Source organism: Schistocerca piceifrons, chromosome 9 (genome assembly GCF_021461385.2).
Source record: "Schistocerca piceifrons isolate TAMUIC-IGC-003096 chromosome 9, iqSchPice1.1, whole genome shotgun sequence".
NCBI lineage: Eukaryota > Metazoa > Arthropoda > Insecta > Orthoptera > Acrididae > Schistocerca > Schistocerca piceifrons.
The window spans coordinates 177,182,905-177,247,979 of record NC_060146.1 but is presented as its reverse complement, the minus strand read 5'-3'; the positions used below and the strand labels follow the sequence as shown (position 1 = coordinate 177,247,979).

General features: G+C 44.4%; 1 pseudogene; it reads right to left on the bottom strand.

The window, feature by feature from the left end:
• Positions 1–42,829: 42,829 nt before the first annotated feature.
• LOC124717592 lies at positions 42,830–42,947 on the bottom strand (annotated as a pseudogene).
• Positions 42,948–65,075: the final 22,128 nt, after the last annotated feature.

Sequence of the window (65,075 nt, the reverse complement as noted above, 5' to 3'; positions counted from 1 at the left end):
TATTGTGCACCTGTTTGGACGAACAGTCATCATACCCAGCTGAATACGACAATGCGCATAATATCTGGCCCAATCAGAGCTACTCCAGTTTATTGGCTTCCACTGTTAACCGGTACAATGCCTCCTGGTCTACACAGATGTACTGCCCTTATGAGAGAATTCCACAAGAACTCCAGGAATTCTAACCTACCCGTGCATTGCGACCTGCCACTTTTCAATCGTAAGAGACTGAAATCACGACATCCAACTCTGTGCGATGCTGCTGACATGGTTGCTAAGGATTTCAAACTTCTTGAAGAATGGAAAGGTCGGTGGGAAGCAGTGACAGATGTGCACCTGCATAACATCTTCTCAGGTGCTAAACTTCCAAGTGGATTCGACCTACCACGCAAGACCTGGACTACTCTCAACAGAATCCGTACCGGCCAAGGTCGACGCAGTGATGCTCTAAGTGGAAGAAGCTGCCTGATCCAGCCTGTGACTGCGGGGCTCCATACCAGACTGTTCACCACACTGTCAGTGAATGCAGGATTCGAGTCTATCACGGCGCCAAAGAGGACTTTCTGCTAGCAACTCCAGATGCAGTGCGCTGGATTGAAGGACTGGATATTCAATTGTAAAGACAAACTTAAGTTTCTTGTGTATTAATATGTACATATGTACATGTAATTTAATTTCATGATATGTCTATATTAGCCATACGCTAAATAAATAAATAAAAAACAAATAATCAGTCCTTCAGAGCCCTTGACGGTATCGTAAAGTTGAATGCCGCAAAAGTATCCTGATTCAAAAGTCGCCGCAAAGCAATCAACAGCCAGGACCAAAGCTGTAGCGATTGTTAAAAATATTCTCGCACCACACGCCGTGTCCGAATGCATGAAAAAATTTGCATTAAGTTTCATTTTTCGGAGTAGGCATCGACGCATCGAACGGCAAGCCTGAAAAGTTGTTTTCTTTAATTGTTTAACACTTTACTAAGACTAACGGAATGCAACAGAAGTTATTCAAGTTTGATTCTCTGAATAACGAAACATCGGAGACAATTGCAACATTATGTCTAGAAAATTTAAGACAAATGCAAATTCCATTAGAGAAATTAATCGGTTTTTGTGGAGACAATACTTCATCGAGGCGGCCAGCGTAACGTGTTTCACCAAATCAAAGGAGAACTAGGAAAAATGTAGAGGGAATTGGATGCCTTGCCCATATTCTCCGCAACAATATATCAGGTGCTTCTGAAGTTTTGTAACTGTAGACAAGGAAATAATCGTCATGAAAGTATTTAATTATTTTTCAATACGGTATACACAGTAAGAACATAAAAGCTGAAAGACTTCTGCTTATATGTTGATGTCAATCAATAGGCTCTTCTATCTCATTGAAAAACCAGATGGCTGTCGTTAATGCCCGCAGTTGGGAGAATTCTTAATATTCCGATTCCATTAAAACAACTTTTTAACGCCGAAGACAGGGCCACCTAAATTAATTTCACACTTTTTTTAGTAGTTCGATCAGTGAAATTATTTTATGTTTGTGCAGTCAAATTCAGCTCTGTTCGAAAAAAATATAAAAAGCGTCGAGAAGAATAGCCACGATAACTGAAATAAGAAAAATATTAATCGACACTCAAAGAAGTCTGAATGAAAGGAAGACTGCCAGTTTTATTGGGATGCAAACAAGATCAATGAAAACAAATTAAAGACTGAGAACTCTAACCAAAAATAATTAATTTGATTTCGAAATTTGAGGAGGAAACAATGGCTTTCTGTATCATAACATTTGATTACTTAGAGAAATGTGCTATTTCTTTTAATAAATATCAAGTATTTGAATGGATGACGCCATGTGAAACCCCATATTGGGTGATGATTGAAAGCACTATTATACAACTAAAAATGGTGTCAAGATTTCATGCGCCAATTGTTTTCAGGAATATATACTATGTGATCAAATATACTATGTGAAACCTCGTTGAAAATTACTAACAAGTTCGTGGTGCCCTCCATCGGTAATGCTGGGACTGAATATGGTGTTACCCCACCCTTAGCATTGATGACAACTTCCACTCTCGCAGGCATACGTTCAATCAGGTGCTGGCAGATTTCTTGGAGAATGGCAGCCCATTCTTCACGGATTGCTGCACTGGGGACATGTATCGATGCTGTTCGGTGAGGCCTGGCAAGAAGTCGGCGTTCCAAAACATTCCAAAGGTGTTCTATATGATTCAGGTCAGGACTCCGTGCAGGCCAGTCCATTACAGGGGTGTTATCGTCGTGTAACCAGTCCGCCACAGGCCGTGCATTATGAACAGGTGCTCGATCGTGTTGAAAGATGCAATCGCCATCCCCAAATTGCTCATCAACAGTCGGAAGCTAGAAACTGCTTAAAACATCAATGTAGGCCTGTGCTGTGATAGTGCCACGAAAACAACAAGGGGTGCAAGCCCCCTCCATGAAAAACACGACCACACCATAACACCACCGCCACCGAACCTTACTGTTGGCACTATACACGTTGGCAGAGGACGTTCACCGGGCATTCGCCATACCCACACCCTGCCATCGGATCGTCACATTGTGTACCGTGATTCGTCTCTCCACACAACATTTTTGCACTGTTCAATCGTCCAATGTTTACGCTCCTTACACCAAGCGAGGTGTCATTTGGCATTTACCGGCGTGATGTGTGGCTTATGAGCAGCCGCTCAACCATGAAATCCAAGTTTTCTCACCTCCCGCCTAACTCTCATAGTACTTGCAGTGGATCCTGATGCAGTGATGGTCTGGATAGATGCCTGCCCTCTTCAGCTGTCGGCGGTCTCTGTCAGTCAACAGGCGAGGTCGGCCTGTACGCCTTTGTGCTGTACGTGTCCCTTCACGTTTCCACTTCATTATCACATCGGAAACACTGGACCTAGGGATGTTTAGGAATGTTGAAATCTCTCGTACGGACGTATGACACAAGTGAGACCCAATCACCTGACCACGTTCGAAGTCCATGCGTTCCGCAGGGTGTCCCATTCTGCTCTCACGCGATGTCTAATGACTACTGAGGTCGCTACCTGGTAGTAGGTGGCATCACAATGCACCTAATAAGAAAAACGTATGTTTTTTGGGGTGTCCGGATGCCTCTGATCACATAGTGTATGTATCCAAGAGCTTTTTAGAAAGTAAGCGTGACTCGGAAGAACGGAAGTGTAAACACTCTGCGAAAGAAAGACAGATTTACTTTCTTAAGGAAATCAAACATCCTGAACGCAAAATGCCAACTGCTAAAATTATGTGAATATTTGTTTTCTATTCCCACACACAGCGTCACCGTGGAAAGAGTATTTTGAGCTAACGTCGGCCCAATGGACTGATGAAAGTGCAGACAGGCACTGTGGAATCAATCTTACAGTGCCAGTTTTACTACAAGCTGACTTGCATTGAGTTTTGTAAACATGTAAAAGGGAAAGATGACTCGCTGAAAAAGATGGAATCTTCCAAAAGATATGGAGTACCAACTACTTGTGCTGCAAGAAGTTCCATTTAATTGCGCTCTAAATAAAAAGTGACTATATTAAATAATATTTTTACGTCATTTCTAAACACCCATCCCGGGTTCCCGGGTTCGATTCCCGGTGGGGTCAGGGATTTTGTCTGCCTCGTAATGACTGGGTGTTGTGTGCTGTTGGGTTGGGGTTGTTTTGGGGAAGGAGACCAGACAGCGAGGTCATCGGTCTCATCGGATTAGGGAAGGATGGGGAAGGAAGTCGGCCGTGCCCTTTCAGAGGAACCATCCCGGCATTTGCCGGGAGTGATTCAGGGAAATCACGGAAAACCTAAATCAGGATGGCCCGACGCGGGATTGAACCGTCGTCCTCCCGAATGCGAGTCCAGTGTCTAACCACTGTGCCACCTCGCTCGGTGTATGTGCTGTTCTTAGGTTACTTAGGTTTAAGTAGTTCTAAGTTCTAGGGGACTGATGACCATAGATGCTAAGTCCCATAGTGCTCAGAGCCAGCCAAACACCCATCTCAGACTGTTCCAACCAAGTTTCAGCCAGGTATGGCAACCCTGGGCTCACCAGTAGAAAGGCGCCAAGTCTAGGGAAGAGGACTTAGTCCAAGAAAATTGTCTGGCGATGGTGAAGGCCCAAAATCGTGGCTGCCGCTCGCTGACACACCCTGCTCCGGCGCATGGCGTACTCTTCTCGACGTAGTAGGTGCAGCCGTACTGCGAATAGCCATGCTAGAACTGGCGGGTATTTACAGTGGTTAGAAGCCCATTTGTTGTGTCGGTGCACTGCTTCCAGCCAGGCTGAGACTGCTTCCTGCTCCATAGCTGATTCACACGTGTGGAATACTGTTAAAAAAATGCCGAGAAATAAGTTGCTCCTGATGTTTCTCACAAATTTGCAGAAAAAAATTGGCGTTAAAATTTCCTGAGGGACTGTATTTGATACAGTTGAGGTGCAAATGCACTTTAACTGTATAGCGGAACTGGCAGCATAGCAGATATAGAATCTGGTGCAGTTCATGGATCGCTGGTTCAGGTCTCGTTTTTCGTTCAATTTGAAATACGTTCATTTCGTAATTGTAAAATTCATCATCATTTTTTATGAATAATGCTAGTCTTCTTGTTTTTAATTTCATATTGTGCGCAGAATTCCTGTCTTCATTTTAAATATAAATTCTTAAATATCGATATTTTACGAAAGATTATTACACTACTAGTCATTAAAACTGCTACACCACGAAGATGACAGAGGCGAAATTTAACCGACAGGAAGAAGATGCTGTAATATGCAAATGATTAGCTTTTCAGAGCATTCACACAAGGCTGGCGCCGGTTGCGACACCTACAACGTGCTGCCATGAGGAAAGTTTCCAGCCGACTTCTCATACACGAACAGCAGTTACCGGCATTGCCTGGTGAAACGTTGTTGTGATGCCTCGTGTAAGGAGGAGAAATGCGTACCATCACGTTTCCGACTTTGATACAGGTCGGATTGTAGCCTATCGCGGTTGCGGTTTATCGTATCGCGACATTGCTGCTCGCGTTGGTCGACATCCAATGACTGTTAGCAGAATATGGAATCGGTGGGTTCAGGACCCAACGGCCTCGTATCACTAGCAGTCGAGATGACAGGCATCTTATCCGCACGGTTGTAACGGATCGTGCAGCCACGTCTCAATCCCTGAGTCAACACATGGGGACATTTGCAAGGCGACTACCATCTGCACGAACAGTTCGACGACGTTTGCAGCAGCATGGACTATCAACTCGGAGACCATGGCTGCGGTTACCCTTGACACTGCATCACAGACAGGAGCGCCTGCGATGGTGTACTCGACGACGAACCTGGGTGCACGAATAGCAAAACGTCATTTTTTCGGACGAATCCAGGTTCTGTTTACAGCATCATGACGGTCGCATCCGTGTTTGGCGACATCGCGGTGAGTGCACATTGGAAGCGTGTATTCGTCATCGCCATACTGGCGTATCACCCGGCGTGATGGTATGGGGTACCATTGGTTACACGTCTCGGTCACCTCTTGTTCGCATTGACGGCGCTTTGAACAGTGGACGTTACATTTCAGATGTGTTACGACCCGTGGCTCTACCCTTCATTCGATCCCTGCGAAACCCTACATTTCAGCATGATAATTCACGACCACACGTTGCAGGTCCTGTACGGGTCTTTCTGTATACAGAAAATGTTCGACTGCTGCCCTGGCCAGCACATTCTCCAGATCTCTCACCAATTGAAAACGTTTGGTCAATGGTGGCCGAGCAACTGGCTCGTCACAATACGCCAGTCACTACTCCTGATGAACTGTGGTATCGTGTTGAAGCTGCGTGGGCATCTGTACCTGTACACGCCATACAAGCTCTGTTTGACTCAATGCCCAGGCGTATCAAGGCCGTTATTACGGCCAGAGGTGGTTTTCTGGGTACCTATTTCTCAGGATCTATGCATCCAAACTGCGTGAAAATGTAATCACGTGTCAGTTCTAGTATAAAATACTTGTCCAATGAATACCTGTTTATCATCTGCGTTTCTTCTTGGTTGTTGTTGTGGTTTTCAGTCCTGAGACTGGTTTGATGCAGCTCTCCATGTTACTTTATCCTGTGCAAGCTCCTTCATCTCCCAGTACCTACTGCAGCCTACATCCTTCTGAATCAGCTTAGTGCATTCAGCTCTTGGTCTCCCTCTACAATTTTTACCCTCCACGCTGCCCTCCAATACTGAATTGGTGATCCCTTGATGCCTCAGAACATATCCTACCAACCGATCCCTTCTTCTAGTAAAGTTGTGCCACAAACTCCTCTTGTCCCCAATTATATTCAATACCTCCTCGTTAGTTATGTGATCTACCCATCTAATCTTCAGCATTCTTCTGTAGCACCACATTTCGGAAACTTCTATTCTCTTCTTGTCCAAACTATTTATCGTCCATGTTTCTCTTCCATACGTGGCTACACTCCATACAAATATTTCCTGACACTGAAATCTGTACTCTATGTTAACAAATTTCTCTTCTTCACAAACGCTTTACTTCTTGGTGTAGCAATTTTAATGGCCAGTAGTGTAATAAAGCTTTCTTAAATTAAGAAAATATACCACTTTAATTTTAAGGCAAAAATGAAAAACCAGATTCTCTTTATTCGTACCTTGTCCATTGTTTTATACCACAGATGTACCCTCACACGAAACAGTGTGATATGTTACGGAATGCAATCATTTTCTCTGCGTCGAGCACACCATATAAATGCCGCATCTTTATGTTTTCCACTGTACCACTACAATGTGAACCCAACAAAGTACGGGTTGTCGCGGGAAATAAAAAGACTATTAAGCTGCCAGACGTACTGGAACTAAAGCAGGCAGCTTTTTCTCATGCCACTGCCCAACGGTGGTGGGATATACACTCCTGGAAATGGAAAAAAGAACACATTGACACCGGTGTGTCAGACCCACCATACTTGCTCTGGACACTGCGAGAGGGCTGTACAAGCAATGATCACACGCACGGCACAGCGGACACACCAGGGACCGCGGTGTTGGCCGTCGAATGGCGCTAGCTGCGCAGCATTTGTGCACCGCCGCCGTCAGTGTCAGCCAGTTTGCCGTGGCATACGGAGCTCCATCGCAGTCTTTAACACTGGTAGCATGCCGCGACAGCGTGGACGTGAACCGTATGTGCAGTTGACGGACTTTGAGCGAGGGTGTATAGTGGGCATGCGGGAGGCCGGGTGGACGTACCGCCGAATTGCTCAACACATGGGGCGTGAGGTCTCCAGAGTACATCGATGTTGTCGCCAGTGGTCGGCGGAAGGTGCACGTGCCCTTCGACCTGGGACCGGACCGCAGCGACGCACGGATGCACGCCAAAACCGTAGGATCCTACGCAGTGCCGTAGGGGACCGCACCGCCACTTCCCAGCAAATTAGGGACACGGTTGCTCCTAGGGTATCGGCGAGGACCATTCGCAACCGTCTCCATGAAGCTGGGCTACGGTCCCGCACACCGTTAGGCCGTCTTCCGCTCACGCCCCAACATCGTGCAGCCCGCCTCCAGTGGTGTCGCGACAGGCGTGAATGGAGGGACGAATGGAGACGTGTCGTCTTCAGCGATGAGAGTCGCTTCTGCCTTGGTGCCAATGATGGTCGTATGCGTGTTTGGCGCCGTGTAGGTGAGCGCCACAATCAGGACTGCATACGACCGAGGCACACAGGGCCAACACCCGGCATCATGGTGTGGGGAGCGATCTCCTACACTGGCCGTACACCACTGGTGATCGTCGAGGGGACACTGAATAGTGCACGGTACATCCAAACCGTCATCGAACCCATCGTTCTACCATTCCTAGACCGGCAAGGGAACTTGCTGTTCCAACAGGACAATGCACGTCCGCATGTATCCCGTGCCACCCAACGTGCTCTAGAAGGTGTAAGTCAACTACCCTGGCCAGCAAGATCTCCGGATCTGTCCCGCATTGAACATGTTTAGGAGTGGATGAAGCGTCGTCTCACGCGGTCTGCACGTCCAGCACGAACGCTGGTCCAACTGAGGCGCCAGGTGGAAATGGCATGGCAAGCCGTTCCACAGGACTACATCCAGCATCTCTACGATCGTCTCCATGAGAGAATAGCAGCCTGCATTGCTGCGAAAGGTGGATATACACTGTACTAGTGCCGACATTGTGCATGCCCTGTTGCCTGTGTCTATGTGCCTGTGGTTCTGTCAGTGTGATCATGTGATGTATCTGACCCCAGGAATGTGTCAATAAAGTTTCCCCTTCCTGGGACAATGAATTCACGGTGTTCTTATTTCAATTTCCAGGAGTGTAGAATATGAAGTCATAAAAGGAGAAAATGCGGCGCCTGGTGGCTTCGTGGATTCTGTTGTTGACCGACTCGTTATCAGCGTAGCGGATGGCAGTTCCAGAACTGAAATGTACTTCTGGGAATAGGATAAGGAAGGAGCTAAGAGATTACCAGACGACTGACTGTAATTTATAGCTTCAGTGGCGTCAGTATCAGGAATATGGCGAAACCCCTGCAGTATGTTTTCGCATCATACACAGTTCGCTCATAAAAATTACCCTGTGTTTAAGTCAGGAATTTTCATTTCTCTTGTTTGCAATTGGAATACTGCGTTGCGTGAGAACGAGAGCATTTTATGCTTTACGTCTGTTCACATAACAAGCATGTGATATCGGTGTTTTGCCGAATATTACTCCATTCGCTTTAAAAATTATGTGACATTCGAAGCTATACTGTTCGTATAATTTTCTTGTTTTACGTCTGAACTGCAGCTGCTCACATCATTGCTGATTAGTTGCACCAGCTGGCTGGCCAGTGCGGCGTTAAAGCTGTTGTCCTGCATTACCGCTCAGTCTACAGGGTGAAAAGTATTTAAACCGACAAACTCTGGGAGGTTGTAGGGGACATCAAAACAAATATTTTTCCGTAATGTCATTTTTTCCTATGAGGATTATTTAAACCGGTAGAGGCCGTATTACGATCTTCAGTTGTTAGAGGGCGTATTATTCTCTACAGTTGTAGGCAACTGCTGTCCACCAGTGTAGTAGTGCATTGTCTCTGTTTACTAATGGAGGATACACCTGGAGTGAGTACACTGATATAGTTGGTGCGTACTACGTAGCGCACCACAACGGACGAGCTGCACAGCGGGTTTATCAAGAACAATATCCTAATCATCGTATCCTGCATCATACGACCTTTGCTGTTGTGTACCAACGTCTGCGTGAGACCGGGTCATTTAGCAGATTACCTGGACAGGGATGCCGTCGCACGGTAAGAACGCTGCAATGTGAGGAAGCTGTCTTGCAGCATATTGAGCTGGATCCTTCAAACAGCACTCGTGCAATTGCACGTAACATGGGGACGAATCATACGGATGTAAGAACAGTCCTTCGAGAGCAATTGTTACGTCCATTTCACTTGCAGCGTGTCCACAACCTAGAACCAGTTGATTATCCACTCAGAGCACAGTTTTCGCAGTGGTACCCGGAACAGTGTGAAATGCATCCTACATTTCCATCCTCTGTGTTGTTCACCGATGAAGCAACGTTTGGGCGTGATGGAGTCTTCAACATGCACAGTTCGCATGTTTGGAGTGAGGATAACCCACATGCCACAGTTACTAGCGCTCATCAAGTGCGGTTCTTCGTTAATTTGTGGGTCGGTGTTGTTGGGGACTGCTTAATTGGGCCGTATCTGCTACCTAGGCCATTAAATGGCAGGCACTATTACATTTTTCTCGCCAGAGCATTACCAGAATTGCTGGAAGACATCCCACTCCCTAAAAGTCAACGCATGTGGTTCCAACATGATGGGGTGCCGGCCCATTTCAGTCGTCGTGTGCGTCGATTCCTGGACCGACGGTTGCGAGAAACGTGGATTGGCAGAGGTGGTCCTGTACCATGGCCTGCTCGATCCCCAGGTATGTCCCCTCTGGACTTTCTTGTGTGGGGAGAGATGCGCAACCTTGCTTAGGCAACTCCTGTTGCATCAGAAGAGGATCTGGTTGTCTGGATAGTAGTAGCAGCAGCAGAAACAATTCAGGCTACTCCTGGGGTTTTTGCCCGTGTCAGACAGAACATGATCCGACGGCGCAACCTTTGTTTACGTGTCAATGGAGGAATTTTTGAAAATATACTGTAATTGAAATTGGGTTGCGTTAATGTGTTGTCTGTTGGTCATACAAAAATTGAAAAGTGTTTGTTGGTTTAATTAATTTGCCGACAGAGAAATCTTCCTCTACCGGTTTAAATACTCCTCATAGGAAAAATTGACACTAGGGAAAAATATTTGTTTTGATGTCCCCTACAACCTCCCAGAGTTTGTCGGTTTAAATACTTTTCACCCTGCATGTGCGTGTAACACAGCAGAAGACGCATTCTTAAGATCGCACTTGACTGTACCGCACACAGCTTGGCTTCCGGTCCACGTGGAACGAAATCCAATGAAATTCAAGCAAACGCCGAAGAACGCACGGTCTAATGTTATTCTTAGGATGAATGATGATTAATTGAAACCCTCAGTTGCTGACAGGTGTTCTTGATGTACCTCGATGGGGACAGCTGAAGGTGTGTGCCCCGACAGGGACTCGAACCCGAGATCTCCAGCTTACATGGCAGACGCTCTACCCTTCTGAGCCACCGAGGACACAGGTGAATAGCGCGACTGCAGGGACTTTTCCCTTGCACGTTTCCCGTGAGACTCACATGCCCAACTGTCCACAATCTACATATGTAATGTACGTAGGTATATCAACATCTGTCGGCAGCTGAGGCTTTCAATTAATTATCATTTATTCTCGAGAAGCTGCACAGTCATCAATGGTATCTGTTCTTTCGAGAACAGTTACTATCTTCATATATAGTTAAAGGCTACCGGGCCACTGACCTTCGTCTGTGCGAATGCGCACAGGTTGCCCGAACTCTTACGGGAATCGTCACCTTAGTTGGCGCGAGTAATCAGTGGATGGGCAAATATCTATTAGGTACATTAGTTCCCCACAGTCGTTTAATGAACAAAGTAAGAGCATATGGACTATCAGACCAATTGTGTGATTGGATTGAAGAGCTCCTAGATAACAGAATGCAGCATGTCATTCTCAATGGAGAGAAGTCTTCAGAAGTAAGAGTGATTTCAGGTGTGCCGCAGGGGAGTCTCGTAGGGCCGTTGCTATTCACAATATACATAAATGACCTGGTGGATGACATCGGAAGTTCACTGAGGCTTTTTGCGGATGATGCTGTGGTATATCGAGAGGTTGTAACGATGGGAAATTGTACTGAAATGCAGGAGGATCTGCAGCGAATTGACGCATGGTGCAGGGAATGGCAATTGAATCTCAACGTAGGCAAGTGTAATGTGCTACGAATACATAGAAAGATAGATACCTTATCATTTAGCTACAGAATAGCAGGTCAGCAGCTGGAAGCAGTTAATTCCATAAATTATCTGGGAGTACGCATTAGGAGTGATTTAAAATGGAGTGATCATATAAAGATGATCGTCGGTAAAGCAGATGCCAGACTGAGGTTCATTGGAAGAATCCTAAGGAAATGCAATCCGAAAACATAGGAAGTAGGTTACAGTACGCTTGTTCGCCCACTGCTTGAATACTGCTCAGCAGTGTGGGATCTGTACCAGATAGGGTTGATAGAAGAGATAGAGAAGATCCAACGGAGAGCAGCGCGCTTCGTTACAGGATCATTTAGTAATCGCGAAAGCGTTACGGAGATGATAAACTCTAGTGGAAGACTCTGCGGGAGAGACGCTCAGTAGCTCGTTAGGGGCATTTGTTGAAGTTTCGAGAACATACCTTCACCGAGGAGTCAAGCAGTATATTGCTCCTTCCTACGTATATCTCGCGAAGAGACCATGAGGATAAAATCAGAGAGATTAGAGCCCATACAGAAGCATACCGACAATCCTTCTTTCCACGAACAATACGAGACTGGAATAGAGGGGAGAACCGATAGAGGTACTCAAAGTACCCTCCGCCATACACCGTCAGGTGGCTTGCGGAGTATGGATGTAAATATAGATGTAGATACATTACATATGTAGATTGTGGACAGTTGGGAATGTAGGTCTCACGGGGAACGTGCAAGCGATAAGTCCCTGCAGTCGCGCTATTCATTTGTGTCCTCTGTGGCTCAGATGGGTAGAGCGTCTGCCATGTAAGCAGGAGGTCCCGGGTTCGAGTCCCGGTCGGCGCACACATTTTCAGCTGTCCCCATCGAGGTATATCAACAACATCTGTCGGCAGCTGAGGGTTTCAATTAATAACCATTTATTCTAGAGAAGCTGCACGGTCATCAATGGTATCTGTTCTTTCGAGGACAATCTTCATATATCTCAGGATGAACACACTGTAGTAATACGTAAACGACCCTGTTGCTGCAACAGGTGTGTCGATGCTTTGCTTATGGCTTCTTCAATAATTGCTACGGCTGACTGCTATTTTTCGCACTACCGAACAGCAGAAAAATAGTGACGGCGCTGCACTGTAAACGGCGGGTGGGCAACCAGCTGCCCGAGGCTCGGGACCGCCTCTCGATTGGTTTCAGTCAGGCCTGCAGAAGAAATTCATGGGAAGCGATAGCGATACGCCAGCGTTGTACTCCGCCCGGGACACATTTTCGTTTATTTCGGCGGCGCTCGGCTCGCACAGGGCAGCCCACGGTCCAGATAATAAATATAATTGATACATATAATAGAGACTTTAGTTATAAAAAATACACTGAAGCGCAAAGAAAATGGTATAGGCATGCCACAACACGACCCTGCGGTCGGCAACACCTATATAAAACAAGTCTCTGGTGCAGTTGTTACGTCGGTTACTTCCGCTACAATGGCAGGTCATTAAGATTCAAGTGGATTTGAATGTGATGTTATACTCGGGGCACGAGCGATGGGGCACAGCATCTCCGAGGCAGCGATGAAGTGGGGATTTTCCTGTACGATCGTTTCACGAGCGTACCGTGAATATTATGAACCAGGTAAAACAAATTTCCGACATCGCTGCGGTCGGAAAAACATCCTGCAAGAACGGGACCAACGACGACTGAAGATAATCGTTCAACGTGACAGAAGTGCATCCACTCCGCAAATTGCTACAGATTTCAGTACTGGACCATCAACAAGTGTCAGCGTGCGAACCATTCAACGTTACATCATCGATATGGGATTTCGGAGCCGTGTACCCTTCATGACTGCACTACTCAAAGCTTCATGCCTCGCCAGCGCCCGTTAACATCGACATTGGACTGTTGATGACTGGAAACATGTTGTCCAGTCTGACGAGTCTCGTTTCAAATTGTATCGAGCGGATGGATGTGTATCGGTATGGAGACAACCTCATGAATCCATGGACCCTGCAGGTCAGCAGGGGACTGTCCAAGCTGTTGGAGACTACGTAATGGTGTGTGGCGTGTGCAGTTAGAGTGACATGGGAACGCTGATACGTCTAGATACGACTCTGACAGGTGACGCGTAAGTATCTTGTCTGATCACCTGCATCCATTCATGTCCATTGTACAATCCGACGGACTTGGGCAATTCCAGCAAGACAATGCGACAACCCACACGTCCAGAATTTGCTACAGAGTGGTTCCAGGGACACTCTTCTGAGTTTAAACACTTCCACTGGCCACCAATCACCTCATACATGAACATTATTGAGCATATCTGGGATGCCTTGCTGTTCAGAAGAGATCTTAACTCCCTCGTACTCATACGGATTTATGGACAGCCTTCGAGGATTCATGGTGTCAGTTCCCTCCAGCACTACTTCAGACATTAGTCGAATCCATGTCACGTCGTGCTGCGGCACTTTTGCGTGCTCGCGGGGACACTACACGATATTAGGCAGGTGTACCAGTTGTTTTGGCTCTTCAGCGTATTTATTTATATCTAACCAAGAGTGAAATACCAATTTTCATAGTTTTAGCATTAAAAATACTTTCATAATAAAACAATTTCTTAAAAATTTGATGCTCTATTTCACCAGCTTAGCGGCAGAATTTACAAAAATTGTAAAACATGTATTTTTTATTTTCGACCAAGAAGTCAAATACCATATTTCGGAGATGAAACTTTAAAAATCCTTTAGTTGTTCTTTAATAGTAATCTATTTTCAAGAAAACATTTACGGTGTATTTCACCCCATAGGGGTTTAATTTCCAAAAATACTGAAGCATGTGTTTCTTTGTTTCTGACCGAGGAATCAAATACTGATTTTCGTAGGTCTAGCTCCAAAATTGCCTTAATACCGACATATTTTCGATAAACCTTTCACCCGCTCTTTCACCCACTTGAGGATGGAATTTCGAAAAAATCCCACCTTTAACGACGCCTACAGTATAAAATTAACACCCCTCCAAAATTTCACGTTTCTATCTTTAGCGGTTTAGGCTGGCCAAAGAGGGTCAGTCAGTCAGGACATTGTTTTATATATATACATATATATATGTAGCATTTATAGACGTTTATTGCTCCATGGTGACATTTCAAGAAGCCTGGCATCGCACCTTTACATGTTACATTTATACACCAGTCGTAAACAATGCTTCTTTACTAACGATCTTGCAGGATTTTGCAAGCGAAGTTTTAACATAGTTATTTTAATACGTCGTAAGTACAGAAACAATATTCACCATGTGTAAATAAATATATACACCTCAAGATGTGGTGAACATGAAATTTATGTACTTTTAAAAAAGGGTGTTTTGAAGCATAATTTCTGAGCGTGGGCGGTCGTGAAAGGGCTGCGAATCATATCAGTGCGTTATCCGATGAATATTAACGTCTCGGGTGCTATAGTTTTCACTTTATGAACTAGGAGCGAAGTTTTCGCGTCTCCTGATGAGGTGGCCCACGAATATAAGTACATACATGAATCAGGTCCCCAAACGTTGCCCATGTATGCTCTAAACAAACAAAAATTCAACTGTGTAACTATTTTTTTCGAGGTGGTAATTACGAGAGGCGTTGAATATGTAATGCAAGACTTTTTTTCTGAAAGCACGTTCGTTTTATTCAAGATTTCAATGCAACAAGTTACTCTCCACTCTTTTGGCTACAAAAGCCTATTTTACAACATAAATTCTGTGCAAAGCGAGGGCCTTACACCAGCTTACTGGACGGTTCTGTACGCCCGCATGTTACCACTCTGCTGGTCAACTTTGAAGCCAACTTATTGCTTCATCAGTAATCTTCCCATCATCCAAATATTGCCTCCTGTAGAGTGCGTCCTTCATAGGTGCGAAAAGATGGAAGTGAGAAGGTGAATGAGGAAGGACAGCCCACTGAAGTTTTGTAAAATCCGGGCTGTTGGGTAGATGAGGAAGAACAATCGAATGAAGTTTTGTGAGCTCCTCTCGGGTGCATAGTCTTTTGTGTGTGTGAATTCCTAAGGGACCAAACTGCTTAGGTCATCGGTCGCTAGACTTACACACTACTTAAACTAACTTATGCTAAAGGCACGTAACGTGTATCCACAGGACATGTGGCCTGTAATTGAAGAAGTGTCATGATTATCTCTCCATTGGCAAAAGATTCCGGAATAGTCCCCCATTCGGATCTCCGGGAGGGGACTGCCAAGGGGGAGGTTACCATGAGAAAAAGATTGAATAACCAACGAAAGGATAACGTTCTAGGAGTCGGGGCGTGGAATGTCAGAAGCTTGAACGTGGTAGGGAAACTAGAAAATCTGAAAAGGGAAATGCAAAGGCTCAATCTAGATATAGTAGGGCCAGTGAAGTGAAGGGGAAGGAAGACAAGGATTTCTGGTCAGACGAGTATCGGGTAATATCAACAGCAGCAGAAAATGGTATAACAGGTGTAGGATTCGTTATGAATAGGAAGGTAGGGCAGAGGGTGTCTTACTGTGAACAGTTCAGTGACCGGGTTGTTCTAATCAGAATCGACAGCTGACCAACACCGACAACGATAGTTCAGGTATACATGCCGACGTCGCAAGCTGAAGATGAACAGATAAAGTGTATGAGGATATTGAAAAGGTAATGCAGTACGTAAAGGGGGACGAAAATCTAATAGTCATGAGCGACTGGAATGTAGTTGTAGGGGAAGGAGTAGAAGAAAAGGTTACAGGAGAATATGGGCTTGGGATAAGGAATGAAAGAGGAGAAAGACTAATTGAGTTCTGTAACAAGTTTCAGCTAGTAATAGCGAATACCCTCTTCAAGAATCACAAGAGGAGGAGGTACACTTGGAAAAGGCCGGGAGATACGGGAAGATTTCAATTAGATTTCATCATGGTCAGACAGAGATTCCGAAATCAGATACTGGATTGTAAGGCGTACCCAGGAGCAGATATAGACTCAGATCACAATATAGTAGTGATGAAGAGTAGGCTGAAGTTCAAGACATTAGTCAGGAAGAATCAATACGCAAAGAAGTGGGATACGGAAGTACTAAGGAATGACGAGATACGTTTGAAGTTCTCTAACGCTATAGATACAGCAATAAGCAGTAGTACAGTAGGCAGTACAGCTGAAGAGGAATGGACATCTCTAAAAAGGGTCATCACAGAAGTTGGGAAGGAAAACACAGGTACAAAGAAGGTAGCTGCGAAGAAACCATGGGTAACAGAAGAAATACTTCAGTTGATTGATGAAAGGAGGAAGTACAAACACGTTCCGGGAAAATCAGGAATACAGAAGTACAAGTCGCTGAGGAATGAAATAAATAGGAAGTGCAGGGAAGCTAAGAAGAAATGTCTGCAGGAAAAATGTTAAGACATCGAAAAAGATATGATTGTCGGAAGGACAGACTCAGCATACAGGAAAGTCAGAACAACCTTTGGTAACATTAAAAGCAACGGTGGTAACATTAAGAGTGCAACGGGAATTCCACTGTTAATTGCAGAGGAGAGAGCAGATAGGTGGAAAGAATACATTGCAACCTCTATGAGGGTGAAGATTTGTCTGATGTGATAGAAGAAGAAACAGGAGTCGATTTAGAAGAGATAGGGGATCCAGTATTAGAATCGGAATTTAAAAGAGCTTTGGAGGACTTACGGTCAAATAAGGCAGAAGGGATAGATAACATTCCATCAGAATTTCTAAAATCATTGGGGGAAATGGCAACAAAACGACTATTCACGTTGGTGTGTAGAATATATGAGTCTGGCGATATACCATCTGACTTTCGGAAAAGCATCATCCACACAATTCCGAAGACGGCAAGAGCTAAAAAGTGCGAGAATTATCGCACAATCAGCTTAACAGCTCATGCATCGAAGCTGCTTACAAGAATAATATACAGAAGAATGGAAAAGAAAATTGAGAATGCGCTAGGTGACGATCAGTTTGGCTTTAGGAAAAGTAAAGGGACGAGAGAGGCAATTCTGACGGTACGGCTAATAATGGAAACAAGTCTAAAGAAAAATCAACACACTTTCATAGGATTTGTCGACCTGGAAAAAGCATTCGACAATATAAAATGGTGCAAGCTGTTCGAGATTCTGAAAAAAGTAGGGGTAAGCTATAGGGAGAGACGGGTCATATACAATATGTACAACAAGCAAGAGGGAATAATAAGAGTGGACGATCAGGAACGAAGTGCTCGTATTAAGAAGGGTGTAAGACAAGGCTGTAGCCTTTCGCCCCTACTCTTCAATCTGTACATCGAGGAAGCAATGATGGAAATAAAAGAAAGGTTCAGGAGTGGAATTAAAATACAAGGTGAAAGGATATCAATGATACGATTCGCTGATGACATTGCTATCCTGAGTGAAAGTGAAGAAGAATTAAATGATCTGCTGAACAGAATGAACAGTCTAATGAGTACACAGTATGGTTTGAGAGTAAATCGGAGAAAGACGAAGGTAATGAGAAGTAGTAGAAATGAGAACAGCGAGAAACTTAACATCAGGATTGATGGTCACGAAGTCAATGAAGTTAAGGAATTCTGCTACCTAGGCAGTAAAATAACCAATGACGGACGGAGCAAGGAGCACATCAAAAGCAGACTCGCTATGACAAAAAAGGCATTTTTGGGCAAGAGAAGTCTACTAATATCAAATACCGGCCTTAATTTGAGGAAGAAATTTCTGAGGATGTACGTCTGGAGTACAGCATTGTATGGTAGTGAAACATGGACTGTGGGAAAACCGGAACAGAAGAGAATCGAAGCATTTGAGATGTGGTGCTATAGACGAATGTTGAAAATTAGGTGGACTAAGGTAAGGAATGAGGAGGTTCTACGTAGAATCGGAGAGGAAAGGAATATGTGGAAAACACTGATAAGGAGAAGGGACAGGATGATAGGACATCTGCTAAGACATGAGGGAATGACTTCCATGGTACTAGAGGGAGCTGTAGAGGGCAAAAACTGTAGAGGAAGACAGAGATTGGAAAACGTCAAGCAAATAATTGAGGACGTAGGTTGCAAGTGCTATTCTGAGATGAAGAGGTTAGCACAGGAAAGGAATTCGTGGCGGGCCGCATCAAACCAGTCAGTAGACTGATGACCAAAAAAAAAAAAAAAAAAAATGCTAAGAACAGCACACACACACATGTCCGAAGAAAGACTCGAACCTCCGGCAGGACAGGGCACAGTCTTTTGTGAGGCCCTGAGTTGTCATGGAGAAAGAGAAGGACGTTTGCATTTTTGTGACGACGAACACGCTGAAGTCATTTCTTCAGACTCCCAGAAGACCATAACCTTGAGTTTACTAGCTAACGGTGCGGCTTTATACTTTTTCGGGGGGGGGGGGGGGGGGGAAGAGGTTTTTTTTTTTTTTTTTTAGGGCGCACAGAGACAGTGGTCATTAGCGCCCAGACTAAGTTACGAATTCACTGCGAGGCACAAGGTTAAAACAGCAGCTAATAAGGACAACACTATAAAAGGTACATTAACAGGCAAGGGATTAAAAGGAAACAGCATAATCAAATGTCATTAGACACGTTTGTCAAGTGGATAAAACGAAGAACGCGAGCAGCTGCTCCTGGGCCATCCGCTAAAATTTCGTCCAGAGTACATGGCAGGCCAATATCAATGCGCAGTGTATTAAAATTCGGACAGGACGTTAAAATGTGGCGAACCGTCAGCAATTGCCCACATGGGCAGAACGGCGCCAGCGCAGCCGTCAGCAGATGGCGATGGCTGAACCGGCAGTGTCCAATCCGTAACTGGGCCAAAACGACCTCCTCCCGCCGAGAAGGGCGTGAAGAGGTCGTCCAAGCCGTGGGGAGAGGTTTCAGCGCCCGAAGCTTGTTTCCAGTAAGTGTAGACCAATCGGTATGCCACAGTGATAAAATGCACTGACAAATGACCCTGCTAAATCAGATGAAGGCACACAACAAGAAGCTGTCCGAGGCTGGAGGACCGCAGCCTTGGCCGCCGCATCTGCAGCTTCGTTCCCAGGGATACCGACATGGCCAGGAACCCAAATAAAGGTAACCAGAGAACCGTCGTCCGTCAGCTGCTGAAGAGAGCGTTGGATCCGGTGCACGAATGGGTGCACCGGATATGGATCACTGAGGCTCTGGATGGCGCTCAGGGAATCAGAGCAGATGACATAAGCAGAATGTCGGTGGCGGCGGATGTAAAGAACAGCCTGATAGAGGGCAAATAGCTCAGCTGTGAAGATCTAACAATGGCCATGGAGCCGGGATTTTTTGGCGCCGCTCCATGGATTGCTGTTTTGTTCCGATTCGAAGTGATTAACCTATGTTTCATCACCTGTGGCCATGCTCGACAAAAAATTGTCACTATCAGTCACGTAACGAGCAAGTTATTGCGCTCAGATGGTCCATCTTTGCTTTTTACGATCTTCTGTTAGGCAGCGCCAAACCCAGCAGGCACATACCTTTGAGTACCCCAACTGGTGGTCGAGTGTGTCAGCAGTATCAGAGACGCCTAATCGAGCAGCGAGGTGTTTGTAATCCATCGATCACCACGAATGAGAGTGTCCGCACGTTCCGACATTTCAGGAGTCACAGGTGTGTGCGGGAGATTGGGCAGGTTTGCACGACTTTGTTGCGAGGATGACAGACGCCTCTCCCAGCGATTCACCATGATTTTGTTCATTTCCAGGTCTCCATAGACACTGTGGAAGTGATAATGAATATCTGCAGTTGTCTGGTTTTCCAGCAGAAGAAACTCAGTGACAGCTCTCTGCTTGGAACGTATCTGTTACAGATCCCATTTTGAAGACTACGTATAGTGTCGCCATCTATCGGAACTTCATGAATCTATAGGGGCTAAAGTAGGGCTATTCCACGCTGCCCCACGCTGCATTCTCTCAATGGAAACTGGGCGAGAAAAAATGTGTTGCTTTACTTACTGAACACCCCTCGTAAAACTGTGAGGCTACAGCTCGCATTTGTGGTGAGCAGGTTAACTCGGAGCGACTGAATGGTTTCACGGCAAGTTAGTGAGACAAGAGGAGATTTATTGAGCAGCTGATCAGGTATTGGAGTGTCCAGCAGGCTCCAGCCAGCACCGCGGCCGCCGGACTGCGCCGGAAGGCTGCCACTGGAGGGGACGGCTCGTGCTGTAGTCTGTCATCATCGGGAGGCTTGCCCGTGACGAAATAGATCCATTCGGCGTAGCCACCGGCGAACCAGAAGGTGCTGTACTTGACGGGGGCACCGCAGTGGGTCTCGTTGGGGTTCTCGAGCTCGCGGTCCCTGATGAAGCCGTACACCGTCCTGTTGAGGACGAGAGGCCCACCGCGGTCGCCTTTGCACACAGACTTCATAGGTTCGAGGCGCGAACACAGCACTGGTTTCTGTCAAAAAAGAAACACACATCAAAACACGTGTTAGTAGTGGAAGACAGCAGTTAAGTGGCCAGGGTAGGAAAAGCAGCAACTGCAGATTTTTTGCCCTGAACAGTGCTGCTACCTGCCGAGAGAAGGCCAATCTACACTGATCAGCTGGAACATTGTCACCACCTATCTAACAGCCGGTATGTCCACCTTTGGGCCGGCCGGTGTGGCTGTGCGGTTCTAGGCGCTTCAGTCTGGAACCGCGTGACCGCTACGGTCGCAGGTTCGAATCCTGCCTCGGGCATGGATGTGTGTGATGTCTTAGGCTAGTTAGGTTTAAGTAGTTCAAGGAAGAGTACGCGTGGGGAAATTGGAGTCAGAAGAAATTGTAATAAAGAACGGACTTAAGCAGGGAGGTGCCCTGTCTCCGCTACTTTTTAATTTAGTCCTAGAATATATTGTACGAATGGCAGCAGATGATTCAGAGGGTGTGCAGTTAAACGGAAATATTAAGATATTAGGGTATGCAGATGATCTAAACATCATTAGCGATAGGAAAGAATCTGTAACAGCAAATGCGAATGCGTTAATCAAGGCTAGTGAAGATGCAGGTCTAAGGATAAGTGAAGACAAAACTAAATACCTGGTTAATACTAGAATGCCAACAGCAGTAGATCAGGAAATGTTAAGAGTTGGAGACATGCAGTTTGAAAAAGTGAATACATTTAAGTATCTAAACGTGGACGCCACTTCGAGAAATGAGATTGTATCCGAACTGAAGAAGAGATTACGGGCGGGAAATGCGTGCTACTTCTCACTGAATAGATTACTTTCATTACGGATATTGTCTAGGAATTTAAAGATTAGAATATACAAAACTATTATTCTACCAGTTATGCTATATGGGTGTGAGACTTGGTCTCTCACTGTGCAAAATGAAAAGCCGTTTCGAGTATTTGAAAACAAAATTTTGAGGAAAATTTTCGGAGCAAAAAGGGATGATATTAGCGGAGAGTGGCGAAAACTGCGTAACGAAGAGGTTCACGAACTCTATTCAAGCCCTGACATAATCAGTATTATTAAATCACGTAGGCTGCGATGGGTGGGTCACGTAGCTCGAATGGATGCAGCGCGCAGATTACTGGTAGGGCACCTAGAGGGAAAACGCCCTGTGGGGAGACCGAGGCGTAGATGGGAGGACAATGTGAAGCCTGATTTAAGGAGCATAGGTATTGAAGGTGAATGGAAGGAAATAGCCCAAGACAGGGACAGATGGCGAAAATACATTGCTGCGCTAATGGACTCTCGAGTCCGGTATGACCAGTGAGTGAGTAAGTAAGTAAGTTAGTTATAGGGGAGTGATGATAACAGATGTTCAGTCCCATAGTGCTCAGAGCCATTTTATCCACCTTTGGTCCAGTTAACAGCGGTAAAACGCATCGTGACATGGATGCACTGAGGTCCTGGTAGGTCGCTGGATGGAATTGGTACCACGTCTGAACACACAAGTCACCCAATTCCTGTGGCGATTACCTCTGATCCCACCTTTAATCACTTCCCAAATGTGTTCGATCAGGTTCAGGTTTGGCGAGTTGGAGGCCCAGAACATCAACTGGATCTCGCCAATGCATTCCTCGAACCACTCCATTGCACTCCTGGACTTGTGACATTGCGCATTATCTTGTTGAAAAACACCACTTCTGACAGGAAACCTGACCATCACGAAGGGGTGTACATGATCCGCAACCAGTGTACGATACTCATTAGCCATCATGGTGCGTTGCACGAGCTCCACTGATCCCATGGATGCCCACGTGAATGTTCCCCAGAGCATAACAGAGCCGCCGCCAGCTTGTCTGTCTCGCAGTACAGGTGTCAGGGAGTTGTTCACCTGAAAGACGACGGATTCGCGCCTTCCCTGTGGAATGATGAAGAAAGTGTCAGGAGTCATCAAATCATTCAAGGCCCTGACACTGCGCAAACGTCCAGTTCCGATGGTCATGTGACCGTTTCAGTCCTAGCTGCCGATGTCGTGGTGTTAATGCATGGGTCGTTGCCTGTGGATGCCCATCGTTGGGAGTAATCGTGCACTGTGTGTCACACATGTAGTCTGTCCAGCATTAACGTCTGATGTTAATTCCGACACAGTTGGCTGCCTGTCGTGTTTTACCTAGACTACGACGTCCAACACCTATAAGGCCGCCCAACCCCACAACTTGGTTTCACCACGTGTTGAAGACATTCACCAAAGCACTCCTTGAACACCCGACAAGTCGTGCAGTTTCCAATATGCTCGCGCCGAGCGTCCGTATTATCACAGTCTGCCCTCGGTCAAACTCAGATTTCGCGCCTTCTCCATTCTACACACGCACAGCACGCTCACTGATGCATCATACCGTACGTGTGACTGACGAGCAGTCACTCATTGAGGCGACGCTGCTATCGCTTGGACGAGTTTATATTGAGAGTAGGTCGGTGATTATAACGTTCCGGCTGATCACTGTATTTCTAATGTACAACATCAATATCATTGTTGTTAGTCGATTTAATAGACAAAGCCTGTCCCGCTGTTTTCCAATACTGACTTTTCTGATTTTCAGTTGTCTACATGTACATCTGCATGACTCTCCTGCAACTCAAATTTAAGCGCCTGGCAGAAGGTTCATCGAACTACCAGGCACGTTTAGAAAGTATGTGTACTGTGACCATAATGGGCTGTGGTTTTTTTTTTTTTTAGGATTGGCAACAATGAATGGTAAAGAGGATCCTCTGATTACAGCGAGCATTGCAGGAGGACGGTAGTACGAAAACTCACGTTTTAGTGTCCAGTTGCACGAAAGATGTCGGTAAGCAATCTCGACAGGTGAGAGCCATGTGATGTGATCCGCTTCCACCTAGCGGCAGGAATATGTAACGATTTTTTTTTTTTCGCAAATCAAAACGGTTTGCGGCGAAGGTGTTCTGAACAGAACAGGTGTGCATAAGTGGTTCGTGGAGTTTAGTCGAGGCAAAACAAATGTTCATGACAAAAAGAGAAGTGAAACAACTTCCATACTGACTGACGAGTCGATACAGAAAGTCGAGATAACTGTTCGAAAAGACTGCCAATTGACAGCGGATGAAATTTCTGCGATGTTTACACATTTCTCCTGAACTCGCTTATACGAGATACTCAGAGAAACACTGGGATACCGGAAATCGTGCGCAAGATGGGTCCAAAAACAGCTGACAGAGCAGCCCAATAAAAATCGGGTCAGTAGAGTCCACGAGTTTCTTGAGCAGTTTGAACTGGAAGGTGAGGATTTTCTGAGCTGGAGATGAAACGTGGCTGGCTCATTTCGCACCTGAGACAAAAAGACAGTCGCCGCAGTGGCGTCACACCAATTCTCCATCTGTCACAAAATTCAAGACCACAATTTCGTCCAAAAAAAAATCATGGCCTCGGTGTTTTGGTACCGAAAAGGCACCATTTTCGTCGAATTTCTGCCTCATGGGGAGACCATCAATTTACAACGATACTGTGAGTCCCTTAAAAAAACTCGAAAGGAGCATTCAAAGCAAAAGTTGGGTAATGATAACGAGAGAAGTGTGCATGTTGCACAACGCCCGCCCTCACACAGACTTAGCCAGCGAGGCGCTCTTAGACTCATTTGGTTGATATGTTCTGAACCACCCCCCGTACTCCTCTAACTTGGCGCTTCAGATTATCATCTTTTTTTACTTCCTTTGAAACTTCTTTATTTAAATGAGTGTCTCTACTTAAATTGCTGAATGACTGAGAAGATGAAACTTCTCCGTTATTTGATTTTGAAACAGCTGAGTAAAACTTAACGTACTGAGCCTACTTTCTCTTCACTTTTTCTTATCATGTCAACACTGACCCACAATATTCTAGCGCAACGCAATCTGACTGCTCAAAAAAGCTACAACCTGGTTTCAAATAATTAATCTGAAAGAATGGTCCTGACCAAAAAGAAATCTTAACAATAACCTATACATTTTATTAAGCACTTGCCTCACAAAAATCTTCATTATGCGAACTACTGCAAAACAGCGGGCGTCAATACTGCCAGCTAAATAAAAGATTCCAACTACTAAATCCACTAACTACTAATAGGCATGTGGTTAGCAAAGGAAAGATTTTGTTACAAATCAAATAACGTATTTTTTATCTTAATAATGTGACATCCAGTTCAGAAGCGAATATAAATCGTCATTGACATCTAGTACAAAGGTGTATAGTCATGAATAACATTCAGTCTCGAAGTCGAACATGTACAGATCGTTAACCTACGCTAACACTTCAGACCTCTACCCTCCATCAATGCTAACTTCTCACATCGAACATCGAACACTGTTGGCTGATCACCTCCAACTGCCCAACAGTACATCCATCACTGCTGGCTACTAACTTCCAACTGCCCAACACTACTGGCGATTAACTTTCAACAACGAGTCCAACCAGCCACAGAGTCTCTTACAAAGAAAGTGCAGTCAGAGATCGAATGCAAAGCGCTACACAGCGCTGCCAGCACAGAAGCAGCCCACTTACACCTTGAAGGCTCACATGAGTAGAATGAAATTTCCAACAGGCGAGTAGATTCAGAAGTAGGGGAGGAGTTAGCGGGAGAGTTCTTCGTGGCGGGCATAAAGAAGCTTGAGCCATCGCCCACCCCATGGACTGAATGGGTGGCGATTATGAGACAAAGTAGTCAACAGCTGTATCAACAATATCCTGTAAGTTTTTCAAATGCATTACTTCTAAAAACTACAAAAATCTATACTTTCTGAGGCAACGGCCTTGCAGCAGTGGATACACTGGTTCCAGTGATATCACCGAAGTTAAGCGCTGTCGGGCGTGGCCGGCACTTGGATGGGTGACCATCCAAGCCAACATGCGCTGTTGCCATTTTTCGGGGTGCACTCAGCCCCGTGATGCCAATTGAGGAGCTACTCGACTCAATAGTAGCGGCTTCGGATGAAGGAAACCATCATAACGACCAGTGGTTCTAGGCGCGCAGTCCGGAACCGTGCGACCGCTACGGTCGCAGGTTCCAATCCTGCCTCGGGCATGGAGGTGTGTGATGTCCTTAGGTTAGTTAGGTTTAAGTAGTTCTGAGTTCTAGGGGACTTATGACCACAGCAGTTGAGTCCCATAGTGCTCAGAGCCATTTGAACCATTTTTGACCGAGACAGTGGTGTGCTGACCACATACCCCTCCTATCTGCATCCTCCCCTGAGGAAGACACGGCGGTCGGATGGTCCCGATGGGCCACTTGTGGCCTGAAGATGGAGTGCTTTATAGTTTGTGAGCATGCCTCGTACTTTCAGAGGACCTGTCTATCGTTCTATTTCCGAACAGCGCACGGGAAATCGAACACTTAAATTTTCCCGAGTGGCTCTTATTTCGCTTCATTTATTACAATGAACATTTCTTCCTATGTAGGTGGGCGCATTTGTAGGAGAAAGTTGGTGACTGAAACTTTTTATGTGAAGATCCAGCCGCAACGAAAAACGTCGACGACTGTTGAAGTTTTCCCGTCGTGCTGAATATTCGACGAGCTTTCGGGATTGCAGACGGATCATGTTATCTTGATACTATTTGATCAAGTTCCATACTTGTTATCTCGTTGAAGCTCTCTTACATGCCTCTTTCAAATGCCTCGAAAAAACTACATAGCTCCATTACAAATGAACAAAGTAGGTGTCACAATTCAGCGACTAAACGATAAAAATTATTAGGTTGGTGCATAAGTTTGTAGCGTTTCTCAATAAGATTAATAAACGCAACACATACAAATAACAGACGTCAATGACATATTCGCCTTCACTATTTACAACACTCTGCCAACACTGGGGTTACTTTTCGATTCCGCGACTGTACCTATCACATGGTTTTGAATTTTGAGGAACAGAACTCATCGAGCTATATTCGGAGCACATTTTCCTCTGGAAAGAAAGTTCCTTGAACGTAGTTCGATAGAGACCGGGAAAGGAGAAAACCTGAGCGGGGTGCGGAAAGACTTCCCAACCCAACTCCTGTGTATTGTCTCTTCTCAGTCTAGCAGAATGCAGGAGGACGTTAAGGTGGCGAAGCATCACTTTACGCAGTCTTCCTTATAGTTGTCCTTGGACTGCGTCTGCAAGACAGTTGTTGACAATAAATGTCAGTGGTGATGGTTACCCCTCGGGGAAACAATTCGGAGCCCACCACACCGTCGCTGTTTTACTACACTACTGGCCACTAAAATTGCTACACCAAGAAAAATGAAGATGATAACGGGTATTCATTGGACAAATATATTATACTAGAACTGACATGTGGTTACATTATCACGCAATTTGAGTGCATAGATCCTGAGAAATCAGTTCCCAGAACAACCACCTCTGACCGTAATAACGGCCTTGATACACCTGGGCATTGAGTCAAACAGAGCTTGGATGGCGTGTACAGGTATAGCTGCCCATGCAGCTTCAACACGATACCGCAGTTCATCAAGAGTAGTGACTCGCGTATTGTGACGAGACAGTTGCTCGGCCACCATTGACGAGACGTTTTCAATTGGCGACAGATCTGGAGAAAGTGCTGGTCAGGGCAGCAGTCGAACATTTTCTGTATCCAGAAAGGCCCGTACAGGACCTGCAACATGCTGTCATGCATTATCCTGCTAAAATGTAGGGTTTCGCAGGGATCGAGTGAATGGTAGAGCCACAGGTCTTAACAGATCTGAAATGTAACGTCCACTGTTCAAAGCGCTGTCAATGCGAACAAGAGGTGACCGAGACGTGTAACCAATGGCACCCCATACCATCACTCCAGGTGATACGCCAGTATGGCGATGACGAATACACGCTTCCAATGTGCGTTCACCGCGATGTCGCCACACACGGATGCGACGATCATGATGCTGTCAACAGAACCTGGATTCATCCGAAAAAATGACGTTTTGCCATTTGTGCACCCAGGTTCGTCATTGAGTACACCATCGTAGGCGCTCCTGTCTGTGATGCAGCGTCAAGGGTAACCGCAGCCATGGCACCAGTAACGACACAGGACAGGTATGATCGGTGTTGTTCACGAACCAACTGATGAAAAGGAAACAGAGATGTACATAAGGCCATCCATCGATTTTTGTGATTTTGGCTTAGAACATGCGGTACCCATACACCTGATTTTTGAACCTTCCCCGTTGCATACAAAGGTCGCACGGTGGTAGAATGATCACAGTTCACACATTTGCCCGTTCTAGAGTGTACTGACGTGGATCGTTGTGGATAAACGATCTTCATCAAGCACCGAAGGTCTTCTTGAACGTGGAAAGTCACTAACGTCAAAACAGTCTTCCTTAAAACGAGAAAGCCGGCCGTGGTGGCCGAGCGGTTCTAGGCGCTTCAGTCCGGAACCGCGCTGCTGCTACGGTCGCAGGTTCGAATCCTGCCTCGGGTCGGGCACGGATGTTTGTGATGTCCTTAGGTTAGTTAGGTTTAAGTAGTTCTAAGTGTAGGGGATGATGACCTCAGATGTTAAGTGCCATAGTGCTTAGAGCCATTTGAACCATTTTAAAACGAAAGAACTATTTTCCTGCGCTGTCGAGTGGCGCAATGTTTCTAGCTGCCTCCGCAACTGTCTCCCCTCTACTAAACTCAAATAGAAGAATATATCGGAAATAATCCGATTTCTCCGCTGGGAATTCCATTTTGTAGCATCCATAGCTCCATTCACTATCTCCAAATGACAACGTGTAAATTCTATAGCAACAGTGATCTACAAATAAAAATGACGATCGACAAATAAACCCATACCAACGGGAATACCGTTATGAGAAACATAAGCGCAACGAACTTATGCACCAACCTAATACAGAGGGTTCAAAAAAAATGTATCCACTGTTTAAAAGTCCATAACTGGCAAACTAATTGACGGAGTTGTCTGATCTTTGGTAATGTAATAGTTTGTAGTTCCGGCAATCGCCACACAACCGTTGTATTGCGTTGTTCTGTTTTGTCAGATGACAGTCGCCATATAGTCAGAGTTTTTAGTTCTTAGTTGCGCCTAGTTACTCGAGTAAACATGGCTCGCGAAAGGGTTAATTTCGATGAAAGGAAGTCAGTTTTGAAGTGGTATTTTAAGTACGAAAACATTAATGAGGTTCAACGGCAATGGCGAATTGAGTATCAAACAGAGCCACCGACACGTTTCACGATTCGTCGCATTCGAGACAAGTTTGAAGCCGAAGGCAGTGTTAAAGATGAACACTAACAACGATCTGAACTACTCGTAACAGTAAAAAGTCCTGCTAACTGCTGTCGTGTGTTACAACAATTCATTTCCTCACCACAGAAGTCTGTGAGACAGTGTGCCCGTGAAACTGGAGTGAGTCGCTCAAGTGTTCGGCGAATTTTGAAGACAGGTAAGTGGAAGTGCTACATCCCACGATTGCTACACGTATCCACCACGTTCCCCTGACCTAACTGCTCTGGACTTAATGCCTGTGGGGAACACTAAAGGACGTCGTTTATCGACAAAAGCCACGCACATTGGATGGACTGCGAGAATCCATCGTACATTCTACACCTACATCTACATGATTACTCTGCAATTCACGTTTAAGTGCTTGGCAGAGGGTTCATCGAACCACAATCCTACTATCTCTCTACCATTCCACTCCCGAAAGGCGCGCGGGGAAAACGAATACCTAAACCTTTCTGTTCGAGCTCTGATTTCTCTTATTTTATTTTGACGATCATTCCTACCTATGTAGGTTGGGCTCAACAAAATATTTTCGCATTCGGAAGAGAAAGTTCGTGACTGATATTTCGTAAATAGATCTTGCCGCGACGAAAAACTTCTTTGCTTTAATGACTTCCATCCCAACTCGCGTATCATATCTGCCACACTCTCTCCCCTATTACGTAATAATACAAAACGAGCTGCCCTTTTTTGCACCCTTTCGATGTCCTCCGTCAATCCCACCTGGGAAGGGTCCCACATCGCGCAGCAATATTCTAACAGAGGACGAACGAGTGTAGTGTAAGCTGTCTCTTTAGTGGACTTGTTGCCTCTTCTAAGTGTCCTGCCAATGAAACGCAACCTTTGGCTCGCCTTCCCCGCAATATTATCTATGTGGTCTTTCCAACTGAAGTTGTTCGTAATTTTAACACCCAGGTACTTCGTTGAATTAACAGCCTTGAGGATTGTGCTATTTATCGAGTAATCGAATTCCAGCGGATTTCTTTTGGAACTCATGTGGATCACCTCACACTTTTCGTTATTTAGCGTCAACTGCCACCTGCCACACCATACAGCAATCGTTTCTAAATCGCTTTGCAACTGATACTGGTCTTCGGATGACCTTACTAGACGGTAAATACAGCATCATCTGCTAACAACCTAAGAGAACTGCTCAGATTGTCACCCAGGTCATTGATATAGATCAGAAACAGCAGAGGTCCCAGGACGCTTCCCTGGGGAACACCTGATATAACATCAGTTTTACTCGATGATTTGCCGCCTATTACTACGAACTGCGACCTTCCTGACAGTAAATCACGAATCCAGTCGCACAACTGAGACGATACCCCATAGGCCCGCAGCTTGATTAGAAGTCGCTTCATGTGCATTCATGTGCAAATATCCAACTGGACACGTTACAGTCAGTAGTTCGAGCTGCAGTTCGGCGGCATCGTTTGTGTGTGGATGTTTATGCTGACCATTTCGAACACCTACAGTGATATCTTTAAGTTGGACTTTAAGCTACACTTTCACCAAAAATGAGACAATTCCGTCAATTGGTTTGCAAGTTATGGACTTTTAAACAGTGGATACATTTTTTTTTGGACCCCTCTGTATGTCTATAGGACAAGTGGAGGCTGTTTTTTTTAAATGCCCAGTAAACAGGGTGGTTCGCAATTCCTACTACAGGCTACAAGGACTCCGTGAATGTAGAAGAGGGTATCAGTGATCATAAGTCAGTGGTTGCATCAATGACTACAAGTGTAATAAGAAATGCCAAGAAAGGAAGGAAAATATATTTGCTTAACAAGAGTGATAGGGCACAAATCGCAGAATATCTGAGTGACCACCATCAAACGTTCATTTCTGAGGAAGAGGATGTGGAACAAAAATGGAAAAAATTCAGAAACATCGTCCAGTACGCCTTAGATAAGTTCGTACCGACTAAGGTCCAAAGCGAGGGGAAAGATCCACCGTGGTATAACAATCATGTACGAAAGGTACTACGGAAACAAAGAAAGCTTCATCATAGGTTTAAGAGTAGTCGAATCATAGCTGATAAGGAAAAGCTGAACGAAGCGAAAAAGAGCGTAAAGAGAGCAATGAGAGAAGCATTCAACGAATTCGAACATAAAACATTGGCAAACAATCTAAACAATAACCCTAAAAAGTTTTGGTCATATGTAAAATCGGTAAGCGGATCTAAATCCCCTATTCAGTCACTCGTTGACCACGATGGCACCGAAACAGAGGACGACCGAAGAAAGGCAGAAATACTGAATTCAGTGTTCCGAAACTGTTTCACTGCGGAAAATCGTAACACGGTCCCTGACTTCAGCCGTCGCACGGACGCCAAAATGGAAAATATTGAAATAAACGATATCGGAATTGAAAAACAACTGCTATCACTTAGTAGCGGAAAAGCATCCGGACCAGACGAGATACCCTTAAGATTCTACAGTGATTATGCTAAAGAACTTGCCCCCTTTCTATCAGCAATTTATCGTAGATCTCTGGAAGAACGTAAAGTACCTAGCGACTGGAAGAAAGCGCAGGTCGTTCCCATTTTCAAGAAGGGTCATAAATCAGATGCGAATAATTATAGGCCTATTTCGCTTACGTCAATCTGTTGTAGAATAATGGAACATGTTTTGTGTTCTCGTATTATGACGTTCTTAGATAATACAAATCTCCTTCATCATAACCAACATGGATTCCGCAAACAGAGATCATGTGAAACTCAGCTCGCCCTATTTGCCCAAGAAATTCACAGTGCCGTAGACACTGGCGAGCAGATTGATGCCGTATTCCTGGACTTCAGGAAGGCATTTGATACGGTTCCGCACTTACGTTTAGTGAAAAAAATACGAGCTTACGGAATATCGGACCAGGTTTGTGACTGGATTCAGGATTTCCTAGAAGAAAGAACACAACATGTCATTCTTAACGGTTCAAAATCTGCAGATGTAGAGGTAATTTCGGGAGTACCGCAGGGAAGCGTGATAGGACCTTTATTGTTTACAATATACATAAATGACTTAGTTGACAACATCGGTAGCTCCGTGAGGCTATTTGCAGATGACACGGTTGTCTACAAGAAAGTAGCAACATCAGAAGACTCGTACGTACTCCAGGAGGACCTGCAGAGGATTAATGCATGGTGCGACAGCTGGCAGCTTTCCCTAAACGTAGATAAATGTAATATAATGCGCATACATAGGGGCAGAAATCCATTCCAGTACGATTATGCCATAGGTGGTAAATCATTGGAAGCGGTAACGACCGTAAAATACTTAGGAGTTACTATCCGGAGCGATCTGAAGTGGAATGATCACATAAAACAAATAGTGGGAAAAGCAGGCGCCAGGTTGAGATTCATAGGAAGAATTCTAAGAAAATGTGACTCATCGACGAAAGAAGTAGCTTACAAAACGCTTGTTCGTCCGATTCTTGAGTATTGCTCATCAGTATGGGACCCTTACCAGGTTGGATTAATAGAAGAGATAGACATGATCCAGCGAAAAGCAGCGCGATTCGTCATGGGGACATTTAGTCAGCGCGAGAGCGTTACGGAGATGCTGAACAAGCTCCAGTGGCGGACACTTCAAGAAAGGCGTTACGCAATACGGAGAGGTTTATTATCGAAATTACGAGAGAGCACATTCCGGGAAGAGATGGGCAACATATTACTACCGCCCACATATATCTCGCGTAATGATCACAACGAAAAGATCCGAGAAATTAGAGCAAATACGGAGACTTACAAGCAGTCGTTCTTCCCACGCACAATTCGTGAATGGAACAGGGAAGGGGGGATCAGATAGTGGTACAATAAGTACCCTCCGCCACACACCGTAAGGTGGCTCGCGGAGTATAGATGTAGATGTAGATGTAGATGTAAAGGGGGCTTAGCACAGGAAGTCTTTGACACTGGAAAGTGTGTCCTTCACAGAGAAGAGAACAATACGTTCTAGAACATTGCTCATACCATCAGCTCGTGTAGCGCCCACAGACCGGATCTCATTGTCCACGCCCTATGCATAGCGTGAAGAAGGGGATTTGAAAGTGATCCATTTCAAACTAATTTTATATCCAAACGGTACATTTCCGGATGTGGGGTCCTTGCCAAAATTGCACATATTAAGGGTAGTTTCTGGTCGAGAGGCACGAAAAATGGATGAAACTTGGAATTTTTTCATACAAGGGATGTCTTCATTAAAAATAATGGTTTTACACTTTGATATACTTACCTTCTTTGTGAAAAACATTTTTTTATATCATAAAAAATTACCAATGGCGGCGTCAGCATGGTCTGTGCGAAGTTTTGTACAGACTCGTGGCTATTTCTGAGGCCCGTAAATAAATGTAGGGCAGCCATCACGACGGTGTTTTGAAAAATACTTCGAAAAAACAAAATGACACCTATTTAAAAAACATATCAATTTCTTGACATGTTTTGCTAAGTTCAAATGCTTAAAAAAACACATTCAAAATTCCGAAAAAAGAAAACAATCTCTCTAAGCCTCGCTATATTTAATTATCTTTCATTAAAAAAAACTCAAATGAATCAGTTATTCTGACGAGGCTTTAGAGTGCTTCGTGTACTGGAAAATTTTGTTTCGAGAAAAACGCGTTGAAGTGTGGAGTCAATAAAAAGTTGTTTCAAAACTTGCGGTTAATTTTCTATCCCAGGACTGTAGAAACATCCTTCCTCTTCCTCAATCATGCCCTGTTTCTGAATTGCGTGCTGTATTTTGTCAATCAGGGCTCTTTTAACAAATTATGGCATATACAAATAAAACAATTTTCTGCGCCAGTCACTTGTTTATTTTGCCACTACAGCTTTCGATGGTTCACGCCATCATTGTCAGTTGGATAATTGTTTATTTACATAGCAGGTTTTGGTGAGGAGTACAGAAGCGTTTTCATTGCCGCAGACCAAGGCCAGTGTAGGTTATGTTGCGTCTTTTGCTAATGATAAAAAAATTGTTTGTTTAGAAAAGGCACTTCTGAGATTCAGACAGTTAACTGCACTTACAGGAGCAGCAGACTCGTAAATAACATTGCGCTGCTTGTTGTATATCGTCCCCACTGTACATTATGTTTACATCGTTACTTCAAATATGTTTTACACGTTACAGATATTCTTGCTAACATTGGGTACAAAGATAAAAGATTTAATGTTTTCTACATAAATGCGTTTCTCAGACAGTTAACTGCACTTACAGGAGCAGCAGACTCGTAAAAAGCATTGCGCTGCTTGTTGTATATCGTCCCCACTGTACATTATGTTTACATCGTTACTTCAAATATGTTTTACACGTTACAGATATTCTTGCTAACATTGGGTACAAAGATAAAAGATTTAATGTTTTCTACATAAATGCGTTTCTATTTTTTTTTAATATGTATGGACTGCAACAGAATACGAACATGAACACAGTTCAAATATTATATTAATTTCTTATCTATAAAAAGATGACACTATATCATAAATACATACTGTAGGTAGAAATCATTGAGAAATAAATGGGAGTGGTTATATTAACTTCTATGCACATTGGAACTGTAAATTACGAGAAATAAGCACTGTCAAAGCTTTTGAAAAAGTTTGTTGAGCTGTCACTACGGTCGTTGAGAATATATTCCCTAAGTTCCTTCTATGGATATAGATTTCCAGTTCTTCAAACAGGGACATTCTGCGTCCTATGTTCCATTTATCTACTATTTTAAGTTTGCTTTCTACACTGTCGAATAGATATCCGGTATCTTTTATATGGGAAGTTATTGCAATCTGTGTAGGAGTTGTATCGGAAGGCGTTTGTGTCTTTTTTGAATCTGCCGTGGAAATTACGGTCTGTTTGACCTATTTCCTGAGGTGGACATTCTCATAATTTACAGTTTTAATGCACAGCAATTAATGTAAGCTCTCCCATTCATCCCTCAATAAGTTCAGCCTACAGTATGTATGTATGATCTAGTGTAATCTTTTCATGCATAAGAAATAAATATAACTAAATTGTGCGTATGTCCATATTCCAGTGTAACCCATTCATATTTCGTAAAACTAAAGGAAAGCAAAAAAATGCTTCAAATGGCTCTGAGCACTATGGGACTTAACATCTGAGGTCATCAGTCCCCTAGACTTAGAACTACTTAAACCTAACTAACCTAAGGACATCACACACATCCATGCCCGAGGCAGGAGTCGAACCTGCGACCATAGCAGCAGCGCGGCTCCAGACAAGCTCCTAGAACCGCTTGGCCATAAAAGGAAAACATTTATGTATATAATCGTTAATCTTTTGAGGCCAATTCACACAGGCCTTCATGTCACGTCACCTCTCGTCAAAACATTCTGCAATGCATTTCAAATGGCGGCATCCACAGTGACCGTCTTGTCCCGTCACATTACGTCACGGCACCGTCAAGGTTTCTCGGGAAGAAAGTTTTGAAAGCTGACGTCATCCACCCTTGCTCATCACGTGATGGTCATGCTCATTTCTCCACGATACACTGCCATTCGGACATCTCCGTTATTCGTTTCGTTGTGACTTTCGTGGTTAATATCAGATGTTTGTTGTTCGTTATTTATTATAAATTGTTTGGTTTTGCTATTTCTTTTGTTAATGTTTATAATAAATGACGAAATATTAATTGAAGCATTGGTGCAGTAGTCTGAATTGGACGACATGAGCGTACTAAATCACTTTGCCCATTACTACATCTATAAATTGGTTTTTCTGCATAGCGGTACAGTATTTAATATTTTACAATGAAAGCGATTTTAGTGCGGCTGCAAACTGAAGTGAAAAAAGAACTGCGGGTAGAATCAAATTGACTATAATCCGTTCATCATAAGAATAAACCTGATGTAAACATTGCACTATGCATTCTTCCGCGTTTGTGGGAACCTCATTGGATTTCCGTTTCACGTGGGACTGCAGCCAAGCTCTCTCAAGTATTTTTTTTTCCTTTAATGAGTTTCGATTCCCCCTAAAGGGGGCGGGCTGGCAGTAGCTTATTACGCCGCTCTTCAGCCTACAGAATTTGTGTTAAAAAGATGAAGATAATAAAAAAATAATAACAGATGGTGATAAAATCGGTGACAAAGGTAAAATGGCAGAAAATTCAGGAGCTTAGAACATAAAACACAGGGTGGATGATGCTAATAAAATACACAGGAAGGAGAAAAATAATAGACAGACAATTAAAAAACATGGCGACAGTCTGGGTTCTGTTCGCGAGAGATATAAAAAGCACTCCCAGCGACAGCATGATTTCTGTTCGCAACACTGTGGAAAGACGCACAACACTGAACATTCACTTAAACACTGCACTAAAAAGTTGGCACAAATATGACATACCCCACCCAAGAGCAGGTGGGCGGAAACTGGTCAGATGACAGGGGAAAGGGGGGGGGGGGGTGAAAGAGAGGAAAATTGAAGGGGGAGGGGGGAAAGGAGCCAATGGAAGATGAGGATCCACAAGAGGGGTGGGGGGTGCTGAGCAGACGTGCCAGGGAGTGGGGAAGGCAGAGGAGGGGAGTACAAAAGGACTCGGGGGGGGGGGGGGAGAAAGGAGATAGGGAGAGGATAGGCGGGGAGAAAACACAGGATGGAAGGGGGGGAGGAAGAGGGAGCCCAGGGAAAGGACGGAGGAAAGGAGGGGGGTGCGGATCAGAGTTGATAGGAGGGACAAATGGAGGGAGAGAGGGCATCATCCGGGAGGGGGACTCTCTCGAGTACTGTCAAGTACGATAATAAGGGTTCGTTTTGTGCTGTGCGTTAGGCGCACATCGAATTAGCGATTGCTCAAACTCTTACAGGAATCGGTAGATTGACTGCCGCGAGTAACGAGTATAGTGAGCAGGGGCATTACAAGTGAAGTGTGTCGACAGTAAATTGGAAATGTGCATCTCACGGGGAGCGTGGCAGAGGTAAGTCCCTGCAATTGCACTATCCTCTGTGAGCTCGATGGTTCGGGCGGATAGAGCGTCTGCCATGTAAGCAGGAGATCCAGGGTTCGAGTCCCGGTCGGGGCAAACATTTTCAACTGTCCCCGTTGATATTTATCAGCGCCTGTAAGCTAATGGTCTGGATTTCATTGTAATTTCATCCTTCAAACAATAGTTGCAGGGTGTTTGCTTTCAGACGTGTAACACCATGGTTGCCAATGGTCAACTGTCCGATGAAGCAGTAAACAAGATTCAACTGAAAAGACCGCCTGTTCCACTCAGTGGACGTCCACATGCGATACTGGCGAGCAGTTTACAGCAGTCGTCGCCCTCCAGTAGCAGTCAGTATGGGTGCATCGACCAAGTGAGAGTTGGCAATACTCTCTTAGGATGTAAAGGTTGGCTACAGCGCGCATACACAAGCTCTGGAATCTAAGATGTTGTTGTCGCGCCTCGCAGTGCACGGATTAACTGGTAGTAGAGATGGGCAAACTGAAACACGTAACTGTTTCGAAACAAATGAAACAGTACAATGTAATGTTTCGATACGCTGTTTCGAAACAGTGAAACAGTTTTTTGTTTTGTAATCTAATAAACCTACACATTTTATCATCTTGAATGTGTACTGTATAAGTATGTCCATATAAACACAAATGAGGTTCGAGAGCGCTAATCATATCGCAGAAAGTATGAAACTATCACTTAGGTGTCTTGGCAGTTTCGTATTTCCTGCAGCTAATGCGCTGCTTTCGTGTCGTGTGACTCATACTTTTCAATTGGCTGAGGACAGCCATAGCTGAAGACAGAAGAACCACCACGAACGGAACTGGAGGTGGGAGCAAACATCAGAAACCACGGATATGCTACTGGGATTCCCACATTCTGTTAGTATGGGTAATATACCCATCCTGCTAATTTCCATGCACACAAAGGGAATCATTGTGGATAATAGGCACAGTGACTATAGACTCTCAAATAACGCCAAATAATTCGAATAAATAACAAAATATAACAGAAAAAAATTTTGTCTTTCAAGGTGTTCGAACCGTTACTATAAATTCACCATGCTTCCCAGCCCTTCCCGTTCACCATTACACTGTCAGTGATATGTCAAACATATTGCTTGCAGTTATACCTACATCAAATTAATGTATATGTGTAATAACTGTCACTCTACGCCTTTTTTTATTCAAAATGTTGTAGGGTTGCTTGCGTTTCTTAATATGATTACTGTACATGAACAGAGAAGCGTATGTTATAAAAAGTGTAATTTAATTGAATGATTTTCACATTTATTATTTTGAATGTGAATAGTATGCGTTGTTTTATTGTTTGGTTAGTGTTTATAAAGCAAATGTTACGCCATTTTGCCGGCCGAAGTGGCCGTGCGGTTAAAGGCGCTGCAGTCTGGAACCGCAAGACCGCTACGGTCGCAGGTTCGAATCCTGCCTCGGGCATGGATGTTTGTGATGTCCTTAGGTTAGTTAGGTTTAACTAGTTCTAAGTTCTAGGGGACTAATGACCTCAGCAGTTGAGTCCCATAGTGCTCAGAGCCATTTGAACCATTTTTTGTTACGCCATTTCGGAATAGGACAGTCAGCTAGAAACGAAGCTTTATTTTCGGATATCTTAAGCTTCATGTTCTTGCTTGTCAAAAAGATTTCGACACTCTTGAAAGTGTTTCATGAAGTGGTATGTTGTGTTTCAGTACCTGTGCCGAGCCCGAATCTCGTCCGACACAGAGCGGAATGAAACATCACTGTTTCGATACAATTAGTCCGTTCCAAGCACAGGTGGACTGAAACAGCCTTATTTTGAAACAACGATACAGTTTCTGTGTCTGGCTCGAGATCGAATCTGGTCCGGTTGTCCGAGACAGGGTCGGATTGAAACACCACTGTTTCGAAACAGTGAACCACAGCCGTTCCGAAACACTTAAACAGTTCCACGTACCGATACACTGTATCGAAACATAGAAACAGTGGCCAAGTCTTAACTAGTAGCAATTTGGAGGCCAGTGTAGGAGCCCGCCTGCTGTGGAGCGCACGTGTGTTGGGCGAGGTGTCGTCGCCGAGCTGCCGTACTGCCGTGTCCGCCAGCAGCGACACAGGATTTGGTATTGAGTTGATATTTTTTATAATTTGCAGCGCGCTCATTAATTTAAAGAAAAGGGTTTGTGTATGTGCGTAGCAGCAGACGGTAATTTTGATAATGATAGGAGTTGAATTCTTAAGGGGAAACCATTGTTAGATTAAGTATTGATTTTTGTCACTGATTTCGGTTGTAATTGTCAGGGAATTGTTTCACTATGTATTCAATTGAGAAGTATTTCAGTCTGTCTCAAGAGTTTGATTAATCTGTAATATTGCTTTAATGCCACTGGAGGCAGATTTACAAACGATGCGATTGTTCAAATAGCTTCTAGCGTTTTGTTAATTGAATGAGAAAGAATCACTTTCAGAATATAGTTTTTTGTTTGGCTTATCATTTATCGAGTTTAGATTTGAGCAAACCCTTTCTCTTGAATTATATGTAGTTGTAGTAAGCAGCAGTAGCCGCAGCAACAGCAGAAGCCGCCATACAGAACATGCATTGCACTCAGCATGAATAATAGGTTTTTTTATGTCTTTGTTAAATAATGTAATGCAGCAGATCAAACAGTGGCAGCAGAAAGACCAAGTAAGTTATTTGTTGCGCACAGGACAAAAAAAAAAAAATAAAGTTTTGGCGATCTCTGTAATAGTAAAGTTAACAAGAGTACAAGCACGAGATTTTCAGTAGAAAACACGAGATAAGAACATACAAGGTGCATTCAAGTTCTAAGGCCTCCGATTTTTTTTTCTCCGGACTGGAAAGAGATAGAAACATGCGCATTGTTTTAAAATGAGGCCGCGTTCATTGTCAATACGTCCCAGAGATCGCAGCACCGTACGGCAGATGGAATTTTACCGCCAGCGGCGAGAATGAGAACTGTTTTAAATACTTAAAATGGCGACGTTTTCCTTACTTGAACAGCGTGCAATCATTCGTTTTCTGAATTTGCGTGGTGTGAAACCAATTGAAATTCATCGACAGTTGAAGGAGACATGTGGTGATGGTGTTATGGATGTGTTGAAAATGCGTTCGTGGGTGCGACAGTTTAATGAAGACAGAAGGTCGTGTGATAACAAACCGAAACAACCTCGGGCTCGCCCAAGCCGGTCTGACGACATGATCGAGAAAGTGGAGAGAATTGTTTTGGGGGATCGCCAAATGACTGTTGAACAGATCGCCTCCAGAGTTGGCATTTCTGTGGGTTCTGTGTACACAATCCTGCATGACGACCGGAAAATGCGAAAAGTGTCATCCAGGTGTGTGCCACGAATGCTGATGGACGACCACATGGCTGCTCGTGTGGCATGTTGCCAAGCAATGTTGACACGCAACGACAGCACGAATGGGACTTTCTTTTCGTCGGTTGTGACAATGGATGAGACGTGGATGCCATTTTTCAATCCAGAAACAAAGCGCCAGTCAGCTCAATGGAAGCACACAGATTCACTGCTACCAAAAAAATTTCGGGTAACCGCCAGTGCTGAAAAAATGATGGTGTCCATGTTCTGGGACAGCGAGGGCGTAATCCTTACCCATTGCGTTCCAAAGGGCACTACGGTAACAGGTGCATCCTACGAAAATGTTTTGAAGAACAAATTCCTTCCTGCACTGCAACAAAATCGTCCGGGAAGGGCTGCGTGTGTGCTGTTTCACCAAGACAACGCACCTGCACATCTAGCTAACGTTACGCAACAGTTTCTTCGTGATAACAACTTTGAAGTGATTCCTCATGCTCCCTACTCACCTGACCTGGCTCCAAGTGACTTTTGGCTTTTTCCAACAATGAAAGACACTCTCCGTGGTCGCACATTCACCAGCCGTGCTGCTATTGCCTCAGCGATTTTCCAGTGGTCAAAACAGACTCCTAAAGAAGCTCGCGCCGCTGCCATGGAATCATGGCGTCAGTGTTGTGAAAAATGTTTAAGTCTGCAGGGCGATTACGTCGAGAAGTAACGCCAGTTTCATCGATTTCGGGTGAGTAGTTAATTAGAAAAAAAATCGGAGGCCTTAGAACTTGAATGCACCTCGTAGAGCTCGCGACTTTCACAGGCGCCTGCTGCGGAAGTCCATACGTAGCAACGTCCGCTGAACAGTCGTTCAGGGGTCAGTTCTGGTAGCCCTTGGCTGATCTGGACGGTCAGTTGCTCAACAGCTGCACGTCAATTCTGCCGTATACATCTCTGCAGCTGTCGTTCATCTGTGTCATCTACGGACCATGCCACATCACAGTTGCCCCGGTGTCGGTTTTGGATATCGCCATGTTGGCATGCACGGTATAGTCTAACCACGGCAGCTCGTGAACATCACACACTTAGCCGTTTCGGAAGTGTTTCCACACTTGGCCCGAAAGCCAATGATGATGCCCTTTTGCACGTTAGTTAAACTGCTCCATTTCCGCATTACGACAACGACCGCCATGATTTCCGCGTCCCTCTGCTATGCTTTATACACCCTCCACTGCCAGTGCTGCCACCTGCTGTCTGTGACAGATTATTGCAGACTTATCGAAACTAGGCGGTGGTCACAGTAATGTCACAGAGTACAGCTACAGTGGTCAGACATTAAGCCCGTCCTTAAACGTTGGGTTGGGTTGGGTTATTTGGGGCGGTAGACCAAACTGCGAGGTCATCGGTCTCATCGGATTAGGGAAGGATGGGGAAGGACGTCGGCCGCGCCCTTTCGAAGTAACCAAACCCGGCATTTGCCTGAAGCGATTTAGGGAAATCACGGAGAACCTAAATCAGGATGGATGGCCGGACGCGGGATTGAACCGTTGTCCTCCCGAATGCGGGTCCAGTGTGCTAACCACTGCGCCACCTCGCTCGGTCGCGTCCTTAAACGTAAATATAGATATGCAAAGAAACAATACATGCAGGCGCAAACTTAGTCTCCATCAACCAAAACGAGACACTGGCGGCGTGCTATCGCCTATCAAGGACATGTAGGTATAGCACAATTAAAGAGACCTAGAAACGAAGGATTTTCCGTAATATAGGAAATATATTTTATCATTACTGATGACGTATGTGCAGGAAGCCACTGATTACTATGTAGCAAAGCAACTAAAACTGGACATGTTCCAATGGATGATTTTCCACACCGGATTTCTGCTACGAGTTGAGGAGCTGGAAAGGCCCCCTCGTTCGATCAATTCTTGAGTCTGATTGTCAGTCGCCGGCCGGAGTGGCCGTGCGGTTCTAGACGCTACAGTCTGGAACCGCGAGACCGCTACGGTCGCAGGTTCGAATCCTGCCTCGGGCATGGATGTGTGTGATGTCCTTAGGTTGGTTAAGTGTAAGTAGTTCTAAGTTCTAGGGGACTGATGACCTCAGATGTTAAGTCCCATAGTGCTCAGAGCCATCTGAACCATTTTGATTGTCAGTCTGGGATCCTTACCAACACACTTGCGTGCCCAATATTTGAGTAATATTCGTCAGTCTTGACCCTTATCAAGACCCACATATAATCAATTCTAGACTATTGCCTATTAGTCTTGATTCCTTACCAACACACCTGTACGCCCGATTCCTGAGTATTAGCCATCGGTCTCGACCCTTAATAACCTTAAAAAAGCACTCCGCCTTCAGGCCACGAGTGGCCTACCGGGACCATCCGACCACCGTGTCATCCTCAAGGGAGGATTCGGATAGGAGGGGCGTGGGGTCAGCACACCGCTCTCCCGGTCGTTATGATGGTATTCTTGACCGAAGCCGCTACTATTCGGTCGAGTAGCTCCTCAGTTGGCATCACGAGGCTGAGTGCACCCCAAAAAACGGCAACAGCGCATGGCGGCCTGGATGGTCACCCACCCAAGTGCCGACCACGCCCGACAGCGCTTAACTTCGGTGATCTCCCGGGAACCGGTGTATCCACTGCGGCAAGGCTGTTGCCTTAATACCCTTACGTGACAAATTCTTAAATATTGGTTTTCAATCTGGGATCCTTCCAAACGAAGTTGCATGTCAAATTCCTGTGTTTATACAACAGTCTGAACACTCATCCACAATTTACAGGATCGATTCTTTAATATTATTTATCAGTCTCGCATCCTAGCTAACACCCTTTCTCGATCAATGTTTCAATATTATTCGTCAGCCTGGGTGTGGTATCAACGTTCGATATTACACTTGTTAGGGGTTGAAAATATCGACCGCGGTACGTAATAGATATAGCTGGTCCCGCGAGTCGCGACTAGCGCCGCTCCGCGGCTTGTGACAAGTATCTAGCGAGCTCTCGTCCACTCTTGCTCGGGACGTCAAGTAGTAAAGTAGCAAGGCCTTCAGCTGATAGGGAGCAACCTCTAACAAGGCGCTTAGTCAAGTATGGGAAAAGTAATGCCTCTCTAGATATGTTTGTAATTATATGTATGCAGCATATGAAGAAGGCTGTAACGCAAGTACAATATACAGGATGGTCCATTGATCGTGACCGGGCCAAATATCTCACGAAATAAGCATCAAACGAAAAAACTAAAAAGAACGAAACTTGTCTAGCTTGAAGGGGGAAACCAGATGGCGCTATGGTTGAACCACTAGATGGCGCTGCCATAGGTAAAACGGATATCAACTGTTTTTTTTAAATAGGAACCCCCATTTTTATTACGTATTCGTGTAGTTCACAAAAAAATATGAATGTTTTAGTTGGACCACTTTTTTCGCTTTGTGATAAATGGCGCTGTAATAGTCACAAACATATGGCTCACAATTTTAGACCAACAGTTTGCAACAGGTAGGTTTTTTAAATTGAAATACAGAACGTAGGTACGTTTGAACATATTATTCCCGTTGTTCCAATGTGATTTATATACCTTTGTGAACTTACCATTTCTGAGAACGCATGCTGTTACAGAGTGATTACCTGTAAATACCACATTAATGCAATAAATGCTCAAAAAGATGTCCGTCAACCTCAGTGCATTTGACAATACATGTAACGACATTCCTCTCAACAGCAAGTAGTTCGTCTTCCGTAATGTTCGCACATGCATTAACAATGCGCTGACGCATGTTGTCAGGCGTTGTCGGTGGATCACGATAGCAAATATCCTTCAACTTTCCCCACAGAAAGAAATCCGGGGACGTTAGATCCGGAGAACCCGCGGTATGGTGCTTCGATGACCAATCCACCTGTCATGAAATATGTTATTCAATACCGCTTCAACCGCACGCGAGCTATGTACCGTACATCCATCATGTTTGAAGTACATCGCCATTCTGGCATGCAGTGAAACATCTTTAAGTAACATCGGTAGAACATTACGTAGCAAATCAGCATACATTGCACCATTTAGATTGCCATCGATAAAATGGGGCCAATTATCCTTCCTCCCATAATGCCGTACTATACATTAACCCGCCAAGTTCGCTTATGTTCCACTTGTCGAAGCCATCGTGGATTTTCTGTTGCCCGATAGTGCATATTATGCCGGTTTACGTTACTGCTGTTGGTGAATGACGCTTCGTCGCTAAATAGAACGCGTGCAGAAAATCTGTCATCGTCCCGTAATTTCTCTTGTGCCCAGTGGCAGAACTATACACGGCGTTCAAAGTCGTCGCCATGCAATTCCTGGTGCATAGAAATATGGTACTGGTGCAATCGATGTTGATGTAGCATTCTTAACACCGACATTTTTGAGATTCCCGTTTCTCGCGCAATTTGTCTGCTACTGATGTGCGGATTAGCCGCGACAGCAGCTAAAACACCTACTTGGGCATCACCATTTGTTGCAGGTCGTGGTTGATGTTTCACATGTGGCTGAACACTTCCTCTTTCCTTAAATAACTAAGTATCCGGCGAAGGGTCTGGACACTTGGATGATGTCGTCCAGGATACCGAGCAGCATACATAGCACACGCCCGTTGGGCATTTTGATCACAACAGCCATACATCAACACAATATCGACCTTTTCCGCAATTGGTAAACGGTCCATTTTAACACGGGTAATGTATCACGAAGTAAATACCGTCCGCACTGGCGGAATGTTACGTGATACCACGCACTTATACGTTTGTAACTATTACAGCGGCACCTATCACAAAGCGAAAAAAGTGGTCCAACTAAAACATTCACATTTCTTTATGTACTACACGAATATGTAATAAAAAATGGGGGATTCTATTTTAAAAAACGCAGTTGACATCAGTTTGACCTGTGGCAGCGCCATCTAGCGGGCCAACCATAGCGCCATGTGGTTTCCCCCTTCAAGCTAGACGAGTTTGTTCTTTGTAGTTTTTTCGTTTGATGCTTATTTCGTGAGTTATTTGGCCCGGTCACCATCAATGTACCACCCCGTATATAATTTTTTACCAACGACTACTGATTATTTCAGTCGTTGCAGATACAAACTGTTGTGTACATAGTTCCGCGTAGTCAGCGCATACACAATTTTCCCAATAGAGCGCGCCCCGCTAAACACAACAGCGCAATGGCAGCGTTCGTCCGTTTCCGCACTACGAGATGGCGCTGTCTTAGAGACGGACCAAATTCTGCTTCCGCCGATCCGCGTATTAATATGTAACGCAGCCAATGAGATGGCTGCTAACGTAGAACCTTTTCTCCTCGCGGATCACAATCGCACTGTGATACCTGAACGCTCGAGGTATTATAACGAGTGTACAGACCTCCGATTAGTCAGTCTGCATTAGTCTGTAGTCAAGTTTCAGTCTGCGCCTACTAAGATTACCATATTCCTGTACATCGCCATGAAGAGAAATGTATAGACACTTTGTCAAGTATCAGAGATATGTGAGAATAAGATTAACGTACCAAGACCAAAGGAACTTCAGATTGTCAATTGTAAATAGCATCCAGAGCCAAGTTAAGTTCTTTTATGCTTGTTATTATTTTAATAAATGTGTGTGAAAATTAATCAAGTTCTGTTTAAAGTTGGTCTGCTATTCTAAGCGTGCAAGTGGCATTTCTATCGTCTGACCTAACGGCAGAAGATAAACACGCCACGATAAGACCACGAGACGTATCGCTGATACTAGGCTACTTCGTTAGAACGACAAGTCAAATAATCTGATGGTGTGTGTACCGAAGGTCTTACAGTACGCACACCACACAAACTATGCAGCCAGATCCTTACCGATTTCACTGCCAAACCTGCAATATATGTTTCTATTTAGCATTGGCCACCTGTCATCATAACAACTGACAACGATAATCATAACACTGGGACCCTTATCAACATTCTTACACGAACAAAGTCAAATGGCTCTGAGTACTATGGGGCTTAACATCTGAGGTCATCAGTCCCCTAGAATGTAGAACTACTTAAACCTAACTAACCTAAGGACATCACACACATCCATGCCCGAGGCAGGTTTCGAACCTGCGACTGTAGCGGTCACGCGGCTCCAGACTGTAGCGCCTAGAACCGCTCGGCCACACAGGCCGGCTATATTAACAAATCTTGAGTATTGTCCGCCAGTCTGGAATCCTTACACTTGCACGACCAACTGCTTGCACGGGTTCGCAGGAGAGCTTCTGTAAAGTTTGGAAGGTAGGAGACGAGGTACTGGCAGAAGTAAAGCTGTGAGTACCGGGCGTGAGTCGTGCTTCGGTAGCTCAGATGGTAGAGCACTTGCCCGCGAAAGGCAAAGGTCCCGAGTTCGAGTCTCGGTCGGGCACACAGTTTTAATCTGCCAGGAAGTTTCAACTGCTCAGTGTTCGTCGGAGTCGGTACTTTACCAAGTTGAATGAACGAAAGAGACATAAAATACTCAAAGAGGAACTGAAAACGTATCACGGTTTTCCAAGGCACTGAGAGAGTGTGAAGGTGATGCTCAACAAACTGCATTTGGAGGCATTACATGAGAAACGACGTACATCTGGGATAGCTTCAGTCTCAAAATTCTAAGATACCACGATTTAAGGCGAGTCAAGAGAATATTCTGCTGCTTCAAAATCATCTTGCACAATGATCCGGACGCTAAAATTAGAAACTTTGGGCCTATACAGAAGGGTACCAACATTCGTATTTCCCAAGTGCCATCTGCAAATAGAAGCAGATAAAGGGCGGCAAATTAAGGCGGGGGTGGAGGGCGGAATTAAAACTGGTACGCTATGTAACCTCTACCACACTCCGCACAATGGCTTTTGCAGTATAGCTGTAGATGTACATTTTAAAAGAATCATAGCGATGCCCAGCTGTGATACTTACCCCGAGATCACTAGAGCAGTTAACGCCTGGGATCGTCCAGAAGTTGTCCGCCGTCTTGATTCCCACTGTTTTACCCACAACTGCAAAGCCGACGGCAGTGGCAGAAATGTTTAACTCCGCGGGGTACCTGTAGCAAATATCACATTCATCAAAACGAGCTCAAGCTTTGCAAAGAGCCCACGAGATCCGTATAAGCGTGAATGTATCAATTTTGTGGACATGAAACAAAAGTGACAGTGACAGTCCAATGAAATATTTCATATACTGTCAAGAGGCGATTCCTAAAAACGGTATGCTGCGGCAGTTGAATTATACCAGACCACGACTCGGAGCCAGGTTCCCTGCCTCTGACTACAAATAATATTAGCGATTAGTCTGCCTGACCATGCCTCCAGACTTTCATTGACACTACTGTTTACACTATTGCAGCATAACCTTCAGAAGGACTTTGCAACTGGAAAAGGTGTACGCAGGCGAGCAGCCTATGTTATTAAGGGGATGTTCACTACCTTTGGACCGAAAAAAGCATGTTTTCGAGAATTTTTTTCTCGTGATGGGTTATAGATATCAATTTCAAATTTGGTCAACATGTTTACTGATATTTCCTCTACAAACTGGAATTTTTTCGACCGGAAATGTCGAAGAGCAAATGCGGAAGTGCCGTCGGAACGAAACAAAATTTCGATGTAGACCTCCACGCGCGGTATGTCGCAGGTCAGCCGGCTGGTCTGAAATCAAAACAGAGTTGAAGTTACCGAAGTATATGCTATTCTTTAGGAGTTGTACCTCACTTAAGTTATTTGGACCATAGGAAACAAAATCGCGGCCATTTGAAAAAAATAGGGTTTTTGCATCGATTTTTCGACTTCGTCGGCCAAGTAAAAATATTTATAGTTGATGGATCGAAATAAAAGTGGTACAACTTCTAGACAATTTAGTTAGCTTCGTCGGAATCCCTTTTTACCTAATTTTACAGTAGGCTGTGTAGATCTTCGTTTTCTCTTGATAGCTGCTCGTCAGGCTATTGTCTCCGTTGATTTTCTCCCTCCGATTCTTGAAGTAGGTAGGTATGGAAATGATTTTTTTTCTAACTCTTGATCTTGCTGTTTTTCATATTCATTTATTGCTTGTACTTATTTACGACCATACGAAACTGAGTTGCAATGAAATCTGACATTATCGAATCTTCAAACTGGCCAATATCATTTACAAGAATACATCAGTCACTTGCACTGTTTCTATGAACTGCTCTACGTGTTATCACAGTAAGAGATCTTAGTTGCAATTGCAACTGCTCTCGACTGGCGGACTTTTATCAACGCTACCGCACCTCTTTGGTCAGAGATAGCAATGCCTTGTCTTCGCTGCTTCCGAACAAAGAGCGCGTTTACAAGAAAATTTATTTATTTATTTTAATATTAATTTACAAAAATGATAATTTAAATAATTAATTGTGTAATTTCATTTGAATAAAAAAATAAACATTTTCCTTTTTCGTCATTTGCGTCGGTGGGGAGGGGTCTGTTCCACTACATCCCCAAATAGCAAAACTCATTTACTACTTTAAGTGTCTCATTTCCTAATCTAATTCCCTCAGCATCACCCGATTTAATTCGACTACATTCCATTATCCTCGTTTTGCTTTTCTTGACGTTCATCTTACATCTTCCTTTCAAGACACTGTCCATTCCGTTCAGCTGCTCTTCCAGGTCCTTTGCTGTCTCTGACAGAATTACAATGTCATCGGCGAATCTCAAAGTTTTTATTTCTTCTTCGTGGATTTTAATACCTACTACGAATTTTTCTTTTGTTTCCTTTACTGCTTTCTCAATATACAGATTGAATAACATCGGGGAGTTACCATACGGCGCGATAAAAAAAAGTCATTTCGAGAAAAACGCGTTTGAAATTTTGACTACATAGAACTGCAATATTACGCAACTTACGTTTAATCTAATATTCCGCGTCCATAAACTGGTCCTTCCTCTTACTCATAGAGGGCGTTCTGCTCGATCTGGGCCATCCTGCGCTGGTCCAGAGCCGCTCGTACGACCGGTGACAAGCGGTTTTCGGCCGCTCGAATCCGGTGGTCGTCTGAATTTTTGACGGACTGCATCGAAGGCCGACGTCCATCGCTGTCATAGACTTCAGAACTGCTGAATACCCTTCGCTGAAGCCGCTCACTGCCAGGAAAGCCGCAGTCTCTACAGTCTTCGCACCAGAATGCAAATGCTGGGGGTGGGAGGTGGGGAGGTGGGGGGTGGGGGGGGGGGGGGGGAGGGGGGGAGGACTTCCAAACACGTGCGTTCAAACTTCCATTTGAATTTTGTGTGTACCTGTCCTGCACCGGTACAATAACTCGTCCTCAGAAAGAAAAAAAACTGGTGCGTGAAAAAGGCCGATTTCTGGCAGGTGCATTTTTTTGTCCAACCGCGAATAACAAACATTTCCGTTCCGTATTCGGAAAAACCATTTCAGAGGTGGATTCTAAACACTTTTATTGATCCAAAAATGCAATTTTAAAACATCGATAGTATAATATATTTTTCCAATGAATACCCATTATCATCTGCACTACTTCTTGGTGTAGCAATTTTAATGGCCAGTAGTGTAGCTTGGCCGAGTATTTCTCCAGGGAACTTCCAACGGCTTGTTGAGTCCACGCCACGTCGGTTTGCTGCACTACGCCAGGCAAGAGAGATCCGAGACGATATTAGGAGGTATCCAACGACTTTTGACACCTCAGTTTAGTGCTGGCTCGGCACCCTGCAACGCGGCGTTCCACCCTTGGTGGTGGACATGGTTAGTAGACGGTGGAGCTCAACACTCTGATTCCACACCCAGCTTTATGATCGGACTCTAATCCGGCTGAAGGGAATGTAAGTGCCCCTAGCTCAGCTGGTAGCAGCATTCTTGGGCACCGCTCACTCGACCAGTGCACTCTCGCACTAGTCATCGGTCTAAAGCGCGGCTAAGCTATTACAGCCTCATCGAGGAGCGTCACCAGCTGGGTCAAGCCACTTACTGAAGAACCTTCAGCTAGCCCTCGTCCTGGTCTTCAAACGGAACCTGTCGAGACGAGACCACCCCATGGGTGGCATCACCTGACTGATACTCCAGTCTCCAAGGCACCTGGGTTCATTTTGGGGCATTTCCACTTTCCTGGCAACCACCTGTTATTGCATCCTGTGTACATAAGCCTGGCTGCAAAGCCTTGCCATGCCAGAAAGCTAAAACCTGATTCCATACTGGAGAATCTTTCCCACAGTTTCCCGCAAATATATCATCGCTGTCTGAAATGGTCACCCACTGACCCTTGTAGAAACCAGTTCTAACACTAGCTCCAGCTTCTACGCACTACATCTTGATATTTTCTCGTGATGAAAGGCAAGGCGCTTCATAAAGCGCGTTAACCCAGTGCTACTATTTCTTCATAGGCCAAGTGTGAACCTCTGGAAGTAGTCAAAAGTCACAGATCAAACATCAGTGTCAATGAAAGTTTGTCACACCCAGATGCAGAGGCAGCTAGAAATTCGGTTCCAGGATTCGATTCGGTTTTTCACTGTCACACCCGCATCTCGTGGTCGTGCGGTAGCGTTCTCGCTTCCTACGCCCGGGTTCCCCGGTTCGATTCCCGGCGGGGTCAGGGATTTTCTCTGCCTCGTGATGGCTCGGTGTTGTGTGCTGTCCTTAGGTTAGTTAGGTTTAAGTAGTTCTAAGTTCTAGGGGACTGATGACCATAGCTGTTAAGTCCCATAGTGCTCAGAGCCATTTGAACTGTCACACCCACTATCGAGCAAAATATAAGTTATCAGCAGTTCTACATAGAACGCTCCATAGATGCCTGGGATCTTAATAATAATAACAACAACAATGAAATATACATGCTGCTTAAACTAATCATAATAATTTGTTTACATTATGTCATTCTTCACCTAATTTTGCAGAACTCGGACTTTTGTTGACTGCTCGCAAAATAAAAAAAAATCGTAAATAAATACGATAACAAACGCGCACGCCCTTATGTAGTCAGTACAACCCTTGTTTGTGTCTCTCTGGGTGCTCTACTTTGACCACAAAAGGTAGCAGAGATACACTGAAGAGCCACAGAAACTAGTACACCTGCCTAACATCGTGTAGGGGTCCCGCGAGCACACAGAAGTCCTGCGACAGTACGTGGCGTAGAGTCGATTAAGGTCTGAATTACTGCTGGAGGGAACTTACACCATGATTCCTGTAGGGCTGTCCATAAATACGTAAAGAGTACGAGGGGGTAGAGACCTCTTCTGAACAGCACATTGCAAGGCATCCGAGATATGCTCAATAATGTTCACGTCTGAAGAGTTTAGTGGTCAGCGGAAGCATTTAAACCAAGAAGAGTGTTCCTGGAACCACTATGTAGCAATTCTCTACGTGTGTCATCGTCCTGCTGGAATTGTCCAAGTCCGTCGGAATCCACAACATGAATGGATGCAGGTAATCAGGCAGGATGCTTAAGTACCTGTCACCTGTCAGAGTAGTATCTGGGCGTATCAGGGGTCCCATATCGCTCCAACTGCACACACACCACACCATTATAGAGACTCCACCAGCTTGAACAGTCCCCTGCTGACACGCAGGGTCCGTGGATTCGTGAGGTTGTCTACATACCCGTACACGTTCGTCCGTTCGATACAATTTGAAACGAGACTCGTCCTACCACGCAACATGCTTCCAGTCATCAACAGTCCAATATCGGTGCTGACGGGCGCAGGAGAGGCGTACAGCCTTGAGTCATGCAGTCATCAAGGGTACACGAGTGGCCCCTCGGCTCCGACAGCGCATATCGACGACGTTTCGTTGAATGGTTCGCACGCTGATACTTGTTGATGGCCCAGCACTGAAATCTGCAGCAATCCGCGGAAGTTTCCTGGCAGATTAAAACTGTGTGCCGGACCGAGACTCAAACTCGCGACCTTTGCCTTTCGCGGGCAAGTGCTCTGCCAACTGAGCCCTGTGAGGACGGGGAGTGAGTCGTGCTTGGGTAGCTCAGTTGGCAGAGCACTTGCCCGCGAAAGGGAAAGGTCCCGAGTTCGAGTCTCGGTCCGGCACACAGTTTTAATCTGCCAGGAAGTTTCGTATCAGCGCACACTCCGCTGCAGAGTGAAAATCTCAATCTGAGGAAGGACTGCACTTCTGTCACGCTGAACGATTCTCTTGAATTGTCGTTGGTGCCGTTCTTGCAGGATCTTTTTCTGGCCGCAGCGGTGTCGGAGTGTTAATGTTTTACCAGAGTCCTGATATTCACGGTACACTCGTGAAATGGTCGTACGGGAAAATCCGTACTTCATCGCTACCTCGGAGATGCTGTGCCCCACCGCTCGTGCGCCGACTGTAACACCACGTTCGAACTCACTTAACCCATTACTGGCGATTGTCCCTTTTTTGGGATGCGTATATTTTACTTATTTCTACATAAGCAATGGAGCTTTTAGCCTTTATTGTTGCACCTGTAGGTTCAACTAACATCTATAATGCCTGTAAATGTAAAATAAATAACTTTTTTCTAAGTACTTCATGTTAGGAAAATTACGAACTTGCCGATTTTTTGTTCTCGCACTTGGCAGCACTGTGTCTGCTGGTAGTTCCTGGACGACAATGAGCTGTGATTTAGTTGTCTGGGCGTGTTTGTTATGAACATGTGGATGTCCGTGTAAGATTATGTATACTTCTGATATATTTTATGCGTCCCAATAATGGGACAATGGTATGTTACACTATCATTTATTGTTGATGTGCCCATATGAGTGGCGTAGAGCTACTGGACAAGCAGGTATCACTTTATAGGACGAGGATAAAGTCAAAGAAATGGTGGTGGCCATTATTCACACAGTGATAGATATCTGCATAGTAAACACATAGCGTGCATGCCAAATTGCTAACTCTAATGAAAAGCTCTCACTTTTGGATGTCCGACAAGAAAACAAGATCAGTACTAAAACGCAGAGGACCACAAGGAAGCAAATTGATGGGAGGGCGGGTGAGCACAGATGTACGACTAGATCCTGGAAATCATTTCATTGTGCCAAGTAAAACACAGAAGAGATGTGCTTACTGCAAGAAAAAAACAACAAAAGTTTGTGATAGGTGCAATATTGGTGTACACAAGTGTTTTGCTTCATTTCATACTGAATAGACATTCAATAATATTAAAACATTCTTTATTTATTGTTTGTGTTGTTTCTTATGCATGGAGAATAAGGTTGTAAATTTGGATAGCGCATTTGGCCAATGTCCCAAAAATGGGACGGTCTATTGTTTTTGTTCTAATAAACTGAAAATTTTCAAAACAACTTTTTATTCAATTACTCACTCAATGTAACGTATTTATGTATAAAAGTTTGCAAAAAATGATCCGATAGAGTTTTGGCCAGTAATGGGTTAAATCTTGATAACATGCCATTGCGGCAGCAGTAACCGATCTAACAACTGCGCCAGACACTTTTGTTATATAGGGGTTGCCGACCCCAGAGACGTATTCTGCGTGTTTACATGTCCCTGTATTTGAATACGCATGCCTATACCAATTTCGTTGGCGCTTCAGTGTATTTCCTGGGTCTCTTCTTGCTCTTTACGGACCCTCACTTCTCTTCATTTATTTAAAACTTTTATCACGCAGTCATCAAACTGATGACTTTCGTATATGTAATTACTCCTCAGAGGCATTATAGGACTAATTTGAAACATATTAATGACAATACATATCCGTTACATACATACAGCAGTACTGGACGTAATAACAATAATAAAAATAATAATAATAAACTCTTACAGGAAGTAAATGATATCAATCATGTTTTAGAAACATTTGCTGAAAAAATTAAATAACTGTCCTGGTTCTTAAAATTCATTATGTCAAAACAAACATTTATTACATATAATCATTTAACATACTTCTGAACCATTTTGCTTCAAATGTTCTTATAGTTGCTGGTTGCTTGTTAAGCCTTATTCGGCGATTGATAAATGAACTACGGTTGGCTATTGATTCAGTTCTATATCTTCACTGTCTGTCTAATACCATCATTGCATTTATCTACTTTCATTCTATACAATATAACGTTATCAGTTTATAGAAACACAAGGAACGCTTTGTTAGATATTTATGTTTTACAAAGGACTGTCGACAAGACTCTCTGTATCTAATCCATGAAACAAACTAATTGTACTTTTCTGTAGTACTAATGTACCACTGAAAGTATGAATGCAGTACATAGTTCCACATCGTAATTATTAATTGATGGATAAATTTTTCTAGACTGAAACTTTTTTAATACGCTCTAAGACAAAAAAGCGACACACCACGAAGGAATTATCCGAATGGAGCGGAAATCGGTAGATGTGATGTACATGTACAGACAAACAACTAATTATAATTTCAGAAAGGTTGGATGATTTATGCAAGAGTAAGAGCTGGACAAATTGAGGAAGTCAGTAACCCAGTGCTGGCCAAAGTAAGGTATGACAACCACGGAGACGAGCGTTGGAAACCCTCGCCGTTTGCAGTCGGGCATTATCTTGCTGAAGTGTAAGCCCAGGATGGCTTGGCATGTAGGACATCAAAATGGGGCGTAGAATATCGCTGACTTATCGCTGTGCCTTATGGTTGCCACGAGTGGAATTTCATTGGCTGGAGTAGAATTGTTTCCAGTAATGAATCCCGCTACGACGTGAGTCCCGATGAACAGCAAAGACGTGTCTGGAGATGCCCTGGGCAGTGGTGAGACACCAACGTGACTGCATCCCGCTGTACGGCCCGAGAACCAGGAGTGATCGTCTGCAGTCCCATCTGTTTTCACAGCAGGACCCCTCTGGTTGTCATCCATGTACAGCGTAGAGGTACGTCGACGATTTTCTATCCGCCATTTTGTTGCCCTACAAGGCAAGCAATTCTGGGCTTACATTTCAACAAAACAACGCCCGACTGCATACGGCGAGAGTTGCCACTGCTTGTCTTCACACTCAGCAAACCCTACCTTGGCCAGCAGGGTCGCTGGCTCTAGCGAAATGAGAACGTTTGGAGCCTTATGGGCGGGGCCCTCCAACCAGGTCGGGATTTTAATTATCTAACGCACCTATTTTACAGAATTTGGCACGATATCCCTCAGGAGGATACCCAACAAGACTATTAATTAGTGCAAATCCGAACAACTGATTGCGTAATGGCCCAAGGTTGGCCAATGTGTTATTGATATGCCCAGTTTTGCGAAGCTCTTTCTCTTGAATAAATCATCCAATTTTTCTGAAATTGTAATCATTTGTTTTTATGTACAAGTACATCACATCTACCGATTTCTGCCCCATTCGGATAACTACTGCGGAATGCACAGTTTTTTTTTCTTCTTTGTCTTACAGCATATATTTCTGAGAAGTACATTTGACAGTTGTGTACAGTGTTACTACATTCCAGTAAACATGCCTGGCTGAACACAAACAATCCTCCGATAATTTTCCAAAATACGCTCTCTGATCAACGACCCGTCATGAAACTTCCTGGCAGATTAAAACTGTGTGCCGGACAGAGACTCGAACTCGGGACCTTTGCCCTTGGCGGGCAAATGCTCTACCAACTGAGCTACCCAAGCACGGACTCACGCCCCGTCCTCACAACTTTACTTCTGCCAGTACCTCATCTCCTACCTTCCAAACTTTACAGAAGCTCTCCTGCAGGGTTCGCAGGAGAGCTTCTGTAAAGTCTGGAAGGTAGGAGACGAGATACTGGCAGAAGTAAAGCTGTGACTACGTGGCGTGAGTCGTGCTTGGGTAGCTCAGCTGGTACCGCACTTTCCCGCGAAAGGCAATGGTCCCGAGTTCGAGTCTCTGTCCGGCACACACTTTTAATCTGCCAGGAAGTTTCATATCAGAGCACACTCCGCTGTAGAGTGAAAATCTCATCCATTAACGACCCATCATGTTAGGCGAGGGCGCTAACGCGCTGCTTCCTGGACTCGGGTAGGCGTACTGGTCCCAGGTCGGATCCGCCTGGCGGATTAACGACGAGGACCGGTGTTCCGGCCAGCCTGGATGTGGTTTTTAGGCGGTTCTCCACATCCGACAAGGTGAGTACTGGGCTGGTCCCCATGTCCCACCTCAGTTACACGACTCGCAGACATCTGGAAAACGTTCGCACTATTTCACGGCTTACACTAGACGCAGACTGGTGGTGTACTATAATTCTGTCCCAGGGGGCACGGGGTGGCGACAGGAAGGGCATCTCGCCAGCCTCCGCCACTAACATCGCCACATCCATAGTAACAAGGCGGACCCTGCGTTGAAGTGGGATAAAGGCCCCACAAAATGGTGATGATGATGATGCTATCTGATCAACAGTTTCTATCGCACCTATGCAATGCAGATGACCACTAAACAGCACAAGAGGAGGCCCCATCACTATAAGAAAAGGCGGAGATTATTGAATATCAGTAGAGAAGCAGAAACAGCAGACTGGGGCTTTCACGGAGCTCATTGACTTTCCAGGGGGTCAAGTCACTCGAAGTCACCTAAGTAACAAATCCGTTAGAATCACTTCAACCCTTCTAAAGCTGCCCAAGCCAACTGTTGGGGATGTGCCTGTGAAGTGGAAAAGCAAAGGAATAACCACAACTAAAACGAACACCAAGTAGGTCTCATGTAATGACGGCTGGGGACCATCTAACTTTGCGCAGAATGGTTGTAAATACCCCACGAAATCAGCGGCAGGAAACACTTGTGAGTTCCAAAGTGGTACCAGGAGTCCAGCTAGCGTAATTACAATGTGTAGAGTGTCAATAAGAATGGGGTACAACGGTCGACCGGCTGCTCATTAGCTACACCTTCTGTAAATGGAAGGTGGACGGGGAAGGACAGAAAGGAAAGGGAAGGTAAGGGATTACTGACGTTAGCTACATCGGGACATTACGCGGAATCAGCGGTGAACGGTGAAAATGTGTGCCGTACAGGGATTCAAAACCTTAATCTCCTGCTGGCTACGCATGTTCGTTAACCGCTGCGCCACCTGGGGGATAGAGTTCATTGCTATTGCGCGGTTTATCCCGGTACGCCTCACCACCGACCGACATTCCGACCGAGCACCACCCATCCCCAGTCCCTGTCCACTCCCTCCATGGTCGCTACTCAGATTCCCGCAGGACGTCGGACGTAATTGTGCATCTGTAGGGAGTGATAAGTGAAGCTTCACTGACTAAAGAGCGAAGTCACTTGGTACATAACTGGAAACAAGCGATTTGGAGATATGAATCGCGCTATATCCTGTGGAAATCCGATGGAGGGTCAACGTGTGTAGTGCGAACACTGATTTACAGAGGAGGTGGTGTTACGGTACATGTTTTTCGTGGATAGGACGTTTTCCCCTTGTTGTTGTTGTTGTGGTCTTCACTCCAGAGACTGGTTTGATGGAGCTCTCTATGCTGCTCTATCCTGTGCAAGCTGCTGCTACATCTACATCTACATACATGCTCCGCAATCCACCATACGGTGCGTGGCGGAGAGTACCTCGTACCACAACTGGCATCTTCTCTCCCTGTTCCACTCCCAAACAGAACGAGGGAAAAATGACTGCCTATATGCCTCTGTACGAGCCAGAATCTCTCTTATCTTATCTTTGTGGTCTTTCCGCGAAATGTAAGTTGGCGGCAGTAAAATTGTACTGCAGTCAGCCTCAAATGCTGGTTCTCTAAATTTGCTCAGTAGCGATTCACGAAAAGAACGTCTCCTTTCCTCCAGAGACTCCCACCCATGAAGCATTTCCGTAACACTCGCGTGATTATTAAACCTAACAGTAACAAATCTAGCAGCCCGCCTCTGAATTGCTTCTATGTCCTCCCTCAATCCGACTTGATAGGGATCCCAAACGCTCGAGCAGTACTCAAGAATAGGTCGTATTAGTGTTTTATAAGCGGTCTCCTTTACAGATGAACCACATCTTCCCAAAATTGTACCAATGAACCGAAGACGACTATCCACCTTCCCCACAACTGCCATTACATGCTTGTCCCACTTCATATCGCTCTGCAATGTTACGCCCAAATATTTAATCGACGTGACTGTGTCAAGCGCTACACTATTAATGGAGTATTCAAACATTACGGGATTCTTTTTCCTATTCATCTGCATTAATTTACATTTATCTATATTTAGAGTTAGCTGCCATTCTTTACTCCAATCACAACTCCTGTCCAAGTCATCTTGTATCCTCCTACAGTCACTCAACGACGACACCTTCCCGTACACTACAACATCGTCAGCAAACAGCCGCACATTGCTATCCACTCTATCCAAAATATCATTTATGTAGATAGAACACAACAGCGGACCTACCACACTTCCCTGGGGCACTCCAGATGATACCCTCATCTCAGAGTAACTACTGCACACTACCTCCTTCTGAATCTGCATTGTGTATTCATCTATTGCCCTCCCTCAACGATTTTTACCCTCCACACTCCCCTCCAATACTCAATTGGTGATTCCATGATGCCTCAGAACATGTCCTACCAACCGAAACCTTCTTCTAGTCAACTTGTGCCACAAATTCCTCCTCTCCCCAATTCTATTCAGTACCTCCTCATTAGTTGAGTGATCTAACCATGTAATCTTCAGCATTCTTCTGTAGCACCACATTTCGAAAGATTCTATTCTCTTCTCGTCTAAACTACTTATCATCCATGTTTCACATCCATGCATGGCTACACTCCATACCAATACTTTCAGAAATGATTTCCTGACACATAAATCTATACTGGGTGTTAATAAATTTCTCTTCTTCAGAAACGCTTTTCTTGCCATAGCCAGACTACATTTTATATCCTTTCTACTTCGACTATCATCAGTTGTTTTGCTGCCTAAATAGCAAAATTAATCTACTGCTTTAATTGTCTCATTTTCTATTCTAATACCTTCGTTATCACCTGATTTAATTAGACTACATTCCATTATCCTTGTTTTGCTTTTGTTGATGTTCATCTTATATCCTCCTTTGAAGACACTGTCCATTGCGTTCATCTGATCTTGCAGGTCCTTTGCTATCTCTGACAGAATTACAATGTCATCGGCAAACCTCAAAGCTTATATTTCTTCACCGTGGATTTTAATTCCTACTTCAAATTTTTCTTTTGTTTCCTTTATCGCTTGCTCAATATATAGATTGAATAACATCGGCGACTGACTACAAGCTTGTCTCACTCCCTCCCCAAACACTGCTTCCCTTTCATGCCCCTCCACTCTTGTAACTGCCATCTGGTTTTTGTACAAATTGTAAATAGCCTTTCGCTCCCTGTATTTTACCCCTGTCACCTTCAGAATTTGAAAGAGAGTGTTCCAGTCAACATTGTCAAAAGCTTTTTCTAAGTCTACAAATGCTAGAAACGTAGGTTTGCCTTTCCTTAATCTTTCTTCTAAGATAAGTCGTAGGGACAGTATTGCCTCACGTGTTCCAATATTTCTACGGAATCCGAACTCATCTTCCCCAAGGTCGGCTTCTACCAGTTTTTCCATTCGTCTGCAAAGAATTCGCGTTAGTATTTTGCAGCTGTGACTTATTAAACTGATTGTTCGGTAATTTTCACATCTGCCAACACCTGCTTTCTTTGGGATTGGAATTATTATATTCTTCTTGAAGTCTGAGGGTATTTCGCCAGTCTCATACATTTTGCTCACCAGATGGTAGAGTTTTGTCAGGACTGGCTCTCCCCAGGCTGTCAGTAGTTCTAATGGAATGTTGCATAATCTCGGGGCCTTGTTTCGACTTAGGTCTTTCAGTGCTCTATCAAACTCTTCACGCAGCATCGTATCTCCCATTTCATCTTCATCTACATCCTCTTCTATTTCCATAAAATTGTCCTCAAGTACATCGCCCTTGTATAGACCCTCTATATACTCCTTCCACCTTTCTGCTTTCCCTTCTTTGCTTAGAACTGGGTTGCCATCTGAGCTCTTGATATTCATACAAGTGGTTCTCTTTTCTCCAAAGGTCTCTTTAATTTTCCTGTAGGCAGTATCTATCTTACCCCTAGTGAGGTATGCCTCTACATCCTTACATTTGTCGTCTAGCCATCCCTGCTTAGCCATTTTGCACTTCCTGTCGATCTCATTTTTGAGACGTTTTTATTCCTTTTTGCCTGCTTCATTTGTTGCATTTTTATATTTTCTCCTTTCATCAATTAAATTCAGTATTTCTTTTGTCACCCAAGGATTTCTACTAGCCCTTGTCTTTTTACCTACTTGATCCCTCTGCTGCCTTCACTACTTCATCCCTCAAAGCTACCCATTCTTCTTCTACTGTATTTCTTTCCCCCGTTCCTGTCAATTGTTCCCATATGCTCTCCCTGAAACTCTGTACAACCTCTGATTTAGCCAGTTTATCCAGGTCCCATCTCTTAAATTCCCACCTATTTGCAGTTTCTTCAGTTTTAATCTACAGTTCATAACCAACAGATTGTGGTCAGAGTCCACATCTGCCCCTGGAAATGTCTTACAATTTAAAACCTGGTTCCTAAATCTCTGTCTTACCATTATATAATCTATCTGAAACCTATCAGTATCTCGAGGCTTCTTCCATGTATACAACCTTCTTTTATGATTCTTGAACCAATTGTTAGCTTTCATCAAGTTGTGCTCTGTGCAAAATTCTACCAGGCGGCTTCCTCGTTCATTTCTTACCCCCCAATCCATATTCATCTACTACGTTTCCTTCTCTTCCTTAGCCGGCCAGAGTGGCCGTGCGGTTCTAGGCGCTACAGTCTGGAGCCGAACGACCGCTACGGTCGCAGGTTCGAATCCTGCCTCGGGCATGGATGTGTGTGATGTCCTTAGGTTAGTTAGGTTTAATTAGTTCTAAGTTCTAGGCGACTGATGACCTCAGAAGTTACGTCGCATAGTGCTCAGAGCCACCCTTCTCTTTCTTTTCCTACTATCGAATTCCAGTCACCCATGACTATTAAATTTTCCCTTCACTATCTGAATAATTTGTTTTATCTCATCATACATTTCTTCAATTTCTTTGTCATCTTGTGATCTTGTCATATTGCACTTAAAAAACAATGAAGCTGGGAGGATGTGAAAACATTTTTCTTTATTGTATACTGTGTATAGGAGAAAAACAGTTCTAAGACGATTCCTTGTGTCAGCATGACAATGCATCCTCTCGCAAAGCAGTATCTGTGAGGCAATGGTTTGTGGACAATAACGTAGTTAAAACGAACTGACCTGCCCAAAGTCTCTATGTGAACCAAATGGAACACCTTTGGAATGAGTCAGAACGTCGACTTCTGTGCAGGTCCCCATGTCTGACATCACTATCTTCTGTGGAATAGACTGCCATTCCTCAACAGAAATCCCGACGCATCACTGAAAGCACCCGCAGCAAAGTTCAAGCCGTCATAAAGGTAAAGGGTGTACCACAAATCATTCTCCAGGTAGCATATGAACTTAATACGATATACCCAGAATAGGAGCGGTAGTAAATAACAAGGAGCGTAATGTTGTGTCGTCCATTGACTTCCAGAATTGGGTAGCATGTAACAACATTTAAAAAAAAAAATTTTCATCGTGCTACGAGGGCTATCCACAAAGTACATTACGTTTTGGAATGAAAAATAAATAAAGTATTGGAAATTTTTTTTATTATATACAGATGAAAGCCACACTTAAATACTACTTTTCTACATAGTTGCCATTTACATTAAGGCACTTATCGTAGCGATGGACGAGCTTGGAAATTCCTTCGTCGTAAAATTCAGCCGCCTGCGCCTTCAACCACGTGGTTACCTCTTCTTTTGCGACAGAAAAGGTGCGATTTTTGTGGATTTCCTGGAAAGAGGCACTACAACAAACTCTCAAAGGTATTGCCAAACTCTGCACAACCTCAGAAGAGCAATACAAAACAAGCGCAGGGGAAAGTTGGGCTCAAAGACCTTGCGACAACGCCCGGGCCCACACGGCAAATGCCACTCGTGAAGTTCTCGAATATTTTAAGTGGGAGTTGTTTCCTCATCCGCCGTACAGTCACGACCTGGCACCGAGCGACTTCCACTTATTCCCAGCAATGAAGAAGTGGTTGGCTATACAGCGTTTTGATGACGACGCACAGCTTCAAGAAGAGGTAACCACGTGGTTGAAGGCGCAGGCTGCCGAATTTTACGACGAAGGAATTTCCAAGCTCGTCCATCGCTACGATAAGTGCCTTAATTTAAATGGCAACTATGTAGAAAAGTAGTATTTAAGTGTGGCTTTCATCTGTATATAATAAAAAAAATTCCTATACTTTATTTATTTTTAATTCCAAAACGTAATGTACTTTGTGGATTGCCCTCGTATTTTAAAGCTGGTGTAACTGTGGAAGATACTCACGAGCGGTCTGGCGTCAGTCTGCCAAAACTCACATAGCGCCTATAGAAAATGAAGGGACGATGCGTCTTCAGCAGCACCACCATCTCCGGTGGACTTGAGTAATAGTACTGCGACACAGTGCGAATTTGGACGTTTGTTCTTTCGAAGGTCTTGTTTCCGATGTAGTTCACATCGCCGGCCAGCACGATACCTGCGGAAACAGGACAGTGATCAGTCTGCCGATAGTGGTTCACTACTTACCAGAAATTACACTGACGAGAAAAAACCGCAGCACCAAATGATAATTAATGCAGAGTTATGAAATTTCGGGAATACGTTTGCCTAGGTAGCATATTTAAGCGATTATTTCAAGATGTGAGGGCGAGATAAGCCATTGCACTACGGTCGCAGGTTCGAATCCTGCCTCGGGCATGGATGTGTGTGATGTCCTTAGGTTAGTTAGGTTTAAGTAGTTCTAAGTTCTAGGGGACTGATGACCTCAGAAGTTAAGTCCCGTAGTGCTCAGAACCATTTCAACCATTTTTTAAGCCATTGGAGATGTGTAATGCTGGTTCATCAATAACCGGAGTAACCGCCAGAAAGTTGAACGCAAGCATGCAAACGTGCATGTACCGTGCTGCACAAGTGCCGGATGTCTGTTTGTGCCTGTTGCACTTGGTCGGCCTTCCAAGCTAATTATGTTAGTGTAGACCAGGTATGGCTCAAATTCAAAGATACAGTCTCGACAGCAATAGATTCATACCGCGTAAGTTAAGAGACGGGACTGATCCACCATGGAACACAAAACACGTCAGAACACTGTTGCAGAAGCAACGAAAAAAGCGTGCCAAATTCAGAAGAACGCAAAATCCCCAAGACTGGCTAAGTTTCACGGAAGCTCGAAATTTAGTGCAGACGTCAATGCGAGATGCTTTTAATAATTTTCACAATGAAACATTTTGTCAAAATATGGTACAAAACCCAAAGAGATTCTGGTCGTATGTAAAATACACCAGTGGCAAAAAACAGTCAATACCGTCACTGCGCGATAGCGATGGAAATGTTACCGATGATGGTGCCACTAAAGCAGAGTTACTAAATACAGTTTTACGTAATTCCTTCACGAAAGAAGATGAAGTAAATATTCCAGAATTCTAAACCAGAACAGCTGTTAGCATGAGTAACATAAAAGTAGATATCTTAGATGATGCGAAACAATTCAAATCACCTAAGAGAGGCAAGTCTTCCGATCCAGATGGTATACCAGTCAGGTTCCTTTCAGAGTAGGCAGACACAATAGCGCATTTTTTAGCAGTCATATACAACCGCTCACTTGATGAAAGGTCTGTTCCTAAAGACTGGAAAGTAGGACAGGTCACATCAATATACAAGAAAGGAAATAGGAGTAACCCATTGCATTACAGACCCATATCACCGACCTCAATTTGCAGTAGAATTTTGGAGCATATACTGTACTCGAACATTATGAATCACCTTGAAGGAAATAACTTATTGATACATAACCAACACGGATTCAGAAAATATCGTTCTTGTGCAACGCAGATAGCTCTTTATTCCCATGAAGTAATTAGTACTGTCGACAAGGGATCTCAGATCGATTCCATATTCCTAGATTTCCAGAAGGCTTTTGATACCGTTCCGCACAAGCGACTGTTAATCAAATTGCGTGCACATGGAGTATCGTTTCAGTTGTGTCACTGGGTTCGCGATTTCCTCTCAGAGAGGTCACAGTTCGTAGTGAGACGGTAAATCATCGAGTAGAACAGAAGTGATATCTGGCGTTCCGCAAGGTAGTGTCATAGGCCCTCTGCCGTTCCTGATTTACATAAATGATCTAGGTGATAATCTGAGCAGCCCCCTTAGATTGTTTGCAGATGACACTGGAATTTACCGTCTAGTAAAATCATCAGACGATCAATTACAATTACAAAATGATGTAGAGAGAATTTCTATATGGTGCGGAAAGTGGCAATTGGCACTAAACAAAGAAAAGTGCGAGGTCATCCACATGGGACTAAAAGAAATCCGATAAATACGATAAATCGGACAAATACCTAGGAATTACAATTACGAGCAACTTAAATTGGAAAGACCACACATATAATATTGTGGGGAAGGCTAAACAAAGACTGCGCTTTGTTGGCAGAACACTTAGAAGATGCGACAAATCCACTGAAGAGACAGCCTACATTACACTTGTCCGTCCTCGGCTGGAATATTGCTGCGCGGTGTGGGATCCTTACAAGGTAGGACTGACAGAGGACGTCAAAAAAGTTCAAAGAAAGGCAGCTCGTTTCGTGTTATCGCGCAGTAGGGGCGGGAGTGTCACTGATATGATACGCGAGTTGGGGTGGCAGTCACTAAAACAAAGGCGGTTTTCTTTGCAGCGAGATCTATTTACAAAATTTCAGTCACCAACTTTCTCTTCCGATGCGAAAATATTTTGTTGACATCCACCTACGTAGGGAGA